The following is a 72089-nucleotide window of genomic DNA, read 5'->3' on the forward strand; positions in this document are numbered from 1 at the left end:
AGTTATTTAGCTACAACAAAAACAACTACCTATTCAACCAAAAAATTCTTCTTGCAAAAACGTACATTCACCAGTCAAGCATTAAGAAAACTCCATTATGCTTTCCTTTTTTCATAAAAATATTAAAAGATGCATGTAAAATAGAAAAATTCATCGCAATGAAAAATAGTAGTATTAAGAGATTCGACAGAAAATGGAAAGAATTATAAGCCTACTTATTATAATTTCTCAGTCATTCGATAGATGTACTTACCCATATCGGATCATGTTTTAAGATTCTATGACTTGCTACATGTATATACCTCATGTACCAATGTTACATATGTGTCTACTGAATTCAAATATACATATTTAAAAAAAAGTAGTCAGGTCACTGCAGAGTAGTCATGCGGCAAACAGAAAGCAGTACGTGTCAGGACAGAACAGGGCGTCCCAAAATACACTGATCGATCCATTTAACCCCGATAATAGCGAGCAATATGAATCAAATCTAAAATCGTTAGATAATAATAATAACAATATTTATAATATGATAATATTCATGATGAAAGCAAGGCATTTCACAATTTTCTAACACGAGCCAGGGATTTGGGACATAATCTCAATGTCTGTGTTTGATTTTGTTGATGGTTCTGTACAGGGGGACGGTACAGAAATGAGTGTCAACAAAGCGAAGTGCCATATCAAGTCGGCCCATACTCAGTTGTTCGAGGAAAAGCTATCTGAACGACCGCTGCTTCGAGTTTATGTGCAGTGTGTTGAGTGGATCAGCAATCCTGCAGAGTCCTTTGCTTGAATGAAGTTATCTGGCCCGAAAAGTGAAACAGGAGGCTTTCTTTTTGTTGCTCAGGACCAGTCACTTCCCACTCGAAACCGTCAATGTGTAATTTTGCATCAAAATGTAAATATGAAATGTAGATTATGTAATGAATTTAATGTGACTGCCCAACACATAGTCAGTGGATGTCTAGCTTTGGCACAAACACAGTATCTCAAAACGACATGATGGTGTAGCTCGATCACTTTATTACCGTCTTCGCCATGCCTTTTGTTTGGACACAGAGGTCTACCCATGGTACGACCCGGAATATGTAGAGGGCGTCATGAAAAAAGATAAATTCAAAATTCTTTGGAATAGGCCCATTTAAGCCTTAGACGTATCCAGACCAACAAACCTGATCTTGTCCTTTTTGATAAATCCAATTAAATCATTATATCATTGAATTTTCTGTCCCTTTTGACACTAATGTGATTGACAAGATTGAGGAAAAACATGGCAAATATGCGGACCTGGCTTTCGAAATGTCACGCTTGCATCACAAGTACCAGGTTGTCCGACTCCCCATTGTGTTCGGTGCCTTAGGTTTGGTACCTCCCAATCTGTTGACCGACATTGGGAGAATACCCGGGTTTGCTACCAGGATTACAGCCCTTCTGACAATCTGGGTAATGCAGAAGGCTGCAGTGTTGGAGAGTCTTCACATTCTCCGAAAAGTTCTGGGTGGGTTTGACTAGGCAGCGCTTCCTGGGAGAAGTCCCATTCGCTGTCTTGGCTGCGTGTAGAGGGGGCAAGGGCCCTGAGCTGAAGATGAGCTTAACCAGTCTGACTGTGCCAGGATCCACAAAAATCCTCTTTGCTGCATTTTTTATTTTAATCTGTAAATAATAATAATAATAATAATAATAATCCCGTTTGCCCATTACACTTGCTCTATCAGCGTTAATTACTGTAAAGTGTTGGCTTATATTGCCTATTGCTAATCACCTATCAGCGACAATTATCAGTTGGTTTCCCTTGTTATGTTGTCACCTTCTGTTATCTTATTACTTTGGTTGTTCTTACATGTACATATATATGTTCTCTGCCTCATATAGTATTTATTCACCTGATGAAGGAGTACGTATATACTCCGAAACGTTGTGTTCCTCATAATAAAGAAGTTGACATCCATAAATTCTCTTCCTCAGGACAAATCTATAAGAAAGTATCGGATTGAGTACTAGATGAGACTAGATCCAATTAAAAGTTTTAATATATTTTTAGTAAACGTAAACTTGCCATTAGAAAGTACAACACTAATACCATTGTTTCTTTCATTCAATAATTGAATCATCATTAATATCAATAAAATATTAGACACGATTAAGAAACGGTGATACTTATAAGTATAAATGCAATGCTTTATGTAATCGTTTCAAGATCATAGGTCGTGATACAAATACACACAAATATACATGAACTGAGAAGGAAAGGAACCTACACGTCACAGTTGATTTTATCAAATGTTTGATTTGATTTGATTTAACTGAAAATATCTCGCGTTATATCTCTCATGATATTATATCCAAAAAATAAAATATACCAGCGCTAAATCGGCACTCAAAGAACACCTCTACATGGTTTAATTTTTCAAACTATAATTTGATTTATACTGTAGACAGTTAAAAATAAAATTGGTTCAAAGAACTTTTTAAAATCAACGCAACCCCGGCCACAGGTTACTTTGTACAAACTGTTACTATAATGAGTGATGGTAAAATAGACACAATCAAAATTTAACCAAAGTTCCATAAAAACAATCTCGGTATTTTCGTTTGCCGTTCAGTTTATTGTGAATAAAACGATACAATTATAATCAGTTTCTGCAAATCCTTTGTTGGGTGTATAAATAATACACATGTAGTAATAGGGGCGGCGGGTAGCTCAGGGGATTGCGTGTCCAATCGTCAGGCAGAAGACCAAGGTTCGAATCCCCGCATCGGCAAACTTCGTACTAACTTCTTTGAGAGGCATTTAGTAGTTGGAGTACTAAGATAAGATATGTGGATGAACAACTTCTTTATTACAATTAGGAGCGACGTTTCGGAACCGACAAGACTCTTAATGATCAATTCACCTACAGGCAGCTCCATAAAGACCCCACCAACAGCCTACAGAAAGAACACAAGACCCTACATCACTTGCTTGCTAACGGTGTTGAAACCTACACAGAAACGTCGCTCCTAATTGTAATAAAGAAGTTATTTAGTGTCCCTTTCTGTTCATCATGGCAAGGTCAGTTTGCAGACGTAAAACTAACCATCAGCCAACCAACCAACGATATGTGATATAAATTGGATAAGGAAGTCTGAAGGTGTTGTTTAGGTGACAAAACATTGGCACTTTCAGTCACCATACATAGTATGTCAGCCATTATGACATGACTACTGTCAAGGAGCTGTTGAGACGGGTTTGTACCCCCAGCAATGAATAGAAACACTACCCACAGTACATTACAGACGGAAGTGTTTGAAGATATCAGTAAAAAGCGGAAGTGTTTGACAATAGCAACAATTCGTGATATCAATACATGATTTGAGGACATAATGATATCTGTATTTAATTTCAAGATATCGGTGACTGAGTTACGGATATCATCAGGAAACATGATGCGTTATGCCATTAAATCATACCATGTCATTAATCGAATTTAAATTATCAGCGATTCTTCTTAAGATGCTTCATCATATCCTTAATTCTTTTCGTGATATCGTACATTTTATTTTATATCATCGTATAATTATCTATTTTTAAAATAGCTCCAATTCAAGTTATTTCTAATTATTTCAAGATGTCCTTCAAACAGTTCAAGATATCAATATTTGTGTAATAAATGTAACAACGGCTTGCCATACGGGCATTAATGTTCATGTCCACACTAACCACTGCCTACACTAACTAATGTTCATTTCGACACTAACCTATGTCCATGTCTACACTAACTAATGTTCATGTCCACACTAACCACTGCCTACACTAACGTTCATGTCGACACTAACCTATGTCCATGTCTACACTAACTAATGTTCATGTCCACACTAACCACTGCCTACACTACACTATGTCTACACTAACTAATGTTCATGTCCACACTAACCACTGCCTACACTACACTATGTCTACACCAACTAATGTTCATGTCCACACTAACCACTGCCTACACTATGTCTACACTAACTAATGTTCATGTCCACACTAACCACTGCCTACACTACACTATGTCTACACTAACTAATGTTCATGTTCACACTAACCACTGCCTACACTATGTCTACACTAACTAATGTTCATGTCCACACTAACCACTGCCTACACTATGTCTACACTAACTAATGTTCATGTCCACACTAACCACTGCCTACACTACACTATGTCTACACTAACTAATGTTCATGTCCACACTAACCACTGCCTACACTACACTATGTCTACACTAACTAATGTTCATGTTCACACTAACCACTGCCTACACTATGTCTACACTAACTAATGTTCATGTCCAAACTAACCACTGCCTACACTATGTCTACACTAACTAATGTTCATGTCCACACTAACCACTGCCTACACTACACTATGTCTACACTAACTAATGTTCATGTCCACACTAACCACTGCCTACACTATGTCTACACTAACTAATGTTCATGTCTACACTAACCACTGCCTACACTACACTATGTCTACACCAACTAATGTTCATGTCCACACTAACAATTGCCTACACTACACTATGTCTACACTAACTAATGTTCATGTCCACACTAACCACTGCCTACAATACACTATGTCTACACTAATTAATGTTCATGTTCACACTAACCACTGCCTACACTATGTCTACACTAACTAATGTTCATGTCCACAATAACCACTGCCTACACTATGTCTACACTAACTAATGTTCATGTCCACACTAACCACTGCCTACACTATGTCTACACAACTAATGTTCATGTCCACACTAACCACTGCCTACACTACACTATGTCTACACTAACTAATGTTCATGTCCACACTAACCACTGCCTACACTATGTCTACACTAACTAATGTTCATGTCCACACTAACCAGTGCCTACACTACACTATGTCTACACTAACTAATGTTCATGTCCACACTAACCACTGCCTACACTATGTCTACACTAACTAATGTTCATGTCCACACTAACCACTGCCTACACTACACTATGTCTACACTAACTAATGTTCATGTCCAAACTAACTACTGCCTACACTATGTCTACACTAACTAATGTTCATGTCCACACTAACCACTACCTACACTACACTATGGCTACACTAACTAATGTTCATGTCCACACTAACCACTGCCTACACTACACTATGTCTACATTAACCTATGGTCATGTCTACACTAACTAATGTTCATGTCTACACTTACTAATGTTCATGCCCACACTAGCTTATGTTATTGTAAACACTAACAAATGTTCGTATCTACACTTAACATGTGTTCATATCTACAGTAACTAATGTTCATGTCTACACTGCCTTATGTTCATGTCGACACTAACCACTGCCCATATGTCTACACTAATTCTGTTCAGGTCTACACTATCCTACTAACTGTTGTTCTTTCCGAAGATGACCAACAGCAGGTGTGAGTACATCAACAGTTTGACGGCCGTGTTTCCGTGACTGAGCCCTTCCTTCCACCTCCCTCTCCGCCCCTACCTCCCCCAGCCGCTATCGACAAGTACGGGGTGATTAACTGTATCTGATTAATTTACGTTTCATCTGCAGCATTAATTAGTAAAGGATAATGAAATCACAATGATTTGGCTATTTGATCTATTGGCGAAACTGCCTAATTGAATTACAGAGAAGAAAAGAGGCGAGGGGCCGGGCAAACAAGTAATACTAAGAAACAAATGAAGCGATTACGGCCACCTCCCCGCTGCCGGGTGAGAGGCGCGGAGACATAGATTATTCAAGAGATGGTTTCTCAATTTCCTTATCAGGGTAATTTGCCAATCGGATGACGACAGCATTCAGGTATCATATGCCTCTACCCCATCCGGGCAATCGTCAATAATTTACCTCCCCTTGACGCGGCTCGCACTCTAAAGATGAAATATCGTGAAGTCACGTGTCCACCTCTCTCGGGCCTGACACACCTCCAAGCCGAGGCTCATCCGGGCTACTCGATCAGCAGGCACCGTCAACAGGCGTGTAATGGCCGCGGTCCATCTCCGTCACGGTCGCCTCGTTCTCAAACAGCCGTGGCAAATTGTGGAAACAAACTTTTATGACCGATTAAATTGCACGTCCATGAGTTAGAGCTTGTGTCGTCTGTCCCGTGCGCTACACAAGCCCCTACCTCGCCTCTACGACACCCTGCCTGCACGTGCGCCATCAAGCTCGGGGCGCTGGAGCATGCGCTGCACGTGACTGACATCCGGTCGTCAAAACATATGGCACTCACGTGACCGAAGCAACACAAACTGTTTGATGATATATGCTCATTTATTGTCCGTTATCCGCTCGGGTCGAAACAGCAGCTATAAAACACCTGTCGAGGGATGGGGACAACGCGCCGATGATGATGACATGTGTCCTCTCAGAGACGTCAATAGCACCCTCACGGGCGGCATGGGGACACGCCTTCAAAAAGCTACCACCGGTAGTCGGCCAAGTAGAGGATTAAAACAGCAATTAAACAATCAATGTGGAAATGGAGTCGATGATGATTGACATACCTCTATGTGTGTGTCTGTGTGTGTGTGTGTGTGTGTGTGTGTGTGTGTGTGTGTGTTGTAGCAGTAGGCAGGTTCTTATCAGAAACAGGAGCTAGCAAGTTATCAGAAGTTATATTGTTAACGGTAGTCAAGTTGTTAGCATTAGCCAGGTTGTTAGCATTTTTATGAACGAACCATCCGTCGGTTCTGTTACCAATCAGTGAATCGTCTGGATGCAGAGTTTTTTTCTATTCGAGTCGTCTTGGATCTTACGAAAAAGTGTGTTGTCGCCACGTGTCGGATAGTAATCAAACAACGTTAACCTATCTCTGCTCCACCTGTGCTATCTGACCTCTGACCCTCATAACCAGTCACGGTCAAGCCTGGGTCAGTAACGACACAAGACAACAAATCTCCGACACGCGTCAACAGCCATTTATCATTAATAGCTTTAGACCAGCAGTCAACACCCAGTCGTTCCATTAATACAACAACGAGACAATACAACAACGTGACAATTCAAAAACGTGACAATACAACAACGTGACAATAAAACATGACACTGGTGCACTTCGAGGGAAGCGTTATTATCTGACAACGTTAACGTAGAGGCGTCTTCGCTCTCGCTTCCGGTGAAGAAGAACTTATTTTTGGGTCACAATGGAGTTAGTGAAGCGTGGTCGCCCATGTCGTCGTCCACTACGGCAATAACTGCCAGGCGCCGAGAACACAACGGCACCATTACGACTTGCTTGGACATGCACGTGTCAGCTTGTTTGTCTGACATGCGTGTGTCCGTCTGTCTGTGATGTGTGTGCGTGTCCGTCTGTCTGTGATGAGTGCGTGTCCGTCTGTCTGTGATGTATCCGTGTCCGTCTGTCTGCGATGTGTCCGTGTCCGTCTGTGATGTGTGCGTGTCCGTCTGTCTGCGATGTGTGTATCCGTCTGTCTGCGATTTGTGCGTGTCCGTCTGTCTGCGATGTGTGTGTCCGTCTGTCTGCGATGTGTGCGTGTCCGTCTGTCTGCGATGTGTGCATGTCCGTCTGTCTGCGATGTGTGTCCGTCTGTCTGCGATGTGTGTGTCCGTCTGTCTGCGATGTGTGTGTCCGTCTGTGATGTGTGTGTCCGTCTGTCTGCGATGTGTGTGTCCGTCTGTCTGCGATGTGCGTGTCCGTCTGTCTGCGATGTGCGTGTCCGTCTGTCTGCGATGTGTCCGTGTCCGTCTGTCTGCTGTGTGTGCGTGTCCGTTTGTCTGTGATGTGTGTGTCCGTCTGCGACTTGTGCGTGTCTGCCTGTCTGCGATGTGTGCATGTCCGTCTGTCTGCGATGTGTGTGTCCGTCTGTCTGCGATGTGTGTGTCCGTCTGCGACTTGTGCGTGTCTGCCTGTCTGTGATGTGTGCGTGTCCGTTTGTCTGTGATGTGTGTGTCCGTCTGCGATGTGTATGTGTCTGCCTGTCTGCGATGTGTCCGTGTCCGTCTGTCTGCGATGTGTGTGTCCGTCTGTCTGCGATGTGTGCGTGTCTGTCTGTCTGCGATGTGTGCATGTCCGTCTGTCTGCGATGTGTGCGTGTCCGTCAGTATGACTGTGACTGAAGCCTTTCCTCCTGTTCGTCTCGACGAGAATTTCCTCGCGAGTATATTCTACTGCCTAGTCCAAGGGAGATAACCAACACAACAATGGGGGAGGGGTTGTATCAGAACTCCCTTCAGTGAATCCTCAGAGGGAACTGCAGCCACTAACATAAAGCTTGCCCTCAGATATAGACGCCAGTCTTTCGTCTATCCCACAAGACAGACGCCCGTACTTTCCCTGTACATATCCCCAGAGATAGACGCCAGTAATTCACCTGTACATGTCCCCCAAGACAGACTTCAACTGTAAAAATCCCGCCAGGTAGACGCCCGTAATTCACCTGTACATATCCCCCAGATAGACGCCCGTACTTCACCTGTACATATCCCAACAGATAGACGTCCGTAATTCACCTATACATATCTCCCAGATAGACGCCCGTACTTCACCTGTATATATCCTCACAGATAGACGTCCGTAATTCACCTGTACATATCCCAACAGATAGACGTCCGTAATTCACCTGTACATATCCCCACAGATAGACGTCCGTAATTCACCTGTACATATCCCCCAGATAGACGCCCGTACTTCACCTGTACCTATCCCCACAGACAGACGTCCGTAATTCACCTGTACATATCCCAACAGATAGACGCCCGTACTTCACCTGTATATACATATCCCCACAGATAGACGCCCGTACTTCACCTGTACATATCCCTCAGATAGACGCCCGTACTTCACCTGTACATATCCCTCAGATAGACGCCCGTACTTCACCTGTACATATCCCCCAGATAGACGCCCGTACTTCACCTGTACCTATCCCCACAGACAGACGTCCGTAATTCACCTGTACATATCCCAACAGATAGACGCCCGTACTTCACCTGTATATATCCTCACAGATAGACGTCCGTAATTCACCTGTACATATCCCAACAGATAGACGCCCGTACTTCACCTGTACATATCCCCACAGATAGACGTCCGTAATTCACCTGTACATTTCCCCCAGATAGACGCCCATACTTCACCTGTACCTATCCCCACAGACAGACGTCCGTACTTCACCTGTACATATCCTCACAGATAGACGCCCGTACTTCACCTGTACATACATATCCCCACAGATAGACGCCCGTACTTCACCTGTACATATCCCTCAGATAGACGCCCGTACTTCACCTGTACATATCCCCACAGATAGACGCCCGTACTTCACCTGTACATATCCCCAGATAGACGCCCATACTTCACCTGTACATATCCCCACAGATAGACGCCCGAACTTCACCTGTACATATCCCAACAGATAGACGCCCGTACTTCACCTGTACATATCCCAACAGATAGACGCCCGTACTTCACCTGTACATATCCCAACAGATAGACGCCCGTACTTCACCTGTACATATTCCCAGATAGACGCCCGTACTTCACCTGTACATATCCCCCAGATAGACGCCCGTAATTCACCTGTACATATTCCCCAAGATAGACACCCGTACTTCACTTGTGTACATATCCCAACAGATAGACGCCCGTACTTCACCTATACATATCCCCACACATAGACGCCCGTACTTCACCTGTACATATCCCCACAGATAGACACCCGTACTTCACCTGTACATATCCCCACAGATAGACGCCCATACTTCACCTGTACATATCACCCAGATAGACGCCCGTTCTTCACCTGTACATATCCCAACAGATAGACGTCCGTAATTCACCTGTACATATTCCCACAGATAGACGCCCGTAATTCACCTGTACATATCCCCACAGATAGACGCCCGTACTTCACCTGTACATATCCCCCAGATAGACGCCCGTACTTCACCTGTACATATCCCCACAGATAGACGCCCATACTTCACCTGTACATATCCCCACCGACAGACGCCCGTACTTCACCTGTACATATCCCAACAGATAGACGCCCGTACTTCACCTGTACATATCCCAACAGATAGACGCCCGTACTTCACCTGTATATATCCCCACAGATAGACGCCCGTACTTCACCTGTACATATCCCCACAGATAGACGCCCATACTTCATCTGTATATATCCCCACAGATAGACGCCCGTACTTCACCTGTAAATATCCCCACAGATAGACGCCAATACCTCACCTGTACATATCCCCCCAGATAGACGTCAATAGTACACCCGTACAGATCCAAAAGGTAGATACCCGTACTTCACCTGTATATATCCCCCAGATAGACGCCAATACCTCACCTGTACAACTCTTTCAATATAGACGCCCGTACTTCACCTGTGCATCTCTTTCAATATAGACGCCCGTACTTCACCTGTGCATCTCTTTCCATATAGACGCCCGTACTTCACCTGTACATATCCCCCCAGATAGACGCCCGTACTTCACCTGTACATCTCTTACGATATAGACGCCCGTACTTAACCTGTACATATACATCAGATAGACGCCCCGTATACTAGTATATATACATAGACGCCTGTACATATCCAGTACATACCCCCAAGACAGACGCCAATATTTCACCTGCACATATCCCCTCAACGGGTAGACGACCCCACCTCAACCCCCCACCCCACACCCAGATAGACGCCCGTACTTCACCTGTACATCTCTTACGATATAGACGCCCGTACTTAACCTGTACATATACATCAGATAGACGCCCCGTATACTAGTATATATACATAGACGCCTGTACATATCCAGTACATACCCCCAAGACAGACGCCAATATTTCACCTGCACATATCCCCTCAACGGGTAGACGACCCCACCTCAACCCCCCACCCCACACCCAGATAGGCTCCCGTATTATTGTCGTCATTATTTCAGGATTCATCATACTATCCCTGTATGCGAAAGAGTAGGGTCTGAGAAACTGCCGCAACTGAGGATGTTCTGTCCAGGTTTGTAAATGTGGCTACTGGTTTAACAACACCACACTTGAGCAACGGAGAAAAGCATTACCTGTAGAATATGATCTCGTACTTGGTGTAAGTTGACATTTTCGTATTCGAAAAGTGATTGTGCGTCTTCAGTACTTACCTATGTAGCAGAACACAGGAAATCGAAAAGTAAATCCCCAGTTTCATAAATGAAGCCTATTCCGCCAAGTTTTTGCCTTACGTAGTCTATCATCAATCACTGGTCGCTCTTTGAAAGGTGATTATAAACATGTGGCAAACTGATACTAATGTAAATTTATAAATTGCTGTAGAATGTCACTTGTCACTCTAGACCCGGGTAGAGCCCATTGCTGGGATACGTAATTCTTCCTTTTGTTCACTAGGATGGGTCGTATTGTGTGTGTGTGTGTGTGTGTTAGTGTGTGTTAGTGTGTGTGTGTGTGTGTGCGTGCGTGCGTGCGTGCGTGCGTGCGTGCGTGCGTGTGTGTGTTCGACCTTTTTTTTCAGCTCTCAGCTCTCAAGAAATCTAGATCTAGTTCTTGGAATATATAATCAATTGTAATGGTCTTCCGCCATCTTGCCGTATATTTCCTTCTATGAACTGTTGTACCTGTACTCATGTGCTTCAAAGGCGCTCCTCCAATGTAACAAAGATTGAATGTTGCTGGGAGGGAAGGTCGTCTTGACGACAGCCTCCCGCAATAGCTAAGTCTGAATCCCAGCTATTGACAAGCACGCTTCATTGACAACCACTGTAATCATATCCTGGCCTCCTTGTCGTTGGACGTAAAAGAGAAAGTATGAGTAAAGTGAGGTGTGTCGGTATAAAGTCAGCTAGTACTGTGATGTATGCTTGAAGTGTGTCGGTATAAAGTCAGCTAGTACTGTGATGTATGCTTGAAGTGTGACGGTATAAAGTCAGCTAGTACTGTGATGTATGCTTGAGGTGTGTCGGTATAAAGTCAGCTAGTACTGTGATGTATGCTTGAAGTGTGTCGGTATCAAGTCACCGAGTACTGTGATGAATGCTTGAGGTGTGTCGGTATAAAGTCAGCTAGTACTGTGATGTATACTTGAGGTGTGTCAGTATAAAGTCAGCTAGTACTGTGATGTATGCTTGAAGTCAGTCGGTATAAAGTCAGCTTGAACTGTGATGTATTCTTGGTGTATGTCGGTATAAAGTCAGCTAGTACTGTGATGTATGCTTGAGGTGTGTCGGTATAAAGTCAGCTGGTACTGTGATGTATGCTTGAAGTGTGTCGGTATCAAGTCAGCTGGTACTGTTATGTATCCTTGAAGTGAATCGGTATAAAGTCAACTGGTACTGTGATGTATGATTGAAATGTCAGTATAAAGTCAGCTAGTACTGTGATGGATGCTTGAAATGTGTCGGTATAAAGTCAGCTGGTACTGTGATGTATGCTTGAGGTGTGCCGGTATAAAGTCAGCTACTACTGTGATGTATGCTTGAAATGTGTCGGTATGAAGTCAGCTAGTACTGTGTTGTATGCTTGAGTTGCGTCGGTATGAAGTCAGTTTTTAATGTGATGCATGCTTGATGTATGTTGGTATAAAAACAGCAAGTACTGTGGTGTATGCTTCAGTTGTGTCGATATAAAGTCAGCTGGTACTGTGATGTATCCTTGGTGTATGTCCGCTTCAGGAGGAGAGGTATGAATTCAGCTGGTACTGTGATGTAAGCTTTAAATGCGTCGGTATAAGGTCAGCTAGTCCTACGATGTATGCTTGAGGTGTGTCGGTATGAAGTCAGCTAGTACTGTGATGTATGCTTGAAGTGTGTCGGTACAAAGTCAGCTAGTACTGTGATGTATGTTTGATGTATGTCGGTATAAAGTCAGCTTGTACTGTCATGTATGCTTGAGGTGTGTCGGTATAAAGTCAGCTAAGACATTAACACGTGTTATTGGTTGATAGACACAAGGCACTCTGTGTCCAGAACATCAACACGTGTTATTGACAGACAAACACCAGACACCCAATTCCATGAACATTAACACGGGATAGTGTGATAGACAGACACCAGACACTCTATGTGCTGGACATCAACACGTGTTATTGGTTGACAGACAGAAGGCACCCTATTTCATGAACATCAACACGTGTTATTGGTTGACAGACACAAGGCATCCTATTTCATGAACATCAAGACGTATTATTGATAGACAGACACAAGGCACTCTATTTCATGAACATCAACACGTGCTTTTGGTTGACAGACATCCGGCACTCTATTTCCTGAACATCAACATGTGTTATTATGATAGACAGACACAAGGCACTCTATTACATGAACATCAACACGTGCTTTTGACAGACACACCCAAGGCACTCTATTTCCTGAACATCAACACGTGTTACTGTGATAGGCAGACACCAGGCGCTCTATTTCCTGAACATCAACACGTGTTACTGTGATAGGCAGACACCAGGCACTCTATTTCCTGAACATCAACACGTGTTACTGTGATAGGCAGACACCAGGCGCTCTATTTCCTGAACATCAACACGTGTTACTGTGATAGGCAGACACCAGGCACTCTATTTCCTGAACATCAACACGTGTTACTGTGATAGGCAGACACCAGGCGCTCTATTTCCTGAACATCAACACGTGTTACTGTGATAGGCAGACACCAGGCACTCTATTTCCTGAACATCAACACGTGTTACTGTGATAGGCAGACACCAGGCGCTCTATTTCCTGAACATCAACACGTGTTACTGTGATAGGCAGACACCAGGCACTCTATTTCCTGAACATCAACACGTGTTACTGTGATAGGCAGACACCAGGCGCCCTTTTCCCTGAAGGCCAACACGTGTTTTGATGATACACAGACATATACAAATGTTCCTTTATTATCGTTTTATTTGTTAGTCAATAAAGCTCTAATCGCCCAAGAGATCTCTGGAATGGTACAAGAACCTGAGATGAAATACAAACATTGTCGTGACAGTTCCCCTTCCTTATAGTTGAGCTATCACTTGTGTTGAGATGTGTCTTCAGAAACCTTATGCAATGGCACAATGACATAGAGGGTATTCCGTGTGGCGAGTAGAGTATCATGTTTTCCCATCTCTTCACAGGGAAAAGGAGATATTTTCACGAGCGATGTAGCCATTAGTGCAAATATCCCCTTTCCACTGTCACGAGATGAGAGAAACGTGATAGTTCACGAGACACATGGAATATCATATTTATTATATATACTTTTTGGGGAGTTGTCTACCGGAAAATTGAAATAATTCATTACAAATGTAAATGCTTGAAACGTAAATTATCTTTACCTAAACACGCAGGGACGTTTCACAACCCCTTGTATTTGAGACTTAAGAAGTTGTTCTAAAACATATAAACAAAAGTAATACAAAATATTTGAGGTCACTAAAATCCTTTATCATACATTTGGATATGATTATCCACAAAATCAACTTTAACTAAAATTATTCTTGAAATTTAAGTGTCCGTTGTTGAAAGACAAAGAATACACGCTTGTCAAGTAACAAAAATGGCGTTTTGCGAAAAGTACAGTCACGATTTGCGAGTTAAATTAGAAATATACGCTTTATAACGAAGCATTTTCAAGTGAATAGCAACGGCAAGAAGCGATATTTACTCAATAAATGATCATCTATCATTATTTTGCCTTGTCAATGTGAAGCTAATGTAAGTAGAACGTAAACACTTTGCGTACGAGCTAGACACTTACGCTAAAGGGAGATAATTTGCGGGAGGTATCTACTGAAAGACAATAGTTCCATCACAGTGCTGGGTTCACTGCGGTGACATATCAAGTGTCATGCTCACTGCAATGAAAATATCACTTTACTCAACTTCAGAAAATTTGACACTGAAGTAAATAATGAATTCTATCATAAATTTTGAAAGTACTCAATTTTGATTGGTAAATCAGTGGTATCAAATCACAATAAACCCTCTCTGATTGAAACAGCAGATTTGACGGTCGCATCACTGCGGAGGCTAATGTTCATAGAAAAGTATTTTTTTCAGTGGAAGCAAATGAGGCTACACAAAGGCAATGTGTTTGATTGTTCGGATAATGATCATGACCTCCATGGGTGGAGTTAGAATGGAAAAGGTAACTCGGAATCAAACATGTGAGATCGACAATGGAGGCTGTATGGAGGAGTCACCAGGGTCCGTCAGCAACCAAGGTACTTGTCCCGACCTGCTACATTTTATTCTTACATACCTGGGAAACTGCGCAAAAGAAGTGTTTATGTCAAAAATAATCAACAAATGCAATGGAAATAACGGTGACTTAGATGTGATACGGCATGTATTATTATACAACAATGCAAACAACGGGAGGATTTCCCACATCCTGAGGGTTGTTTAAGATGTCGTATGGATAGAAGATCAAAACAGGGCGAAACCTTACAGAGGAAACTAGCTAAGGATAATTTCATATTATTCAGAGCCTATTTGGGAGATTTTGGAGAAGAGCTATATGAAATTGTTAGTGGCTGTTGACAGTGTGAGTGAAGCCCAGCAAGCCCAGGCATTCATTGCAATCAGCGAGACAATGGCCAGGTTCGAGAGACACCTAGCTGAAGTAAAGGGAGAGTTTATTTAAGAAGTTGATTGCCTCAGCCAAAAGATTACACAATTACAAAGAGACAATAAACAGCTTACGAAGCTGCTAAAAATGAAACAACCAAGGTGAAAACTACAGCAGAGAAATTGAGAGTGAATATGATCAAGGTTGTAGAACAGTTACGAAGCGAGAATAAAGACATACAGAATGAACTGAATCAATGTAAATCTGGTGTCGAAGGCATAAAGACAAGTCTCAGTACACTGAAAGGGGAAGTAACAAAGGCGAGTGAAAACCAAGCTGTTATGCAAGCTGAATTGGTGGCTAAGAAAGTTGATGTAGATAAGTTGACAGCCATAACTGTAAAGTTGGACAAAAAGGTTATGGACCTGAGAAAAACTTTGAATGACTCAAAGTTGAAAGTGGATGAAAAGTGCCTCGAAATAACACGGATCTCGGATGATCGTAGTATGGGAATAACGAGTCTGAGGTCAAAAGTCTCGCTCCTGAGCAAAAGTTAGAAAGTGCGTTGGAAAGTGACGTCACAGAGGTTGATAAAACGTGTCGCATTAATACAAGGACAGCGACTGATATTAAACGGAAGATGGCGTCTATGGAGAAACAGTTGAAGCTTAAAGCTTCAGAAAAGTCACCACATATGGATGAAATTACAGTATCACAATGTGTGAATGTGATTGAACACACAGAAAATGGGAAGAATAATTCTAACGACAATAGCAACAATCGTGATCATGATACCTTACTTCAAAGGAAACATACTGAAAGCAGAGATGCAAATGTGAGTAATTCACATGATGTACAAGATGATGTTACACGTGGACACGATTGCCACTTCGCGAATTGCCACCAACATTAAACATTTGGATATGAGTACTCAACATACTAACGGAATGGATGTATCAAAACGAACATATAGTCAGTGTGTACAGGGAAATCACAGCGAGGCGTCTTATACTACTCCCATTAGCGACGGGTGTAACCACGTGTCCACATCTCAGCAAAAGGAAAATAATGCCTCCAGGAAGACTTATGTTACTAGTTCCATTGTCAACAGCTGTAACAAATCGTCCATATCTCAACCAACGTGAAACACTCCATCTAGAACTGTAGTACATGTTGGCACAGATCAGTGTGCTGCAACGATGGATATACAGGAAGAGTTCCAAAGTCAGGACTGCAAGGTTCTATGTGGGTGGAATACACAAGAACAATACAGCAGAATCTGTGAGGCGTTACCTGGAATAGAAAGCTGTTACTGTTACGTGAGATTTTTTAATCGTGATGAGAAGAGGACAGCATCAGCCCAGGTAAATGTCCTGGTCAAAGATAAAGATAAACTTGAAAGCAAAGACTTCTGGCCCGAAAATATTTTTATCAAGCCGTGGCTATCCCGCGAGCAAATCTGGCAACATATTAATGAAAGAAAGAACAATCAGATGAGTTCCCCAGACTCAGAAACACTCGGACTATGTAGATAATGTCCGTGGACAATAACTGTCTTTCATTAATGTGTTGGAATGCTAGAGGCATCATGTCTAGCGTTCCTTATTTGAATGATTGCCTAAATGATAACTGTGTGGATATCTGTGCAATAGCTGATCACCAGCTTCATGAATATAATCTGTGTTTTATGGATACTATTAACAATGACTGCTTCTATATTGCCCAAGCACCTTCAGAACCAGAGCATTGTACTCGACGAGGCCTTCCTAGTGGTGGTACAGCATTACTGTGTAAGAAATCCATGAAGACTTTTATCAACGAAATCAACTTAGACTGTGATAGAATCTCTGGAATAGAACTGTCCTTTAAATAGGATCACTCCATGAACATCTTCTGTGTATACCTGCCCCCATCAAACCGCCCTGACGAACTTTATTCTTTTTATGTGGATAATCTAAAAGACATTTGTGATGCATATTCCTTGAAAGGCAGTGTAATAGTGATGGGAGATTTTAATGCCACTGCCTGTGGACCTAGGTACAATCCTGCCCTGAGCAGTCGTGATGGAATTCTGTCAAAATTCCTGACCAGTTCAAATTTGTCTCCTGTAAATATGCAATCTAATTGTGTTGGTCCGATATTTACCTTTCAAGCTTATAATGGAGGTCCAGTCTATGCCGTCGATTATATAATGATCTCAGAAGACCTCAAAGGACTAGTAGCCACTGCTTGTGTAAAGGATGATAATCCATTCAACGTCTCTGATCACCATCTGGTTCTCTGCACAATTTCATATGACAAGATTCCGACAGATTACGACCAAGGAAATGTCTACACAAAATATTCATGGGATAAAGCACTAGAAGGTGGATCTATCAGGACTATACATATGCGGTTTCACATCTTCTCTGGCCTATTTCTTGCCCCAAGGTTGGATGTACACATGACGATATAGACACCTATAGTGATCAGATAGTCCAGCGTCTCACAGAAGCAAGTGAAATGTATTTACATATATTAAGAAGAAGTTTAAGAAATATCTTAAGCCATACTGGAAAGGTTAAGTTGATAACCTTCATAAGTTCATGTGGAACTGTAGAACTGAATGGATCAATTCTGGGCAACCCCGAGGAAGGGAACACAGCACTTTCAGATGCTATAAGGAAGCAAAAGATAAATTTAGATACGCTTTATTGGAGGCGGCAGCGCAGTATGAAAATGAGTACTTTAAACAGATAGATGATTGTGGTGACCTAGATCAGAAGATGTTTTGGACTTTAATTCGACGCTGGAACAGAAAACAACAGATTACATGCCTTGAAGCAGAAGGTGTGCATACAAGAAATCCCCAAGAAATCTGTACCACCATGGCAAACCATATGAAACAGGTTTCAACCGACCAAGATGAGCTTCACTTTGATCAAGAGTTTAGGAAGCATATTGAGGCTCGCGTAAAAAGGATACGTTTAGACATACAGAGCACTGATCAGTCATCAGTTGATCTTCTAACAAGTCCAGGGGAAATAACATCAATTTGCAAAACCCTAAAACGCAACAAGGCTGCGGGGATGGAAAACATATTTTATGAACATCTTCGATATGGTGGAAAATACCTTACAAAGTGCTTGTCAGAACTCTTTAACCTCTTTATTACATCTGGATACATTCCTGCCCAATGGAAAAGAGGCACTATCATTCCGATATTCAAGGGAGGCAACAAGTCTCGCGTGTTACCGGATTCCTATCGAGGGGTAACCCTATTGCCGGTTATATACAAGGTATATGAAGTCATTGTAAGCAGAAGAATCCCACAGCTCATCAACAGTAAATCCTTTCCATGTATACAACAATGTGGTTTCCAGAAAGGCCTTTCCTCCAGTGACACCTCCTTTATTGTACAAGAATCAATACTTCATTATAAAGAGCGATCGGACGTCATCAACGTAGCCTTCCTAGACAGTTCAAAAGCGTTTGACACAGTATGGCACCAAGGACTTTTATACAAGCTGTATCATCTTGGAATCCCAGATGCACTGTGGAGGATATTTGACAATAGCTACAAGTTCCTCGAGAGCAGCGTCCTTGTTAATAACACAAGATCATACTGGTTTCCGTTATCAAGAGGTGTTCGGCAAGGAAGCGTCCTGTCGGCAAAACTCTACCTGCTCTACATAGATGAACTGTTACAGAAACTGTCCACCAGCAAACTTGGTGCAGTGATCTTGGATATCTGTGTAATTGCACCCACTCAAGCGGACGATATAGCAATTTGTAGTCCAGTTTTAGCAAATCTGCAGAAGATGGTGACCATCTGTGAAAGATATAGTTCAGACTGGCGGTTTACTTTCTCTCCTTCCAAGAGCCAGATTGTCAGATATGGTGACAGAAAAGCAGCTGCTTCTAGTGTTGTACTCTATGGACGTGATATCCTAATGACAAATGAGCTTAAGCACGTTGGTATTATATTGAACCCTGAATTTAACTCATGGGAGAGAACTCTGGTGAGCTGCTCGAAGATGAAAGCATCAGCCATGGCACTCGTCAAATCGGGACTGCATGAACGCGCTCAAAACTTATTAAGGCAGTTTGTATCCCAAAGGCTATGTTTGGGTGTGAACTCTGGTCGATGATTTCCAAGGCAGAAATTCTGGCTTTAGAAAGAGCACAGAGGTCCATTCTCAAAATGGCACAGGGACTTCCACGTCATACTAGGTCTGACATAGTTAATGCTCTTCTCGGCAAGCTCCCCATAGAATCATTTATCAACATCAGGAAGCTATTCTTTCTTGGCCACCTCTGTAATTGTTCTAATCATCTGCTTTCTAAGAAGGTTTTTATGACTCGTATCTTCATGTATATTGGGATGGAAGTGTTCATCCACAAGTATGGGCTTTGTCACAGACATATGCCGCATCCTCCTCAAGTACTCACTGTACTGTCATCTGGAGGCATTTCTTAGTTCTGGTACATTACTGGAACGGAATATATGGAAAAGAACAGTCAAAGAAGCCGTGAATACTTTTGAAGTACGAGCATGGCGGGAAAGACTTTCATCAGACCCTGACACTGTGCACTTTAAGAGTATTCATCCGGATGTGACCCCACACGTGGCGCGGAGGATAGCTAGAGAGTATCCTGAGCTAAAGGCAGCTGCCTGTTTTGTTGTCCACATGTGTGCGATGTGGAGACCGGGGAAATTACATGGTACCTGTACACATTGTGGTATTAACTACCATGACTTGCTGACTCACGTACTGTGCCACTGTGTAAGTAAGGAAACAAAAAGAGAGTGTGACATTGTGTGTATAGGTCCCATTGACATCAGCGTTGAACTCTACAGCAAATCAGACTATGATCTTGTAGCTTGTTTGCTGTCCTGTAAGCCACCTTTGGATACTGATCCAGATACCAGTCGCTCTTACTCACGAAGTGTAATTCGAGGACTCTTCCGCTTTCAATATATGGACGGAAATTACTCAGAAAATCCGTTACAACAGTGGTATATGGTGGTATTCTCTGACAATGTAATTATTTTCATGTAATTATATTTGATATTATACCTTGTAACACTCCTATGGAGGAATAAAAGTATATATATCCGTGGTCTGGAGGTAGAGCGTCTGCCCGCAGAGCGGAAGGTGCAGGATTTGATCCACGGTCGCGTCATACCAAAAGACGTTAAATTATGGTACTCGGTTGTCACCCTGTCTAGCGCTTGGCATTGAGGGTCTAAAACAAGGACTGATCGGCTCGGAGTCAGTATACTGTGTGTATTTATGTTAACCTGCGGCATGGTATGTCAGTGGGCTAGCACTATAAAGTTGGTATCAGTCCGGACTAGTACAAGCAGCCACACACACACACACACACACACACACACACACACTATCAAAGTGCAATAATCTCGAACACGACGTTAAACCCCATCTCACCTCACCTCACCTCACCTCACCTCACCTCACCTCACCTCACGTCTTCTATAAAACGACAGTTTCAATGCGTATACTGCACCATTACAATTCCATGTTTTATAATGTCTAAGATGTCCGCCTTTTCGGAATATCACAACCTTTTTTTAGTCCAATTTTACGTCATACCTGTGGTATTGAAAAAAAATTCTGATGCAGAAATCTTCTATGTAGTTTTTAATGCCTCACAGGTCATCAGTGCGTATATTGCTGGACAGTCTTTAGTAATAAAGGCTGTTTGTTCTCCATGAGTTTATTTATGAATATTAAAACAATCCGTAGTCTTAGAATGCATCCTTGACGGGTACCTATATTACACTTAAAGTATTTAGTTAGTCCAGCAGGTGTCTCAACACCGGCACTCAGTTTATCATTCACTGGTGTAATAATAGACACAAACTTTTCACAGACACTAATATCAGCCAAACTCTGTAACAGTATATTGTGATCACCATTATCAAATGTTTTTGAGTAATTTACAAAAACAATAGTAAAACCTTCCTTTCGTTTTACAAGTATACTTTTAGATAATGGTCTGTAATGAAAACATATCATCTGTCATGGGATATTTGGGTCTAAATCCGGCTTGAGATTCATCAAGGATATTGTTATCACACAGTCATATCTGTAGTCTAGCATTAAGAGCAGACGCAAACACATTCTTGATGGTATCAATGATAGCCTCTATAATTTATGGATATCATCCATATCACCAGAGGGGGCACGGATTCGCTGTGCAGAGTTGCGTCCCTTGGGCATACCAGAAGCCTATGATTGTGGGTTCGAATCCGGGTTCGCCCCGATTATGTTTCTAGGTTTGTCAGCACCATACCCGTGCTCGAAGTGGTAAACGTCTGAGACATGCATCACTTTGGGCTTTCCTCCCACGTTAGGCTGACACGCCGTGATATAACTGGAATACTGTTAAAAGCGGCATTAAACCCAACTCACTCACCCTATCACCAGAATTGAACTCTTTTCCCAAACATTTTTAAATTTAACTCTCAAAACTGTTGTAACATATGATAACCAAACTTTGTTTTTGTAATTTGTTTTTGTGAAGACTCCAACATTCAGCAGCAGTACCATGAGGTCCGGGGATGTATTATCCCCAGGCTGGTTTGTTTATGTGGTTTGATATTTCTTGTGCTGAAATAGGGTCGTTAATTGTTAGATCATTATTGTCAGGGGTATGATAAACACTGCTATCACGTGCAAGATCCGGCCTGATAAGAAGAGATTCACACGATTAGTCCATCGTTCAGCATTAAGTTATTGAGGGATTTATTAAATGGTTTACTTTCCATGAGTAGTTTCCAGACAACATTGGGTTGTCCCTCTGCTATCAGTGTTTCTCTCTGTGCTTCAAACAAAAAGGTTATCTCTACTAAAAGCATGTTTAAACATTGATTTTAAGTGTCTAAAAAAGAAATCTATTTGCCATGCTTAATTTATTTCAGTTCACCATCCCACCAAGGAGGTTGATGACTTCTAATAAAATTACAATTTAAACCATTAACTTGTTTGGTGTGTTCTGCATCTTCTGGTTTAACACTAACTATACAAGATACTGCTGTTTTAAAATTACTATTAGCTAGGTGAAAGATATAATCACATTGCTTCAGAAATATACACTCCAGCTTGTGCAAGAACGTGTCTTTAGAACTTTAAGTCCACATATATCCCTCCAACTGCTTCCACCTTCCTCTTCCACATTACAGTTCGAGTTTCTCCTTGTATTTATTACCTGGGGCTGACGGTTAACTACACTAACCAGATGAGTATTCAGTGGTCAATATCAGGGGAAATGACTACAGTGCTCCTGACAAAGAAACACTTGATCCACCATCATGTGTGAAACAAACACGTGAAGATCCGTGGAAGAATTGATCTTCAGCAACCCATGCTTGCCGTAAAGGCGACTATGCTTGTCGTAAGATGCGACTAACGGGATCGGGTGGTCAGGCTCGCTGACTTGATTGATGCATGTCTGCGATCCCAATTGAATGGATCTATGCTCGTGATGTCAATCACTGGATTGTCTGGTCCAGACTCGATTATTGCTGAGTGCGGCGTTAAACAACAAACAGACTTTGTGTTAAATATGTGAATCCACCATTTGTATATTAAACACTCTGCCATTCGTCCTCCACGATATACTAAGTCTCTTACCAACATTCGCAGTGTCAACGAATCCCTGTTTTCTTTCTTAGCACATCAGCGGGATAACCATCTGTATCTCTCTGACTAAAGTCGACGTCGGCATCAGGGATACAATCAAGAACTGTATACAAATGTACAGTCAACGTCGGCATCAGGGATACAATCAAGAACTGTATACAAATGTACAGTCAACGTCGGCATCAGGGATACAATCAAGAACTGTATACAAATGTACAGTCAACGTCGGCATCAGGGATACAATCAAGAGTTGTATACAAATTTTCAGGTCAACGTCGGCATCAGGGATACAATTAAGAGCTGTATACAAATTTTCAGGTCAACGTCGGCATCAGGGATACAATCAAGAGCTGTATACAAATTTTCAGGTCAACATCGGCATCAGGGATACAATCAAGAACTGTATACAAATGTACAGTGACAATGATTCCATGTTTTTAACTTAATGCAAGGGTACAATGAAAAAGATTTCTGCGTCTTCATAAACTTTTTATGCAATTGTACGTTGACAATAATTTCTGTGTTTTCATAAACTTTATGCAATGGTACAATGACAAAGATGTCTGTCATCTTAAACGTAATGGATAGGTACATAGAATACAATGTCCATGTTTTCATTAACTTTATGCAATTGTACAATGACAATGATTTCTAATATATTTTTTTTATTTTTAAGTTTAAATTTGACCATGCCAATATTTTCCCATTTACGTTTGTTTGATGTGTGGTGTGTTTTGTTGGTTGTTATAACCCCATCTATACCCACCATGGAGAGGGAGGGTGCTCGTGCCGTAGGGTATTTTGGTATGTAAGCAACGCGGCACCTCCGCTGCCTGTTGACTGGGTAGGAGTCTTCACAGCTCTACGGCGGGATTAACTGAGGCTGCGCACAACGTTAAATTACGGACTCGACTGAGCATGTTCGGAGGGAGGTGAACGTAACAACCCGGAAGTATCGGCAATCTTTAGAAGGTTTAGACACTGTATTCGCTGAGAATGACCGTCAATGGGGTGTTAAAGAAAGGTTTTTCTATCACTTGGCAGCTATTTCAGTAATCAGCTTACCGTAATGGCCCAATCAAGAGAGAATCGCGCTGTACTTGACTACAATACAAGACTTCTAATCGCACAAATGAGTTGAGGTGAATTAATTACTGATTGATCTTGGAGTAATTATTGCTATTGACAGAATGTCGATTGTGAGCACTTCATTTATCGCCGTGGACCAGACTGACGTTCCTAAGACATCTAAGCGATTAAACATTGATCTGCTTTACTCCGCCGGCCCGGGCTCGGAGGCGATGAATACGGCCCAGGTATTTAATGACGACCCACAACACTTATCTATTGCCTAGGGACCGGAAGAAGGAAATCACGAGAGAAAAAAAGTTGGCTTAATTTTCCTCTTTCACGGCCTTTTACCCCATAGAGGAAGGTATTTCTGGCAAGGCTACACCCCGGACAGGAAGCGCGACTCGTGCCACGCGCTCTCGAGTTGATTAGAGAAGTGTTGGACAGGCACAACGCGCTTCCACACACTTGCTACACGAAAACAGCCATTCAGCGATAATAAAAGAAGAAAACTAGCGATCGCGGCCTTTGATTTGTAATGAAAAGGTGTTGGCTTGTTAGTGATTACAGGTAATTAATCCAAAAGTCAGGTATTAGGCGGCATTGATTTGTGATAAATCAAGCTGTTGAACTCTAAGATCGTCTCCAACAGTATCACGACGACGATGTTCCCTATTCAGGCGACGTCTTCTCCATCTCACGCACCGTCTCCGGGATGAATACGCCATTGTCGCCACACAAACCCGATGTAATCGCCCATGCAGGCCCCAGCCCTCTGCTCATATGTAACGGTAGGAAAAAGTGCGCGGATATTAAAATGAAATCAATTCACTTTCTAAGACGCTCAAGAAAAATACATTTCCTTATTCATTACGTTGTTACCTCCCGAGCTGATCAGTTAACCCTCATTGTGGGGGGAACAAAGAACACATTCCATTGTTTTTCACGTCAAATGTAACTGAAGCTGTACGCTTTACGTCAACTGTTTGTTGTCAAGCAGTATTTTGGTATGAACGTCCACTTGGAAATGACTTAAACTAAACTCACAGTACGTCGCCCAGGGGAAGCAGTCATTGCGATGTCATAATTCAATGACGTCTTCTGTTGCCATGGTTACCTATTAGAATATGCCTTACGTTGTGCGTCGCCTCTCCACTGCGCCTGTTTTTTGAAATACTGGAAACTGTTTCACAACCGACATGCATACCGACACTTTTAACATCTCCTGTTTCGACGACCCACGACATCAACTAACCCAGCAGAGCCCACAACGTGCAGATCGAGGGGTGTCTATATTGCCACAAGTTTGTTACTGTAATAAATGGCTTCTATTTGTACTACTGTTAGGATCATTCCTCAACATCAGGACATTTTCCAACCCAAAAAAAAATGTTTTTCTTTGTGACGACATAGAAAAAGAAAACACATTTCTGAAAAGGGTGTAAAACATGAATTTGTCCTCAGGTTTTAAGGTTTTAAGAACGGTGGTGTGTTGTGGTGCGGTGCGGCGTGTGGTATGGTGTGGTGCGGTGCGGCATGGTGTGTGTGTCGTGGCATGGCGTGGCGTGGCGTGGCGTGGTGTGGTGTGGGCCTAAGACATTGTTTGGCTGCTCTTCTCAGGGAAGCGGATCTTGTGAAGCTCTGACTGTAACACCACTCTGTTTCCAACACCCCACAATATCCAGTTCTCGCCCCCCAGGTGAAGTTGGCAACAGTTGGTTTCAGCTCACTACAATGTGCGTCAAGGTTGTTACAGTTTATTGCCATGGCAACTAGGAAGAAATACGTCCACTTCATGCCACCTTGATTCCCGCATTCTCCACCAGGGAGGGAAACACTGTGCTACTCATTATGATACACACCTGCAACCAAATCCTTGACTCCGTGAGTACTGAAGGGTACCCGCCGTGGAGGGGGTCTGGTTGGTACCGAGTTTCATCTCCCTGGCCGTGCTGTGTCTGCTACAACAACGCCTTCATATTCAGGCCAATGTATTTTGTGCTTACATATACAAACGGAAAAAAAGTAAATGTGCTTTATTATAAAGTTCAATAAAAAATATATTTATTCTGAAATTAAATGGAAGTGGTGGTCACACCCGATATTGACATTGGTAATTGAGTTACACACCCGTCTATTTTTTTGTGTAACGCTGTCACCTGTTAACGGGTATGGGTTTTGTCAATGAATATAGTTATAATAAAACATTGATCAGACGAATGACCAAATAACATATATAAGCATAACATTCATTCATACATGAAGCATGATTACCTGTTTCCGCTGTTATATAAATATATATATTTCCGATATTCTTGAAGGTAGTGATATTTCAGTACTCCACAGCAGGATCATGACAACCCTCATGCCTATATGTGAGCATATAACGCCGCGATATAACTGGAATTCTGTTAAAAGCGGTGTTAAATCCAACTCACTCACCCACTCACTATTCTCTCCTTATGGTTTTATCTTGAGTTTACTGCGCCATAAGGAACTAATGCAATACCTTTAGAAAGATATTTATTTTCATTTTCAAACTTATTAATTTGTCCTTGTAATTCCTGTCTACATTTTTTTGCTAAGTTATCGGTCAATGTTAGGTCAGTAAGTGTAAACTCTGCTTAGATCAAGTTATTTTTAATTTGGAAAAATGTTGGTACTGATGCTAGAAAGGGAGAAGGATGCATAGAAACCAGATGTTTGCAGAGACTTATGGAGGCTGGGTCACATCTTATGTAGTGTCACATGCACATTGCATCACGCGATATTCCGTGCTTCCAGTTGTGATACCATGTATATTGAGATTATTAATTTGGGAGCATAATTGCCAGTATTTCAGCACATATCAAGAAACTGTTTGGAGATAGGATGTCTCCTTGACTAATCCCTATGGTCATTTCAACGCATTCTGAGGCAAAGCCATTACAAAAACACTTGATATTATATTATACAAAGCCATTACCTAGAACACGTGGTTGCTTACAAAGAATTTGTCGTTACGCGGATATAGACTTGGTTACAAAGAACTTGACTTTGGACTTCTAATTTATAGTGATGAAATATTTCTCAGGACGCAGACAGTGGACCACTGATACAGATGAGGTGAGAGGAGGATGGTGCTGGGAACGATTCAGTCTTGAGACGAAGTTGACGCCTTTATTACAAAGAGGAAACCGCGACCATAAACCATCCTGGGAGGGACAGAAGCTGGCCAACTGCGTTAACTCCCCCTGACAGGGTCGTTAAACCAGGGACGGCAGGTAATAGATCCAGATGGGTGTTTAGGGGAATATTGTAATCAGATGATTCACCATTAGCTACTCAGCCAACAATTACACAGAAATAAACACAACAAAACACAGGCTAGTTGTCAGTAAGCACGTGTTGCCGGACTTAGCCAGCAAGGAGAGCTATTGCTTAAATGCCGCTAAATATCAGACGCGAGTCACAAAAAGAAATGCCAAACTTTTGTCTTTGATATCCCACGAGAAAACGAAGATTTGCGGATTTGCCGCAACCACTAATGGCGAGAAATAACTATCTTTACCTTTCCTCTCCGCCCTCCCTTGGCGTCGCCACTCATATCGTCTACATCTCGTCTAGATCTCTCCAAGATCTCGCGAATACAGAAGACTACTTCACAGCTAGCCGGATCTTATTCCGGAAATGTCTATAATTTACCACCCCTGCTTTTAGCGGACTCCTTTATACTCATGTTAAGCTCCTTTGAAATCGGCAAAAATTTGGCGACTTGAGACAGCATTGATTTGAAAAAAAACTGTCTGTGTGGTTAATATGGGTTAAATGAACTCGCAAATACAATCCACCGAGGGTATTTTTGAACTACAGGCTGCAGACTCAGCCGGGACGACGGTGCCAGGAAGGGGTAGCTCGATGTGGGGATGGGGTAGGATGGGCAGTTGTCGGGGTAGCTCGATGTGGGGATAGGATGGGCAGTTGTTGGGGTAGCGTGTCGTGGGGATAGGATGCGTAGTTGTCAGGGTAGCTTGATGTGGGGATATGATGGGCAGTTGTCGGGGTACCACGATGTGGGGATAGGATAGGCAGTTGTCGGGATAGCGTGTCGTGGGGATAGGGTGGGCAGCTGTCGGGGTAGAACGATGTGGGGATAGGATAGGATGGGCAGTTGTTGGGGTAGCGTACTGTGGGAAAAGGGTAGGATGGGCAGTTGTCAGGGTAGGGTGATGTCGGGAGAAGATAGGCAGTTGTTTGGATAGCGTGTTGTGGGGATAGGATGGGCAGTTGTCGGGGTAGAACGATGTGGGGATAGGATAGGCAGTTGTCGGGATAGCGTGTCGTGGGGATAGGATGGGCAGTTGTCGGGGTAGCGTGTCGTGGGGATAGGATGGGCAGTTGTCGGGGTAGAACGATGTGGGGACAGGATAGGCAGTTGTCGGGATAGCGTGTCGTGGGGATAGGATAGGCAGTTGTCGGGATAGCGTGTCGTGGGGATAGGATGGGCAGTTGTCGGGGTAGAACGATGTGGGGATAGGATAGGCAGTTGTCGGGGTAGAACGATGTGGGGATAGGATAGGCAGTTGTCGGGATAGCGTGTTGTGGGGATAGGATGGGCAGTTGTCGGGGTAGCACGATGTGGGGATAGGATAGGCAGTCGTCGGGATAGCGTGTCGTGGGGATAGGATGGGCAGTTGTCAGGGTAGGGTGATGTCGGGAGAAGATAGGCAGTTGTCGGGATAGCGTGTCGTGGGGATAGGATGGGCAGTTGTCGGGGTAGAACGATGTGGGGATAGGATAGGCAGTTGTCGGGGTAGAACGATGTGGGGATAGGATAGGCAGTTGTCGGGATAGCGTGTCGTGGGGATAGGATGGGCAGTTGTCGGGGTAGCGTGTCGTGGGGATAGGATGGGCAGTTGTCGGGGTAGAACGATGTGGGGACAGGATAGGCAGTTGTCGGGATAGCGTGTCGTGGGGATAGGATAGGCAGTTGTCGGGATAGCGTGTCGTGGGGATAGGATGGGCAGTTGTCGGGGTAGAACGATGTGGGGATAGGATAGGCAGTTGTCGGGGTAGAACGATGTGGGGATAGGATAGGCAGTTGTCGGGATAGCGTGTTGTGGGGATAGGATGGGCAGTTGTCGGGGTAGCACGATGTGGGGATAGGATAGGCAGTCGTCGGGATAGCGTGTCGTGGGGATAGGATGGGCAGTTGTCAGGGTAGGGTGATGTCGGGAGAAGATAGGCAGTTGTCGGGATAGCGTGTCGTGGGGATAGGATGGGCAGTTGTCGGGGTAGAACGATGTGGGGATAGGATAGGCAGTTGTCGGGGTAGAACGATGTGGGGATAGGATAGGCAGTTGTCGGGATAGCGTGTCGTGGGGATAGGATGGGCAGTTGTCGGGGTAGAACGATGTGGGGATAGGATAGGCAGTTGTCGGGGTAGAACGATGTGGGGATAGGATAGGCAGTTGTTTGGATAGCGTGTTGTGGGGATAGGATGGGCAGTTGTCGGGGTAGAACGATGTGGGGATAGGATAGGCAGTTGTCGGGGTAGAACGATGTGGGGATAGGATGGGCAGTTGTCGGGGTAGAACCATGTGGGGATAGGATGGGCAGTTGTCGGGGTAGAACGATGTGGGGATAGGATAGGCAGTTGTCGGGGTAGAACGATGTGGGGATAGGATAGGCAGTTGTCGGGATAGCGTGTCGTGGGGATAGGATAGGCAGTTGTCGGGATAGCGTGTCGTGGGGATAGGATGGGCAGTTGTCGGGGTAGCACGATGTGGGGATAGGATAGGCAGTTGTCGGGATAGCGTGTCGTGGGGATAGGATAGGCAGTTGTCGGGATAGCGTGTCGTGGGGATAGGATGGGCAGTTGTCAGGGTAGAGCGATGTGGGTATAAGATGGGCAGTTGTCGGGATAGCGTGTCGTGTGGATAGGATGGGCAGTTGTCGGGGTAGCACGATGTGAAGATGGGAAGTTGTCATGGGTAGCGTGATGCGGGAATGGGGTAGGATGGGCAGTTGTTGGGGAAGGGCGAAGTGGGAATGGGGTAGGATGGGCAGTTGTTGGGGTAGTGCGGTGTGAAGATGGGAAGTTATCATGGGTAGCGTGATGCGGGAATGGGGTAGGATGGGCAGTTGTCGGGTAGTGTGATGTGGGAACGGGGTACGACTGGCAGTTGTCGGGGTAGTGTGATGTGTGAACGGAGTAGGATTGGCAGTTGTCGGGGTAGTGTAATGTGGGGAAGGGCAGTTGTCGGGGTAGCTCGATGTGGGAATGAGCAGTTGTCGGGGTATCTCGATGTGGGAATGAGCAGTTGTCGGGGTAGCTCGATGTGAGGATGGGGTAGGATGGGCAGTTGTCGGGGTATCTCGATGTGGGGATAGCGTAGGATGGGCAGTTGTCGGGGTAGCTCGATGTGGGGATGGGGTAGGATGGGCAGTTGTCGGGGTAGCTCGATGTGGGGATAGGGTAGGATGGGCAGTTGTCGGGGTAGCTCGATGTAGGGATAGGATGGGCAGTTGTCGGGGTAGCACGATGTGGGGATAGGATAGGCAGTTGTCAGGGTAGAGCGATGTGGAGATAGGATGGGCAGTTGTCGGGATAGCGTGTCGTGTGGATAGGATGGGCAGTTGTTGGGGTAGCGTACTGTGGGAATAGGGTAGGATGGGCAGTTGTCAGGGTAGGGTGATGTCGGGAGAGGATAGGCAGTTGTCGGGATAGCGTGTCGTGGGGATAGGATGGGCAGTTGTCGGGGTAGCACGATGTGGGGTTAGGATAGGCAGTTGTCGGGATAGCGTGTCGTGGGGATAGGATGGGCAGTTGTCGGGGTAGCACGATGTGGGGATAGGATAGGCAGTTGACTGGTAGCTTGATGCGGGGATAGGGTAGGGTGGGAAGTTGACTGGTAGCTTGATGCGGGGATAGGGTAGGGTGGGCACTTGTCGGGGTAGCTTGATGCAGGGATGGGGTAGGGTGGGCAGTTGACTGGGTACCGCGAAGAATGATGGTAGCAGTGGGACAGGGTGGGTGTAATGAAGTTGTCCGTACTGCCTGAGTCGAGAATAGAAAGTACAGAGTAGGGATATTTATTTGCCAGAATTGTGAGAGTTTTAATGAACGTTCATGTCAGCAGAACATAACTGTTTCCACGACCTGAATTAAGTTCATATTTGGAATAGTTGTAGCAGCAATATCTGTAACAGTGAACCCAGTGTGAAACACGAGAGGGCTGCCCCCAGGTATGGGGGAGACTGTGCACTGTACACCGGCGGGGAGCGCGAGGCTGCACACTCACGCTGGGACTGGTGTTTCTGTTTGATAGGAAATGTCAGCATGTATATCACAACAGGGGTGTACGCTATACGATGACGAGAGACGTGATATGGTGATACAGCCTCACACACCACGGGGCAAGAGTCTGTAACACGAATTAAAGTGTATCAAACCCCTTGCAGCTGCTGATGACACGCCCACCAGACACAACACCTGATCACGCCAATTTGACACATTATCTGACCACGCCCACCCGACATATCTGACTCACACAAAACACACAACGCATGAAGTAAGTTTACACACAACACATAAAGTAAGATCACACAAAACACAATGCATGAAGTAGGTTTATACACATGACACAACACATAAAGTAAGCTCACTTACATCACACAACACACAAAGTAAGCTCACACACAACACACAGCACATAAAGTAGCCTCACATACAACACATACTGTAGGCTCAAACACAACACACAGCATATAAAGTAAGCTCACACAACACACAGCACATAACGCAAGCTCACACACAACACATAAAGTAAGCTCACACACATCACACAGCACATAAAGTAAGCTCACTCACAACAGATAAAGTAAGCTCACACACAACACATCAAGTAGGCTCGCACACGAACACACAGCATATAAAGTAAGCTCACACACAACACATAACGCAAGCTCACACACAACACATAAAGTAAGCTCACACACAACACACAGCATATAAAGAAAGCTCACACATAACACAGAATGTAAGCTCACTCACAACAGATAAAGTAAGCTCACACACAACACATAAAGTAAGCTCACACACAACACACAGCATATAAAGTAAGCTCACACACAACACATAAAGTAAGCTCACTCACAACAGATAAAGTAAGCTCACACACAACACATAAAGTAAGCTCGCACACGAACACAGCATATAAAGTAAGCTCATACAACACACAATGTAAGCTCACACACAACACATAATGTAAGCTCGCACATGAACACTTAGCATATAAAGTAAGCTCATACAACACACAATGTAAGCTCACATACAACACACAGCACATAAAGTAGGCGCTCACACAACACATATTGTAGGCTCAAACACAACACACAGCATATAAAGTAAGCTCACACAATACACAGCACATAACGCAAGCTCAAACACAACACATAAAGTAAGCTCACACACAACACACAGCATATCAAGTAAGCTAACACAACCCACAGCATATAAAGTAAGCTCACACACAACACATAAAGTAAGCTCACTCACAACAGATAACGTAAGCTCACACAGAACATTTAAAGTAGGCTCGCACACGAACACACAGCATATAAAGTAAGCTCACACATAACACACAGCATATAAAGTAAGCTCACACACAACACATAACGTAAGCTCACACACAACACACAGCATATGAAGTAAGCTCACACACAACACATAACGTAAGCTCACACACAACACACAGCATATAAAGTAAGCTCACACACAACACACAACACATAACATAAGCTCACACACAACACAAAGCATATAAAGTAAGCTCACACACAACACATAAAGTAAGCTCCCTCACAACAGATAAAGTAAGCTCACACACAACACATGAAGTAAGCTCACACACAACACATAAAGTAAGCTCACACAACGCACAGCACATAGCGCAAGCTCACACACAACACATAAAGTAAGCTCACACACAACACAAAACACGTAAAGTAGGCTCACACACAACACAACAACACATAAAGTAGGCTCGCACACAAACACACAGCATATAAAGTAAGCTCACACACAACACATAAAGTAAGCTCGCACACGAACACAGCATATAAAGTAAGCTCATACAACACACAACACATATAGTAAGCTCACACACAACACACAGCATATAAAGTAAGCTCACACACAACACAAAAACACATAACGTAGGCTTGCAGACGAACACAGAGCATATAAAGTAAGCTCACACACAACACACAGCATATAAAGTAAGCTCGCACACAACACATAAAGTAAGCTCGCACACAACACACAACACATCAAGTAGGCTCGCACACGAACACTTAGCATATAAAGTAAGCTCACACACAACACATAAAGTAATCTCGCACACAAACACACAGCGTATAAAGTAAGCTCACACACAACACATAAACTTAGCTCGCACACGAACACACAGCATATAAAGTAAGCTCACACACAACACATAAAGTAAGCTCGCACACAAACACACAGCATATAAAGTAAGCTCACACACAACACTTAAATTAAGCTCGCACACGAACACAAAGCATATAAAGTAAGCTCACACACAACACATAAAGTAAGCTCACACACAACACATAAATTAAGCTCGCACACAAACACACAGCATATTTAGTAAGCTCACACACAGCAGTCAACAGTTACAAAGAGATAAACGTCGGGGATAGGGAAGGGAGTGGCAAAGGGGGAATGTTTGGGGGGTGGGGGTGGTGAAGGAGGAGTGTTTGGTAGGGGGGTGGGATAGCGAAGGATGAGAGTTTTGGAAGGGGAGAGGGGGAGGAAGATAGCAATGACGTCAGTGTTGGGGAGGGGTCGCACTGACGCAATCTGTCCCACGGGAGAAGACACATCTGCTATTAACACTAATAGGCAACAAAAAAATCCATTTATTTAACCTTCAGAGGAATTGCCACTAACTGTAATTAGTCAATGAAGATTGTGAAAGAGTCGCGTTGTGCGCCGGTACATGCGAGTGCATTCCTACAGCTGACAGATCGGTTCCCACTCAAAGTCCCCATTTTATAAATTAACATTTCTCAAATCACCAAACAACCTGCAGTCGCATTTCCCCGCCCCTACCAGGTAATTAGATGATTATCACTTCAACTCTGGCGTGAAAACAGCACTGGAGCTTGGGGCTTCTGTTTACTTTCATGTTGCCGTCTCAACTGAATCACAATGAAAACTGATGCACTGTCGTCGTCCTCTACTTACCACGATGGGACTAGACTTACCGAAGTCTCTAAGGCAGTAATTATTAGTTTAAATCATAATTCCTAGATTATGTAAATAAGAAGAACAAGTTAATTGTACCTATAAGTGAATGGAGTCTGTACTGTTCACATATCTAGACTTGCCTTTTAGGAGGGTAAAATTCTACACATCCATGGACGTATCTTTGAGTAGAGCCTAGGACCTTCCACGGACCGTGGGTGGTACACATAGGTGTGTTGGGGAGGAGCGCGGGGGGGGCAATAGCCGCTACCTGCCAGGTACGGCTGCGGCCAGCAATGGGCGATACACTTGTTATAGCTTGCAACAAACAACATACCCTCAACATCAAATTTTCATTCATTATCGATTGGAAATTTAATTAAGTTAATCACATATGGAATGGCACCTAGCAGGCTTTTCACCTGTAGGTCTCAGGTGGAATAACGTCGACAATTAATTTTGTTTTAACTGCCGCCTCTGCTTGAGTCGCGTGCTGACGCTGGTAATTAGCGGCATTTCATTTCCATATCTCGCCCTAATGTCAATCAACAACACTGATTCGGCCCGCCGTCCCAGGAGAAATTCCGTTTTCCATGGGACTCACCATTCCGTGTTTTCGATACTTCCTGTGCCACTCTTCGTGTGTGGATATCGCTCTTCTGGAAGAAAGGGGGAAATGTGATTACAAAGCGCATGTTATGGTGGTACTTCATAACGGTACTTGGTGGCGATTCTTAGCCATGAAGCAGATATTGGACAATGCTCTTATGCGCTCGCAAAGACGTTGTCCGGATAACCATAATATAATGAAATAACCAGAAAGTCTTTACAACTTTTGCAATATATTATTTAATCGTTCTACCGTTAAAGGCGGTGTTGGTAATTATAAACGTCACGCAGGCTCCACAAGTCCGGAAGCGAGTCCTGACATGAGGACATATGCTGCCTCGTGTGAGGGTCGATACGCTCTATCTGTATCTGGGAACAATGGAGGTCTGACATACGTACACTGTAGGTTTAACAATGAAGTAAATAAGAGGGAATAAAAGAATTTAGGTGTAATATAGGTGTAATATAGGAGTAATATAGGTGTAATATAGGTGTAATATAGGTGTAATATAGGAGTAATATAGGTGTAATATAGGTGTAATATAGGTGTAATATAGGTGTAATATAGGAGTAATATAGGTGTAATATAGGTGTAATATAGGTGTAATATAGGAGTAATATAGGAGTAATATAGGTGTAATATAGGTGTAATATAGGTGTAAAATGCGTAAAACGGAGGTATAAAGTATGTATAAGATAGTTACACCGTACGTATACTGTAGGTATAAATTATATATACCATAGGTATTATTAAAATGTACGTATAAAGAATGTATATGTAAGTATAATGTACGTATAATGTAGGTATAACAAGTATGTATATAAGAAATATGACAAGCTGTATGAGGGAATAGTGTGGCTTAAATGGAGAAATATTAAATTGATAATTTGGGTGTAGAATTTAAAAAAATATACGTATAACATATTGATAATTGCTAAACACTTGTATCAACACACCGCTGAAGGTTGTCTCCAAAGATGACCGTGGCTTGACTAAGTGGGGTCCTTGACGGACTAATCAGTGGTATCTTCTTGTTTGCCATGTGGAGGGTATTTAGGGAGGACGCCAGTAAATTGTACCTCAATCATACCCCAATGATATTCTTGAGGTACCTCAGTCATACCCCAGTCATACCCTGGTGGTAGCTCAGTCATACCCCAGTCATACCCTAGTGGTACCTCAGTCATACCCCAGTCATACCCTGGTGGTACCTCAGTCATACCCCAGTCATACCCTGGTGGTACCTCAGTCATACCCCAGTCATACCCTGGTGGTACCTCAGTCATACCCCAGTCATACCCTGGTGGTACCTCAGTCATACCCCAGTCATACCCTGGTGGTATCTCAGTCATACCCCAGTCATACCCTGGTGGTACCTCAGTCATACCCCGGTGGTACCTCAGTCATACCCCAGTCATACCCTGGTGGTACCTCAGTCATACCCCAGTCATACCCTGGTGGTACCTCAGTCATACCCTAACACCATGTGTTATTGTCAGCCTAATCAACTGTATGGTTGTAACGACGATGTACATGTTTTAAAAGTGTCTCGTACGCCAATCTGACAGGATGTTCATATTGTATATTCTAAAACCATGAAATGACTAATGATTTACAAATGTGTAACACGTGACACAAGCCCTTCTTCTGGAGCCGACTCGGGCGAGGAACTGTAGCCGACATATGGGGATATTTCAGACATAACGGGAGTTATTGCTGGATGAAATAAACGCCGACCATTTAACACTGTCATCTCAGCCAACATATGGACAAGACGGCCGCCAAATTACCCAATAATAATTCATAAGCCAGCATTCAGCGCTGTCATTGGTACATATTGACTGCAATTTGTCCATTACCTGACGCGACGCGGTAAATCCAAGCTTTGAAATATGCATCCCAATCAGCGGCAGTTTGTGTGAGCCGGTCACCTCCGTGTTCCGCTATTGTCAGGGGACATTGTCTCACCTGGCGGTAATGTCCACGTCAATCCCGACCATATGCCACCCCACACAGCCCCACACAGCCCCATACAGCTCCACACAACCCGACTCACAAGCTCGCTCACAATATTGTCAGCTATAACGAGAGTCGTCCTGATTAACAATAAACAATTTTGACAAATTGGAAATTGATGGATTTATGAAATGCGGGATATCGGTATATGTTACAGTTAATGTGTGAAATGACAGCAATTTACAAAACATCTTAACCTTTCCGTAATTTTCGAATTAATAGAACAGTCGGTTCATTTATTTTATTTTGACAACGAATTCCTAACATTTTGATGTTCAACTTCATCACCTAGTAACTGAATATGGTAGGATTAAATGAAAACGAAAGTAAACGGTTTTTTTAAGTTTTTGGCTACAAGTCCAAGCAAGGCTACAAGTTAAGCTATTGTTATGTTTTAGGCTCTTTTGAACTTCTTGATAATTTTAAGTCAATCAACATTCTATAACAAATGGACATATATCTCTGTGAATTTGGAATTTGTAACCGCTGAAATATTTAGGCATGTTGTAAATTGCCCAAGTAAATGAAATGATTCACATTGACTGTTACATATACATGTGTGTGAGAGCATGTTAGCTTTAATAATGAAACATTTCCATCATGATCAGTGGTAAACTACGTCCTAGTGTACATTGAACTATAAACAACGGTGTTAAACTACGTACTAGTGTACAATGAACTATAAACAACAGTGTTAAACTACGTACTAGTGTACAATGAACTATAAACAACAGTGTTAAACTACGTACTAGTGTACAATGAACTATAAACAACAGTGGTAAACTACGTCCTAGTGTACATTGAACTATAAACAACAGTGGTAAACTACGTCCTAGTGTACATTGAACTATCAACAACAGTGGTAAACTACGTACTAGTGTACATTGAACTATAAATAACAGTGGTAAACTACGTACTTGTGTACATTGAACTATAAACAACAGTGTTAAACTACGTACTAGTGTACATTGAACTATTAATAACACTGTTAAACTACGTCCTAGTGTACATTGAACTATCAACAACACTGTTAAACTACGTCCTAGTGTACATTGAACTATAAACAACATGCCGTGAGTCTGTATAAGTTCACACACCGTAAGATTCATGCATCTCGGAATTGCGGACATTATGACAAAGCGAACGAACATACATTTAAAGATCACAGATTGTTGAATAATTTATTTAAAGGTAATATAGGTTCGTGTGTGAACCATGCGTCCACCAGTCGCGGTCCACTGCCATTAGGAAAGAAATATAACTTGATTGCAAATATTCTCGTCCAAACAGAAGAAATGTAAGAATGCGTGCCATTCAGATGTTTTTTTCTGTCAACAAGCTCACAATGGAAATATAAGTAGAAACCGCCACAACGAGGTACAATAGAGCACGTGTGTTTAACCCAACTTTGAAGGGGAAAGGTTTATTGTAGCTCAATGGCATTCTGTGAAATGTTATAATGTTGATATGTGCGTGCGCCCACTACAGCGAGGCCATGCACGGCTTGCATACAGCCCCATTCCGTGTACACAGATCGTTCACACTTACATTAGCCACTGAAACAATGAGACCTCCTGATTATCCCCGTGTAAATCTCGGGTGTCAAGGCAGTAACCGTTATGAAGAGGCATTCCGCCAGCCCCGCTCGCTCAGCTATTCTGCACACGCCGCTATCAGCGAGCCCGATCATCATAACACATATCCGCTCTGCATATCACGACAGATTTCTAATCACAAACGATGGGAACATAACTAAAGTACCACCAAACATTTGACTGTGGCACATATGAGGAAAACGTCATTGTTATGGCGGGACATTGACGTCCCCATATTCCCCGGCCCTGGGAAAACATCTTGGACCTAGGGCCTGACAGTAATCACTCCCTGTGTGTCTTACTAAAGGCAATGGTTTTATTTACACTCGATGACTTCATGAATTTATTGATTGAAAAGAACGCGAGTAACTTCTGAAATAGCTCTTAGCAATATGTGCTTGTCATTTTTTAATTCATTGTATTCGCAAACCCACCAACGGTTGTTCCTGAGCATACATATAAACTTTCAATCAATCATACAAGCAAGATGGCAGGACGTGAAAGTATGTTTCAGCGGCAATATGTTTAAACAGCATATCAATAAATTTAGAAAGGTTCTTTCAACTTTTCGCCTTTTGATAGGAGAACATCTTGCTTCATTCGTATGTATCTGGCCATTCATAAATTGCCCCGTAAGAGGCCACTAAAAGAATCGGGTGGTCAGACTCGGTGACTTCGTTGAGTAATATCCCAACTGCATTGATAGCTAATTGTGACGACCGTCACTAAATTCATGGTCTAAACTCTAATATTGACTGATGCGGCGTTAAGAACAAACGTTTAGAAACAGGCTAGCGCACCATGGTAGCCCTATGTTGAAACATATCATTTAAAACCGAGTTTGTCGGCAAATGTAAATAATGATATTTATAGCAATTAATCAGAAAATCAGTTTGACACAAGTAACTATATGTAATGTCAAGATTTCTCCAGAAATGCGTGTGTGTGTGTGTGTGTGTGTGTGTGTGTGTGTGTGTGTGTGTGTGTGTGTGTGTGTGTGTGTGTGTGTGTGTGTGTGTGTGTGTGTGTGTGTGTGTGTGTGTGTGTGTGTGTGTGTGTGTGTGTGTCTGTGTGTGTGTGTGTGTGTGTGTGTGTGTGTGTGTGTGTGTGTGTGTGTGTGTGTGTGTTTCTGTCTGTGTGTGTTAATGTGTGTGTCTGTGTCTATGTCTGTGTCTACGCCCCACAGCATGAAAAGTCAGGTTTTTCAGAAACCTTCCAGATACGATACCTTTAAAAAACAAGTTTATAGTGAATTTTGTTCTATTAAGTTTGAAACACAGAAAGAAGAAGAAGAAAAATAGTTTATTTAAGTGTCCAGCGGTGTATACAAAAATTTGCATCAATTTGTACAGGAGGTAAAATATATTAAAAGATATACATCGCCCGGCCAGCGTGGGCCTATTAGACACTAATGCTCTTAAAAGCACTGCAAGTGCTAAAATAGTTATAGTGGACAGTGATGAATTTATTTATTAAGGGTGCACAAAATACGTGATAAAAGTATAATACTCGTTAATTTATAACAAGCATTGCCATACAATGACATGTTTTATAAAATATACAGGGGCATACAATACTAGAATGGGTTTATGACACGTTGTTATATAACCTACGTTTGTACATGGATTTAATTAGTGCAAGATAGACACAATTTTTATGGATAACAACTTCTTTAATACTGTGAAAAGCGACGTTTCGGTATAGATCCTTATACCGTTGTCAAGCAAGACTGAGGATCTATACCGAAACGTCGCTTTTCACAGTGTTAAAGAAGTTGTAATCCATAAAAATTGTGTCTATCTTGTCATCCGTCAACTTCTAAGTAATGCCTATCGAAACAAATTAATTAGTGCAGCTACAGACTAGGATAAATTATCGCACTTCATAAGGAATGTGGTTTGATCTATAGGGGTCATGAGACAAAAATTATATATTATATATTACAACACATTATATAATTGAGAAATACCAATACGTGTGACGTCTGAGTTAGATATCGAACATTACCCGGCGGAATTACGCGTTACCCGGATGTAAAGTTTCGTCGCCTGCTGTGTCGGGAAAGATGCCCGTGTTGGTGTCACGTGACTGCCCCACTAGAGTCACGTGATTGCCCCATGGTCCCGAGCGGCGAAGTACCAAACAAGGAACTGAGCCGTGTGGCAGTTCTTGTAAAACGACTATTGCTCATGTTTTGCTTGTTTGTAAAAACGTGTAAACTGGATTCTAATCTGAACCATGTCATTTGTGCAGAACGCACACGCACACGCACACCGCCGAGCACTCAACATTCAGAACCACCCGCTGTGTCGCACACAGATGTCCCCCAACACAACCGTCATAACCGATTTCGTAGTTTGGACTCTCTGATCTGAAGTTTCTGAGGCTGATGGCTAGTTCTTAACCACACAAGACAAGAAGAAGAAGGCAGTCGATGGCAGCAGTAGGCGGCACAGGTTCACAGGGGAGGGAATAGACGTCTACAGATTTTAACAATTAATTATCAACAATGTTACATCTTAAATTTCAAAATATCCTCAACTAACACATCTATTATTTTCCTGATTTGAAAAACAAGTTATTATTTCCGAAACTAAATTAAATGCATTCAATTTAAAAATGCTTTAGAACTTGACAATAAAAATATTTCAATAAGAGTGAACCAAAATAAATCGATGTATTTCTGAGTCAACAGATCGCTCACTCCAAGAAATGAAAGCTACTTCAGGCGCCATAGCCGACAATCAATAGCGAGCGTGGAGCGGCCGCGGTGTAATTACTGCACAGGTAGAGAACGCCCGCTCAGCCGACCCGGGCAGACAGCAACCAATCACCGCGCAGTAGGATGGCAACTCCGAACAGCTAGCTCCGCCCACATATTGAACATACTCATACCATTGGTCAAAGAGGTCTGTGTGGAGGGATCTAATTGGTTTGGTCTACAAGTAAACTGTAGCAACACCTTACTAACTGCTGCCACACTTGACGAGATGCGATCAATTGCCAGTGTATTCAAACGCTATTAAATTGACATGGAATAGAATCGAGTGAACCCTCAATACACGCAGTATCGCCGGACCGTCATCCTCCGACCCCCGCGGAGACAACACCCTCTTTACTCACCCACACATCCCCTCCGGCACAGGAGAGAGCTGCAGGTATTTCCAGATATCTCACGTCTTGTTGACAGTTTCCCCGACACCGTTACAGACATCTGAAGTTTATTTATTACCGAGACATGCAACAGTAGCTCTGAACGTTCATCTCTACTGTTGATGATGGAGAAAGGTGCGATATCTCCATTGCGGGAAGAGGGCGAGAGACGGGTGTCCTTGGAGTCAGAAGCCGAATTGTCGGATGGAGGTTCTGACATTGATGTGACAGAGAGCAGAGTTTTTGACAGTGACAGCAACAGCAACATCGACCACCACAGCAACATCGATCACCACAGCAACATTGACCACCACAGCAACACTGACCACCACAGCAACACCGACAACAACAGCGGCAACGACCGTTCCTCTCCAAAGTCAACGCAATGCCACAGTTCCGTGAAACCGACTGTAAAAGTTTTGCCACGACCGTCCTTCCTTATAACAGACATTCTGGGGCAGAGGGGCACTGACTTGGACAGATTGTCAGGTGATGGTCGAGGCAGGGACACGACTCCTGTTAGTGCCAGGACGTTTGGACATATAACTGACAGTACCTTACTTGGGCACCTATCTAACTCATCTAGACTCGGGCACCTGTCTGACACATCTAGACTCGGGCACCTGTCTGACACATCTAGACTCGGGCACCTGTCTGACACATCCAGACTCGGGCACCTGTCAGAAGGTGTTGGGCATCTCTCAGACAGATCCCGCTCACGGTCGCCCCTCTACAAGAAGGCTGACACATCGATTAGCGACAGCGGTGAGTGTCATCACATTTTAAACTCAGAGTATGTGTCTGATTCTTTTTATATTGATAAACAGGGACATTCAGAAATATTTTACGTTTGTAATGCCATGCACACCAGCACTGTTGTAACACTGCCTGTGTCTGCGCGTTATACACATCGGGTATATCCACCCGTCTGGGTGGGAATATATTTTATCCATCGCTATAAAACATGCAGCTCTTGGCCAAGGCCTTCATTATACAACATACCCATGCTGCACGGCATACCCGTATATCGGACTCCCGAGGGTTACTTAGATATGGAGCATATCATCGAAGGAAATCACATTACCACCAAGTGAAACTTCCGTCAGCACATTTAAAACTATTTACAAATGTTAAAACGGGACCAAAACATTAGTAAAAGGTTGTCCCACATGCTTTGTTGTTTGAAATTTGTTAAAATTAAAATCACATGGAAAAACTGATGGACTTGTCTTGTAAACTCCTTGTTGACAAACGTTAACATTTACCACGCAAAATACAACACCACGCTTGCAATCTTTGTGTATCGTTTCCTCTGAAAAGGAAAATATAATTATAAATACTATTTCAGTGATTTAAAATGAAAGAAATTGTGTTCCGAAAAAATTAATATATATTTTTATTCAGCAAAAGCAAATGTCTTATAGTAAAAGTATCTACTCCAAGTTCCGCTTCTGGGACACGAAAGTGAATCATTCAACTTGGAAATTAGGTGTAAGATTTGTTTTTAATAATATTCAACTATTATACTTTGATGCCGATATGAAATTTGTCAGGTAGATAAAATAATTACCAATGAATGCAACTGAGTAGAGTGTGTTTTAAAACTGGTATTTCCATGCAAGAGTCCCAGCGCACCCGCTATCTATTGCTATATATGTTTATACCTTTTACCTGTACTGACGCGCATCTGCCATGTCAATACCTTTAAACAAACATTCAAAACTCTGTCGTTTGTGTAAATTGTGGCGATAATTATGAGTGAGACTAGTCAACTAGTATCCTTGCATTGAGGTGAGATGAACTTCTGACATACTAATATTCATCCGGCCACCAAGGATGAATGTTTAATAATACTTTTCAATTCATGAATTAAATGTTATTATTGTATTATAAATCATATTGCTGCTACACCCAACGCGACTCTGAAGCAAGGTTCCACATGGTTGTCGTCGGTTCATGATTTTCAGGATGACATTTTCATATACCTCATTTGTTGACTGAAATTCCTGAATGGAAATTTTCTTTTTACAATTTTCCTTTTTTTAACGACGTGGTTAGGTTCAGCAGGAGCTGATAGGAAGGTCAAGGACAGATCATTACATCGCCTCTCTCATCATGTGATTAGTAAAACAAGCGTTATCCTTTACAGCACGTGATTAACTAAACTGGCTGTCACCAGTCGATGCTACCCGATCCCAGATCGTGGTGGCGAATATCCGTCAGCGGACAGGCGACCGTTCTCGCCAGTAGGAATCTGCGGCATCCCCCGACTTTTCGATCAACTACAATAATTAACTTTCACTAACCTTCCTGATCAACTACAATAATTAACTTTCACTAACCTTCCTGATTAACTACAATATTTAACTTTCACTAACCTTCCTGATTAACTACAATATTTAACTTTCATCACTAACCTTCCTGATTAAATACATTTAACTTTTACTAACCTTCCTGATTAACTACAATATTTAACTTTCATCAGTAACCTTCCTGATTAACTACAATATCTAACTTTCATCACTAACCTTCCTGATTAACTACAATATTTAAATTTCACTAACCTTCCTGATTAACTACAATATTTAACTTTCATCACTAACCTTCCTGATTAAATACATTTAACTTTCACCAACCTTCCTGACTACCAGCTGAGTTATGGTGTACAACGTCGTACGTGAGAATTATTGAGTCTTCCCATCACTCACCGTGTGTCAGTTACCTCCCCGTCAAACAATGAAAACAAATCTGAGAAGCAAAAGAAAGTATACCGAGTTTGTTTGATTTTTACGTAATTGAAAATTGAAAGAACTGTTGTTAAATTTGATTATGTATGTTTAACCACCACCCATCCCTGCTACAGTTTGTAATAGATAATCTGTGGCTGGGTAATCTTGTGTCAAAATAAATTGTTTCAATGAAGACTTGGGTAAGACATTAACACATATCATGGGTAAAATGTAGACAATTTGTGCCGAAGAAAGCAAATGTATTCATTTTCAAAGATACCCATCAGCAGTTGCTTATTATGGACATTTTTATAAGTTTTCAATCAAGTTATTCATTAAAAATATAACCATGTACTAGTATTCTTTGAGGGCTGACAAAGCGTCAGTATAGACAGATTTTTCATATAATATTGCTAAGGTGCTGTCGCTCCTCAGTTAATATCAAAATATCACTCTTCTCCAAGGTATTTATTTATTTATTTATTTATTTATTTATTTATTTATTTATTTATTTATTTATTTATTTATTTATTTATTTATTTATTTAAACATATTTAATATTTAATATAATTATGTATATTCGTAGATTACCTCAATACAATATTTATATCAGGAATATTAATGTTCGTAACACAATTTGGGTGTAAACACGTTTCGATTATGAACATGTTTGGGTTTTAAACAATTCCAAGAATGTTCAGGTGCGCTCATACAACCTCTACCCTTGGAGCAAAGAATGTAACAAATAAAGACAAACGAAAGATGTACATAGCAAGTCGGTCTGTATCATCAAACCATAGACAGCTAAAACACTACAATACCATTCTATATTCTCTACCATACTACAATATCATTCCGTACTTTGCTTCACACTTTTGGGGTGTAAGGCGTATACCTGCTGTGCACATATAATCTAACACTGCTCCACAGTAGGTCACGTAAAGTTCTCCATCTTATGTTGCCTACCTACGTGTTACCACTGTGAACAAGGTATGCGTGTCGAACGCTGCAAATTCGTTCTTGAGACTTATTACTTAACATAGCACACAAAATAAGTACCTTTTGCAAAGATAGAGCCACAAGGCGCTGTAGCTCACTTGACGTATGCAGCAATAATGTCATGGCACTTCAACCTTATATTGGTACAAATATCTGTAGTGAGTTAAGGAAACAATCTATTTGATGATACATCTGGATTGTTTAAGTTGATTTTGACAGCTCGGGCCAAGTCGGACAGACTACAGACCCAGCACGTCTGATAGGTACTATGTTGAGAATGTGGAGAAACACGGCTTCACCTTAAGCAACGTGTTTGCTTTAAATACGATGAACAGTGACACACACATTTGGTGACAGATCTGTGAGGTCTTCGATGTTTATAAGCATACAAGCCAGGTTGATTGAGGTTATGTTGAGTGTTTGTTTTACATGCCACGATATGTGATTCTATAAAGGTGGATATAATAGTCTTCTTTATACTAAAACACATTCCCTGATACATCTGTGACGTGTAAGTTGATACTGACGAGATACACTACGGAGGCTATGTTGAGAGTGTAGAGGAAATAAGGTTTCACTTTTACGAACGAGTCCTTTTTATATAAGATTTACTGTGGACTTTTAAAGTAGTAATTGGGTAGATTAAATATTGTTGGGTAGATCATATTATATTTTATTATACATTTCTTTAGTTTTATTTGATTTTGACCGCCAAGGGCGAAGTCGGACCGAACACTTGAGATTCCCATCTGAATGCACTGTGATGTGAGAGGAAATGGCTTTCTTTAACTTCCTCGCTTATATGAGCCTAATGCCGGATATAAGTCATTCTATCTTCGTATAAACTTAGATACAGCTGTCGGACAGATGAAATTTTTTATCACTATAGTTGGGAGTATTTGATACGTTTCAAATCCTATTTCGTTTCACGACCCCTCTTTTACATGTAACCTAGCTCACGCTCACCAACCGCTCGACTTTCTCATTTCTAAGCGATTTACTCGCAATAACTTAATTATGTTACACGTTTGTGGTTTGTGATTGTTTATGTATGTCATGTGTCTATGTTGCATTGTTAACATGTAGGAATGGGCGTCGATTATGGAGTGATGAACCAATCACTCGCTCGCGAAGGTCGAAGGTCGTATACGACTTCAAAGTAAATCCATTCACAGTGTACATGTTTATGTATAACCTTTAACTGCATACACTTCATGGTAATCACTTTTTCGAATGAGCACATTCTCAGTCTAAATCGGCAAGATGACAGAAATATTCCCTCTTTGCACAATGCAAACAATACAAACGTAGCGGCTGTTAAAACAGACAATGACTAAACAATCTATGTGTAGTTTATAATTTGTTCCAGTTCAAACTATTACTATTATTATTATACTTAGCATTGGAAATCATTGGACAGTTTCAATAAGTACTGTAATGGTGTGGTTTTATAAATGAAATTAGAATATGAATAGTGAACAAAAGTCACCATATGGGCCCAGGGTCATAAAGGTGTAATTCGCAGACACTCCACAGTAGCTCCGCAGAGTGTCGCGTAGCTACGCAAAACTTTTTTTGCGTTGTGTGTACAACACTATCTTTATGGTGAAAAGGAGGTACGTTATTAAAATGCCGTAGAGGTATGTTCTGTCTAAAGTAAAGAAGGTACAAACTGACATAGAGGTGTGTCCTGTACCGTCAAACGGAGGTATAACTATTTGTTTATACTGATTTAGAGGTACGTTGTGTACAGTGAAATAATAGCAAATATTTATATGATATAGATGCATGTCCTCACAGTGAGACAGCCGCCGTGGTCTAGTGGTAGAGCGTCTGCCCGGAAAGCGGAAGGTCGGTGGTTCGATCCCCGGTGGCGTCATGCCAAAAAGACGTTAATAGATGGTACTTATTGTTACCCTGGCTGGCGCTCGGTATTAAGAGGCTAAAACAAGGACTGGTCGTATCGGAATCTGTAGATTGTGTCTGAGCAGGGAATTCAATTTAAACTGCGGCATGTTTTTTTCTTAGTGAACTAGAACTATAAAATCGCCAGTAGTCCGGACTTGTACAAACAGCCACACATACACACACGAGCATGCACGTCGCACGTGCAATAATCTTGAACGGGACGTTAAACCCCATGTCATCCCATTTCACTCTCTACGCTGTTAAAAGGAGGATTGTTTTAAAAATGATATCAATTGTATGTTCAGTCTGTCATACAGACCCTGAAACAAATATATCAAATACAGCCCATGCGTGTCTATAATGTTTGGCAAGTCTAGATTAGCAGTATCTGAAAATGAAAAAAGTCTCTGGGCTCCTTTTTATCATATTTTATCTCATAATAATAACTGTATTAACTATAATTTAATAACTGTTTTTTTCCTGTAAAATATGTTCATTTCAGAGACTAGATGTTAGTCTAAGGTATGTTCTGTACTGTGAAATGGAAGCTTATTTCTTTATAATGATACAGAGGTTTGTTCTGTATGATGAAATGGATGTACGCTTTGTTTTTCAGAGGACGAGGATGACGTTGACGACGGTGACGATGCCGACTCCCTCATGATTAAGTCTAAAAAGCCCCGCAAGGCCCGTACGGCGTTCACCGACCACCAGCTGAGCTGTCTGGAGAAAAGTTTTGAGAGACAGAAATACCTCAGTGTCCAGGACAGGATGGAACTAGCAGCCAAACTCAACCTGACCGACACCCAAGTGAAGACGTGGTACCAAAACAGAAGGTGAGACATAGGTCAGTTGCGAGTAATCCAACTCTCACTCTCGGTGAGACACATCTCAGCTTAGAGTATTCTCACTCTCACTGTGGGTGAGACACATCTCAACTTAGAGTATTCTCACTCTCACTGTGGGTGAGACACATCTCAGCTTAGAGTATTCTCACTCTCACTGTGGGTGAGACACATCTCAGCTTAGAGTATTCTCACTCTCACTGTGGGTGAGACACATCTCAGCTTAGAGTATTCTCACTCTCACTGTGGATGAGACACATCTCAGCTTAGAGTATTCTCACTCTCACTGTGGGCGAGACATATAATAGAGTGCAGTAATCTCACTCTCATTGTGGGCGAGACATAGCTCAGTAATCTCACTCTCATTGTGGGCGAGACATAGCTCAGTAATCTCTGAGTAAGGCCATTTCAACTCGCGTGTTTCTTCAACCTGCTGTGACGTGCTGCTCTTGACGCCTCCGTCAAAGGCGAGTTACTCATTTCGCACTAACACTAGCTGCGGGAATAAAGAGCGTCATTCACAGTGTTGTCACTAGCGTCAAACTTTCACTCACAACTAACCTCTTTTCTGCGGGGGGCGACACCATGCGCCGTCAGGCAGAACCCTCCGCGGTCTCAAGGCGGCGGACAAAGCCCCTATCGCTGCGATGGGGATGGGGTGACTTCCAGCTATTTGACTAAAACGCAAACAAATTTCGTCGTTACTCGATTCACTGGCCCTGTTTAGAATCCTATAAACACTGTCAATTTTGACAACAATATTATGAATAGGATTAAAGAGTCGTACCGTACGTTGGGGTAGTTGGGTGTGTGGCGCGAACTGTATCGGATGTGTACCGGTACGGGTAGAGTGTGTGGCGCGCAGGAGTAGCGTGAGGAACAAGCAACACATGACGAAGGGGATAAGATAAATGGTTGTTTGTGTTAGTTTCATATATACTGACTGAAAAAAATGACAGTTTAGAACACGACAGAATAACGTTTTAACACCGTCAGCCACGATATGTCAATATACGGTAAGGGTGAAACGACAGATCTACCAACAGATTGCATTGCACATGTCTGTTGTCTGCTCACATTTCCCCTATATCATTGTGTGATAACACATATATTGCTGTCAGTTTGGTCCAGGAATTCGTGAAGGCTTATGTCCAAACCAATTTCATTACCACCTGTAGGACAGTGCCGCTGTTGTATGCTGCAGGTTACTATAGTTGCCCGGATGTCACGGCGCTAGGGAAAGATCTAATATATTCATTTTGTTCCCGGTATTCAATTACATCCGATAAGGGTAGGTGTTCTCACTGGCTAATCCCGACACGATGGATGCATTTAATTATGTGACTGGGTCGAATCTAATATACCCCACATCAGCCAACAAGCACTTCTACCCGAACACCGGTCTACAGCAGGCTCTAGTTGAACGGAGCTCCAACTACTTGGAAGAAACTTCTGTAATGCTTATTCGGGATTCCATGAAAGCGTTCAAGTGAACCTACGTAACTAATTAGAAATACCCGCTACACTTACCACTAATCAGGTATCTTCTAAGACAAGCATTAATCAGGTATCTTCTAGGACACGCATTAATCAGGTACCCTCTAGGACAAGCATTAATCAGGTACCCTCTAGGACAAGCATTAATCATGTACCCTCTAGGACAAGCATTAATCATGTATCCTCTAGGACAAGCATTAATCAGGTACCATCTAGGACAAGCATTAATCAGGTACCCTCTAGGACAAGCATTAATCAGGTACTCTCTAGGAAAAGCATTAATCAGGTACCCTCTAGGACAAGCATTAATCAGGTACTCTCTAGGACAAGCATTAATCAGGTACCCTCTGGGACAAGCATTCATTTAGGGATACCCCCTAGGGCAATTATTAACTAGGGGTAATCTCTAGGACAATCACTAACCAGGGGTATCCTCTAGGACAATCACTAACTAAGGGTAATCTCTAGGACAATCACTAACCAGGGGTATCCTCTAGGACAATCATTAACTAGGGGTAATCTCTAGGACAATCACTAACCAGGGGTAATCTCTAGGACAATCACTAACCAGGGGTAATCTCTAGGACAATCACTAACCAGGGGTATCCTCTAGCAAAATCACTAACTAGGGGTAATCTCTAGGACAATCACTAACCAGGGGTAATCTCTAGGACAATCACTAACCAGGGGTATCCTCTAGGACAATCACTAACTAGGGGTAATCTCTAGGACAATCACTAACCAGGGGTATCCTCTAGGACAATCACTATTTGGGGATTTATTAATCAGGGACACCACCCTAAAGGACAATCACTAATCAGGGACACCCTCTAGGACGATCGCTAATCAGGGACACCCTCTAGGACGATCACTAATCAGGGACACCCTCTAGGACGATCACTAATCAGGGACACCCTCTAGGACAATCACTAATCAGGGACACCCTCTAGGACAATCACTAATCAGGGACACCCTCTAGGACAATCACTAATCAGGGACACCCTCTAGGACGATCACTAATCAGGGACACCCTCTAGGACGATCACTAATCAGGGACACCCTCTAGGACGATCACTAATCAGGGACACCCTCTAGGACGATCACTAATCAGGGACACCCTCTAGGACGATCACTAGGTTATATGAATCTCACCTTCTCCCTCTTTTTGCAGGACCAAGTGGAAGAGACAGACGGCGGTGGGTCTGGAACTCCTTGCGGAAGCGGGCAACTATGCCGCCGTACAGCGCATGCTCCAGACCAACCCCTACTGGTTCACATACCACCCCCAGGCCGCGTCCATCCTCTCCAACATAGACGCATTCTACTTCCGCCACGGAGACTCGGCCTTCACGCAGGCGCAGAGGCCCTCACTTCCCCGGATGTTCATCCACGGTCTCCAGCAACACGTGAGTCAGCTCCCTACACCGACAGGGGCCACCGTGTTCCCGGACACCCGGGGGTGAGGTCACTCAGCTGACCATGTCCACGCAGGCCGTGTCGGAAGTGACGCTTGGACAGAGCGGATCCACGGCTGAGCTTTGCAAAGACAAAAGATGCGTGTTGTGTTCAAATATATAACCATCTGTAGTCGAGGTGGTTGTGTTAGACGCGACTGACGACATGCCCCATGAAGGACGACGACTCTGCTCGGTGTTAACAGGGAAGGATTCTGTTTAGTGCAACAGAGCTGTCTTTATGTTCTGTGTGTGCGAACTATGTTCAGAAGTCCGTTTGTTCGAGTTACCGTTTAACGAACGAACACGTCATCACCTCGTATGTGCCGTCACAGAGTTCTAGAACGCTGCTATGGTGTCTTTTTATGACTATGCTACGAATACTTAATATACGGTCACAAAGTACGAGGGCGCTGTTCCGATGTCCCCTTGTCCGAATGATTGTGCTACTCGTGAACACTTAATATGCTTTCACAAAGTACGAGAGCGCTCCTCCGATGTCCCCTTGTCAGAATGACTGTGCTATGAATACTTATTGTGCTGTCACAAAGTACTAGAACGTCCAGATTGTCCATGTCTCGCGCCTGCAGGAGGTTGGGCGGCGTCACATGGCTGGACTCATGTTACCATTATATTATCTTTACCCAAAAGCATATTTAATGCTGTTTCTAATATTCTTTATTTTACATTGATGTTTCATGCAATAAAAAATCCAACCAAGAAACGTTTATTGATTGTTCATTTCCCACTTGCGAGGTTGGAGCTGGGATAATGTCGGGTCTATACAAGGAGCTAGTGTGACCCGGTGCACGTGCTACTTGACTTTTTAAACGATGTCATTAATAAACTAAATGACAGAATATCAATTACTGATTGCGACGCTGAACTAGCCATGATGAAATGATTATTGATTATTTAGCTACTAATCGATGTCATCTTTACAAAGCTGCAGTTTCAGTGAACACTACAACATGTTCTGTGTGAAGCACCCCTTCCTTCCAACGTGGTAGTTGTTTAAAAGCGTTTTGATGTCATTCAATAAATGAACAAGAGTATATTTTAAGGGTCGATACCCCTGTGTGCTTCCTCTGGCCTTTGAGTGTTGACAATGTCAGTTCAACTGTTTGCATTAGTTAAACACTTTACTATAAATTAATTTCAAATTATGTATTATGTAACATTTGCCACACGACTAGTCTTCAGTGAATGCCTGAGAAACCTCATTGAGCCAACTGAGCGCTACGAGGTGTAGAAGAGCAAGCGAGAAGTTGTCAGGGAAGTAGTGTACAATACGGAGGGGTGGGGCTACGCCGGGGTCGACATTGAAGGGAGATGTCCCACCATGTCGTTCGTGGTGATAAATAGACTGGATTTACACGTACAGGAGGAAGCTATCGATGTCATATTTTGATTATATCGGAATAAGGAAGAAAGGAACAGACGTGATTCAAAGTCGATTTTGTTAGCGTGTGTCATCGGGATGGGAGTGGGAGACGGATGGAATATGAGGCCTTTGTCTCAGGAACATTCTCTCTCACAGCAGCATCCGTGGCGGCCTACGCGAAGTCACAACACTCACCATGTATACCTGAAACACAGCATCACAACACACACCTCGTATACCTGAAACACGTCATCACAACACACACCTCGTATACCTGAAACACGTCATCACAACACACACCTCGTATACCTGAAACACGTCATCACAACACACACCCCGTATACCTGAACACGTTATCACAACACACACCTCGTATATCTGAAACACGGCATCACAACACACCCCGTATACCTGAAACACGTTATCACAAACACACACCTCGAATACCTGAAACACGTTATTATAACACACCCCGTATACCTGAAACACGTTATCACAACACACACCTCGTATACCTGAACACGTTATCACAACACACACCTCGTATACCTGAAACACGGCATCACAACACACACCCCGTATACCTGAACACGTTATCACAACACACACATCGTATACCTGAACACGTTATCACAACACACACCTCGTATACCTGAAACACGTTATCACAATACACACCTCCAATACCTGAAACACGGCATCACAACACACACCTCGTATACCTGAAACACGTCATCACAACACACACCTCGTAAACCTGAAACACGGCATCACAACACACACCTCGTATACCTGAAACACGGCATCACAACACACACCTCGTATATCTGAAACACGTTATCACAATACACACCTCCAATACCTGAAACACGGCATCACAACACACACCTCGTATACCTGAAACACGTCATCACAACACACACCTCGTATACCTGAAACACGGCATCACAACACACACCTCGTATACCTGAAACACGGCATCACAACACACACCTCGTATATCTGAAACACGGCATCACAATACACACCTCGTATACCTGAAACACGGCATCACAACACACACCTCGTATATCTGAAACACGGCATCACAACACACACCTCGTATACCTGAAACACGGCATCACAATACACACCTCGTATACCTGAAACATGTCATCACAACACACACCTCGTATATCTGAAACACGGCATCACAATACACACCTCGTATACCTGAAACACGGCATCACAACACACACCTCGTATACCTGAAACACGGCATCACAACACACACCTCGTATATCTGAAACACGGCATCACAATACACACCTCGTATACCTGAAACACGGCATCACAACACACACCTCGTATATCTGAAACACGGCATCACAACACACACCTCGTATACCTGAAACACGGCATCACAATACACACCTCGTATACCTGAAACACGGCATCACAACACACACCTCGTATATCTGAAACACGGCATCACAATACACACCTCGTATACCTGAAACACGGCATCACAACACACACCTCGTATATCTGAAACACGGCATCACAACACACACCTCGTAAACCTGAAACACGGCATCACAACACACACCTCGTATATCTGAAACACGTTATCACAAAACACACCTCGTATACCTGCACACGTTATCACAACACACACCTCGTATACCTGAAACACGGCATCACAACACACACCTCGTAAACCTGAAACACGTCATCACAACACACACCTCGTATACCTGAAACACGTTATCACAACACACACCTCGTATACCTTAAACACGTTATCACAACACACCCCGTATACCTGAAACACGGCATCACAAAACACACCTCGTATACCTGAAACACGTTATCACAAACACACACCTCGTATACCTGAAACACGGCATCACAACACACACATCGTATACCTGAAACACGGCATCACAACACACACATCGTATACCTGAAACACGTTATCATAACACACACCTCGTATACTTGAAACACGTTATCACAACATATATGCAAGTTTTGTTGACTTATGATGTGTCAGTTGCCATCACGTGTTGCACAACCACCGTTATGCTGCTGCGGGCGACTCCTGTTGACAACATACATGTGACTTACACCTGAACACTTAGTCGGGTCTTGCGACTGGTTGCCAAAAGACCTACAAGTGTTGTATACCGATACTGGTAGCCTGCTGTGGGCGATCTGACAAGACTGCAGTGTGAATCCCCCAACAAAGACAAGAGGTGAGAGCAAGTCAATCCCGGGGTGTTTCGCCGCCGACAGACAACGAGGCTGTAAGAGAAGTCGCCGACAGCACCAGGGGTCAATGTGCCTCTTTCTGCAGTCGTTACACGGATCACATGCAGGGCAGAAACCTATATATTAGTCTAGACTTGCCGATTATCTATCTCGTAAGGTTTGTTTGAAGTTAGGCTCCTCGTGTAGCCCCGATCATTGAGACCCTTCCTAACCGGGCGGTGTTTAGCGGGATACAATCTACCTATCTGGTGCGATAAATCCACACACTACGTCTTCTAACCGATCTGTATGTCAAATAGCAGTGTTTAAGATGAGCTGGTAATACGGCCTATAGTGTCGCACATCCGCGAGTCTCGTCATGCGAGTAATCTGTTGGTAATGGGCAGGGGAGGCTTTGAGACTGTCGTGGGTCGCCTGTTCCAGTCACACACACCAACACCAGCTACGATACGGTGACAGTTGAGCAAACGTGTAATTGTTCCTGCTAAATAAATTCAAATTCAATGTCCCAATCTCACGGCTGTATCTTTCTTTGTGGGCCTAAAGAGTCACCGAGAGGATCCAAATTACCCCTGTTTACTGGTCTATTGTTTCCCCCTTTACTCAGCACTGACTAAATCCTTGGGGGCGGGGCGAGATGGGGGAGATAAGACCGGCGTCGCCAACCATGTCCCCCTCCCACCCTCATCCCTGCCCCTCCCCTCGCTAGTTTCGCCCGCCTGTTACACTCCCGCACCTCGGCTGTGATTCCACTGGGGAAGCTCCTGAATGGCGGCTATTGTGTTGGGGATCAGTTATCCCTTTATCATAACGTGTCCGTCATCTATAATCTGCTACACTTGGTGTACCGTGGGACTCATGATCTTGCTGAAACTCAGACTGACTCCCATAGGGACCCTGGTTGACGCAGGCCTCCAGGTTGTCCCCCATAGGGACCCTGGTTGACACAGATCTCCAGGTTGTCCCCCATAGGGACCCTGGTTGACACAGATCTCCAGGTTGTCCCCCATAGGGACCCTGGTTGACACAGATCTCCAGGTTGTCCCCCATAGGGACCCTGGTTGACACAGAGATGTCCAGGTTGTCCCCCATAGGGACCCTGGTTGACACAGACCTCCAGGATGTCTTCAATAGGGACCCTGGTTGACACAGATCTCCATTTTGTCTCCCATAGGGACCCTGGTTGACACAGACCTCCAGGTTGTCTCCCATAGGGACCCTGGTTGACACAGATCTCCAGGTTATCTCCCATAGGGACCCTGGTTGACACAGATCTCCAGGTTGTCCCCCATAGGGACCCTGGTTGACACAGACCTCCAGGATGTCTTCAATAGGGACCCTGGTTGACACAGATCTCCATTTTGTCTCCCATAGGGACCCTGGTTGACACAGATCTCCAGGTTATCTCCCATAGGGACCCTGGTTGACACAGATCTCCAGGTTGTCCCCCATAGGGACCCTGGTTGACACAGACCTCCATTTTGTCTCCCAGAGGGACCCTGGTTGACACAGACCTCCAGGTTGTCCCCCATAGGGACCCTGGTTGACACAGACCTCCAGGATGTCTTCAATAGGGACCCTGGTTGACACAGATCTCCATTTTGCGTCCCATAGGGACCCTGGTTGACACAGACCTCCATTTTGTCTCCCAAAGGGACCCTGGTTGACACAGACATCCAGGTTGTCCCCCATAGGGACCCTGGTTGACACAGATCTCCATTTTGTCTCCCATAGGGACCCTGGTTGACACAGACCTCCAGGTTGTCTCCCATAGGGACGCTGGTCCCAAACTGATTGCTTGATAGATGGTAGATTTCTATTTATTTATTTTCTAAAAAAATAATGTCTGAATTAAAAAAATAAAAGTCAGATGTAACTTTAATTTTGACATAAAAGTAACATTCAAAATCAGTTGTTTTATTCTGAATGTTATTTCTTCTTCAATTATTTTGAAGGCACGGATGTATACTAACTATTGATCAGTGGTAAAGGCCTGTCAAAGATGTCTGTGTGCTGCAAATGTAGGCGTATCTCCTATTCCACTGAAGTCCATGGCAGTATAACTATTTAAGATTTGAATGCTTGATTGCCTGGAATTGTCGTGGGAAGTAACACAAAAGCTGATAAATTAAATGAGTTTGCATTAGTTCATCGATGCGATATAGATCTATATTAGCCCAGACTGACAGAATGCCTAGCCATTTACTGGCGTTGAAAATACCGCGGCAATACACCGTTTTTCATGGCGATTTCCAAGCTATCTTTCATCGTGACAATTTGTCTTTTAGTTGAAGACTTAACAAATATTGATCTTTTAAAACAATAATCACTTCAAAATATGTGCTAGTTAACAATATTCAGGTGTAAACGACCATTTTTGAATGAAGGTGCAACAGGGTAACGCTTTAGCTTGGCTCCGTCTCTACATGTTACTAGTTGTCGCAGCGCATAGATCCGAAAACCAGACCGGAAACGACAGTTGGACCGTCGCTTATATCATTTCAAAAGGAGAGTAATAGTCCTTTGGAACAAAAATTGCCCATTTAGTATACGAAGATAAGTAAATAAGACATTAATTGGATTAAGTATAAGAAAGTAAGTATATGAGGTAGTAAGATGATTAAGTATAAGGATGTAAGTATATAAGTAAGTAAGATAATTAATTATAAGAAAATAAATATTTATGGTAGTTAGTTGATTTATTATTAAAGAAATATAATTATATAATGCTGAAAGTTGATGAAGCATAAGACAGTAAGTATAAAAGGTGTAAAGTTAATGAAGTATAAGAAAATAAGTGTATAAGGTAGTAAGTTAATTACGTATAGGAAGATAAGAAAATGAGATACTAAGTTGATTAAGTATAGGTAAGTAAGTATATACGCTACTAAGTTAATTCAGTATAAGAAAGTACGTATATAAGGTGGTAAGTTGATTATATATATGAAAGTAGGTATATAAGGTATCAAGTTAATGAGGTATAAGAAAGTAGATATTTAAGGTAGTAAGTTAATCAAATATAAGACAATACGTATTTAAGGCAGTAAGTTGATAAAGCAAGCATTATACATTGCATCCATGTATAACCCGAAGCTTCAGAAGGTAAACAGCATCCTGACGACACCACTCTACCGTGGTGGTAAGTAAAAGCGACACATCCCTTTGTGTAGCTACATGATATCTGCTATGTGTTTGTTGTTTAACGCCGCACCGGTCTGTAAATAATGGAGTCAGGGCGAGACAATCCAGTGATTGACATCATGAGCATCGATCCACACAATTGGGATACGATGACATGCATTAACCAAGTCAGCGAGTCTGAAGGATGCCAATATTATGTGAAGCGGGAGGATGACAAATATGACGTGAAGACTGAAAGACACCAGCGTGATGTGAAGGATGACCACTAATCACTCCATCTAAACTAAACACTCTATCCGCTCCACGAACTATATTCCATGTAACATCTTCCGGTCTAACAACTCTATCAACTCTGTCTCCTCTATGCCTCCATCAACTTTATTCAATCTTTCCTTTCATCAACTCTACCCCCTCTATGCCTCTACAAACTCTATATCCTCAGTGCCTCCCCCAACTCTATCCCCTCTATGCCTCCATCAACTCTACCCCCTCTATGCCTCTACAAACTCTATATCCTCAGTGCCTCCCCCAACTCCATCCCCTCTATGCCTCCATCAACTCTATCTCCTCCATGCCTCCATCAACTCTATCTCCTCTATGCCTCCATCAACTCTATCCCCTCTATGCCTCCATCAACTCTACCCCCTCTATGCCTCTACAAACTCTATATCCTCAGTGCCTCCCCCAACTCCATCCCCTCTATGCCTCCATCAACTCTATCTCCTCCATGCCTCCATCAACTCTATCTCCTCTATGCCTCCATCAACTCTATCCCCTCTATGCCTCCATCAACTCTACCCCCTCTATGCCTCTACAAACTCTATATCCTCAGTGCCTCCCCCAACTCCATCCCCTCTATGCCTCCATCAACTCTATCTCCTCCATGCCTCCACAACCTCCACCCCCTTTATGCCTCCATCAACTCTATCCCCTCTATGCCTCCATCAACTCTACCCCCTCTATGCCTCTACAAACTCTATATCCTCAGTGCCTCCCCCAACTCCATCCCCTCTATGCCTCCATCAACTCTATCTCCTCCATGCCTCCATCAACTCTATCTCCTCTATGCCTCCATCAACTCTATCCCCTCTATGCCTCCATCAAATCTACTTCCTCTACTCCTCCATCAACTCTGTCCCCTCTATGCCGCCACCAACTCCATCCCCTCTAGGCCTACATCAACTCTATCTCCTCCATGCCTCCACCACCTCCATCCCCTCTATGCCTCCACCAACTCCATCCCCTCTATGCCTCCATCAACTCTATCTCCTCCATGCCTCCACCACCTCCATCCCCTCTATGCCTCCATCAACTCCATCCCCTTTATGCCTCCATCAAATCCATCCCCTCTATGCCTGCATCAACTCCATCCCCTCTATGCCTTCATCAACTCTATCCCCTCTATGTCTCCATCAACTCCATCCCCTCTATGCCTCCATCAACTCTATCTCCTCTATGCCTCCATCAACTCTATCCCCTCTATGCCGCCACCAACTCCATCCCCTCTATGCCTCCATCAACTCTATCTCCTCTATGCCTCCATCAACTCTATCTCCTCCATGCCTCCATCAACTCTATCCCCTTTATGTCTCCATTAACTCTTTCTTTTCTATTGTTCTATCAACTCTGTCTCCTCTATGCCCCATCAACTAAATCTTCTCTATGCCTCTCTCAACTCAATCAACTCTATCCCTCCTATGCCTCCAACAACTCTATCCAATCTTTCCTTTCCTCTATACCTCCTTCAACTCATGTATCCCCTGCTTATCCACATTACATAGTCTCATGGGATCTGAAGATGGTTTCTCGACACGGCTGCTCGAGAGACCTCATTTGTAACAGGGCCACTCTAGACGCCTGCCGCTGGTTGATGGTGGTGGTCAAGGCAGACCTTTTCGTGGTAACACCAATCAAGTGCAGGAATTTGCCCTTTGACCCGTGACTGCATATCGGAGATAATCTCACCAAGATAGGATATCTGCATGTTTTGTACATAGCTCTGTATCCCATGATGCCTCACAACATCCGGTGACGGGTAGCAGGCCTGATGAGGGTGGCAGTTCGGGTGCACAAAGAGGTTGTGAGCGATAGGTTCACCCTACTTGCACAGTGTGGATCTTATCGCCATGATGGACGAGCAAGTACAGATCTGTGGCCAATTACTCGCGACACGGTGGCGAGATCGACTCCATCTGCAACCGGAGTCTAAACGCTTCTAAAAGGAGGAACATTGTAAATGACAGAGGTCGCGACAACACCTTCTCACACGCACAGATCACCATTGTTGTGTTGTAAAGGGAGGTAACTCTATCCTCCCGCGGCCATTAGGCCGTACGGATCAGTCACGCTGTCAGACATTAATTACAGTGCTAATCAAAGACGATGACCGCTTAGCGGTGACACGCTACTAGGGGCGGCACTGAGGATCTCGCTCACGCATGCGTACCATGAACTCACTGAACTGCTGGCGTAGACAGTCACGTGTTGACATCAAGGGGGGTCGCCCCGTCTCAAGTAGGCAACATGATGTTGACCTCCGCATGGGAGTGAGTGAGTGAATTTGGTTTATGTCTATGTCAGCAATATTACAACTGCGTCAAAGTGGTCGGAGTCATTGGATCCTTGTTATATATAAAACAGAGTCTATTGATATCTGACCATTGACCCTCCAGAATGCAACAAATCAAACGGTCGAGACGTCAATCGTGTCCGGCAACGAGCTGCAACATAAACGTCACCATGACGTCCACTATATAACATCCACGTTAACGTCACCATGCCGTCCACTATATAACATCCACGTTAACGCCAACATGACGTCCACTATATAACATCCACGTTAACGTCACCATGACGTCCACTATATAACATCCACGTTAACGCCAACATGACGTCCACCATATGACAAACACGTTAACGCCAACATGACGTCCACTATATAACATCCACGTTAACGTCACCATGACGTCAACTATTGGACATACACGTTAACGCCAACATGACGTCCACTATATGACATACACGTTAACGCCAACATGACGTCCACTATAAAACATCCACCACATGACGTCCACTATATAACAACCACGTTAACATCACCATGATGTCCACTATATAACATCCACGTTAACGCCAACATGACGTCCACTATATGACATACACGTTAACGTAACCATGACGTCCACTGTAAACGTCGGTGTAACCATGCTGCCCCGTATACAACATCGGCGTCATCATACCGTTCCCCACATGACATCGGCGCACCAGACCGTCCCTATATCAAATAGACGTCACATTCCAGCCCCGTGTGTACACCCCTACGATGCACGCAGATCGAACTATTCAAAATAACCCTCACGCTTGACGATTCTACCATGACTCACATTCCACACGCGTGTAGGTATGACAGATGTACGTGGGCTGATAGCCACTTGACCAGAGCCTGCGTTCCGGGCCGGTAATGTCCAGCATTGTCCACGGATGTTCGGTGGTCAGTTTAACTGCGTCTCCACACGCACGTAGGCCGCTATGTTGCGGGGGCGTTACCCGCCCCGACCTCCCCCTTGCGTCAGCACGTGATGTAAATCACCGTCAATGAATGACGTGATTGATTATGTCCAGGAATATAATGACCATGTGTTTGGGTGCAGACAGTGGACACAACACTGAGGCGGTCAGCTGCGGATAAACGCCGCTTATATTTCTGATTGATGGGAATACTAGACAGCATACATTGTAATTTCGCAGCGATTAACGCATTTAGAGAGTGGTTGTCTGCCAGATTTAAGCAAGTTCCGCAGTGTCTAGTCACTTGTTGAGTCGCACTGTAACGCCCTCTCCCCCGCCCCTCCTGTTACAAGGAAGTAAGCGGTCTTGAAGACAACAGGAGTATTCCACACCGTACTGCAGCGCCATTGCTTTCTTTGTTGTTTCAGTGTCGACTAAATAACAAGCCCTCATTTATAACTGACCGCATTTGATAAATAAGTGGAGTTGAGATGGCGAAACTATCTCTTCTGTATCTAGGTTTACTCGAACAATAGAAACATGATAACTTTGGTCTACAGTTTTCTCTAAGTCTGTACATCGAGGCAGTAACACTACTAAATTCGCTTATCATTCCAAAATTGAATCACTTGTTTTCGTCACTTCCATATCCCCGATACACTTATTGGAGGCTTTCATCATAAGTGTTTCAAATATATATGGGGGAATAAGCCTAATAAATTTAATTAAGGCTAGCTGGTTTTCACTTTTGAAGATTGTGGTTTCAATGCTCCCAATGCAGCCTCAACACCTTGCAATAATGAGGAGGTTTTTCAAACAGTCTTCCTGCCACGAATCTGCCCAAATCTGTGTGCCTTGTAATATATGAAAACGATGGTTAAAATCTAAAGAATATTATTATCTCACTACTACGAAATCGCAATTACAGTGACATCCGTTCTGCTTGGTGGGCTAGTCAAAACACTCCGGAAACTATCAGCACTTGTTTAAAAACTGAAAACATCCGAATTGATAAATACAGTAACCTACTACCCAAGATGGAATAAAACGAAAATTCGATATATAAATGACATGCTAGATTCATCAAGACAATTCTCGACCTATCAAAGTTTTCTGAATGAGTCTAAATTAAAAACTAACTTTCTAGAATACACGGGATTTGTATGTTCAATCAAAAAGAGCGTTCCTTGAATTCTAACCTGTGCAATCTCATAACACGAAGCTTCGGCTTTGCCTTATTTCATTTGCAACCTGTTAAAGATATTGAAAGGAACTCAGTATTACTACACGAATTTCGAAAAGCATAGAAGACGTAATCATCATTGTAGAAAATGGAAAGTCCTCCTGAAAAGTGTGATATATTTGGAAATCTGGCCTCTCTGTGATCAGGTTCAGTTCCGATGTTCACGTGATACTAATTCACAATGGTTCCAGTACAAAACTGAACACCACATTTAATCTACCAGTACTGGACTTGTACACATATGAATAACAGATATAATGTTATTCAAATGACGCAGAAACGGTGCTAATTTTAGTTCGTTAAAACAGTAGTTCGTTTTAAGCATATATATAGCAAATGGCCGGGACCAACAATTAAGTTCGTGATATCCGTCAGTTCGTTATAAGCGTGTTCGTTATAAACGTAGTTTACTGTAATCTAAAGCAAAATGGCCTTAGATTCAGCTTTCTGAAAATGAATGAGTTAGCTGGTAATCTAGTTGATAAAGTTCTGGATCCAGTGATAGTTGCACTGGCAACAGCATCACCATCCTTGGATCCATCTGTAAAAATAGATTTGTTACATTTATATTTGCTTCTTAGCTGATTATATCCTTGTTAAAATTGTGGTTGATGAGTGTCAGATTTCTTTAGTTTAAGATCCACCTATGGCCTTACCGATTGCCAAGGAGGAGAAGAAAGCAGACAAAAAGGATATATATTTTCGAGTTCAATATTAGCAGGAGAAATGAAAGGTTTAAAACTGATACCTAGGGTTGGGATAAGTGTATTGTACAGATAATTTTATATGGCGCTGTTCAAGAGAAGGTTCATCAGCCTCAATGTACAAACTGTCAAAAGAGGAGGTTTTAGGCCTTGATGGTGGAGAGAATCTAAAACGTTAAGGTTGCTTTAACAAGCCCCACCATAGATGATGGAGCTATAGTCGAGTTAAGAACTGATGAGTGATCTATATAAGTGTAGAAGGGTTGACTGGCCCCCTCCCTACTTGGATTAAAAAACAACTTTTAATAAATTCATTATTCCTAAAACAATACACGAACCTGGAAATATCTATCTCTTACAAACTGAGATACAAAATTAGGCAAACTCCTTCACAATCCCATTTCATGAAGATCTTTTAAAATTCCATGTTTCCAGGTCGTACCTTACGCTTTCCCTAAATCGAAAAATATTGACACCGCATGTTGTTTATTAACATTTTTCACAACTGTCTCAAGACTAACCAAATGGTCAACGGTACTTCTAGTTTTCCTAAAAACACATTGTGTATTTGTTAAAAGATTATTGGTTTCTAAATACCATATAAGTCTGTTATTAACCGTTCTTTCCATGGTCTTGCACACACAGCTAGTAAGCGATATATCGGCCTATAATTAGAAGGAACAGTATGATCACGGCCAGGTTTTGGTATAGGTATTACAATAGCATTACACCATGGTGAAGTGAAATGCTATTGTAATACCTGTACCAAGCCTTGCTGTGATCATACTGTTCCTTCTAATTATAGGCCGATATCGCTTACTAGCTGTGTGCTGATAATATTCACTATCAGTTACACAGGTGAATGTTTAAGTAACTGATAGTGAATATTATCAGCAGCTGTAGCAGGATCATGAGCTTGCCCTAAAGCCGCCAGCAGCTGTAGCAGGATCATGAGCTTGCCCTAAAGCCGTCAGCACCTGTAGTAGTATCATGAGCTTGCCCTAAAGCCATTAGGAGCTGTAGCAGTATCATGAGCTTGCCCTAAAGCCATTAGGAGCTGTAACAGTATCATGAGCTTGCCCTAAAGCCGTCAGCAGCTGTAGTAGTATCATGAGCTTGCCCTAAAGCCGTCAGCAGCTGTAGCAGGATCATGAGCTTGCCCTAAAGCCGCCAGCAGCTGTAGCAGGATCATGAGCTTGCCCTAAAGCCGTCAGCAGCTGTAGTAGTATCATGAGCTTGCCCTAAAGCCGTCAGCAGCTGTAGTAGTATCATGAGCTTGCCCTAAAGCCGTCAGCAGCTGTAGTAGTATCATGAGCTTGCCCTAAAGCCGTCAGCAGCTGTAGTAGTATCATGAGCTTGCCCTAAAGCCGTCAGCAGCTGTAGCAGTATCATGAGCTTGCCCTAAAGCCATTAGGAGCTGTAGTAGTATCATGAGCTAGCCCTAAAGCCATTAGGAGCTGTAGCAGTATCATGAGCTTGCCCTAAAGCCGTCAGCAACTGTAGCAGTATCATGAGCTTGCCCTAAAGCCATTAGGAGCTGTAGTAGTATCATGAGCTTGTCCTAAAGCCATTAGGAGCTGTAGCAGTATCATGAGCTTGTCCTAAAGCCATTAGGAGCTGTAGTAGTATCATGAGCTTGCCCTAAAGCCATTAGGAGCTGTAGCAGTATCATGAGCTTGTCCTAAAGCCATTAGGAGCTGTAGCAGTATCATGAGCTTGTCCTAAAGCCATTAGGAGCTGTAGCAGTATCATGAGCTTGCCCTAAAGCCATTAGGAGCTGTAGTAGTATCATGAGCTTGTCCTAAAGCCATTAGGAGCTGTAGCAGTATCATGAGCTTGCCCTAAAGCCATTAGGAGCTGTAGCAGTATCATGAGCTTGCCCTAAAGCCGCCAGCAGCTGTAGTAGTATCATGAGCTTGCCCTAAAGCCATTAGGAGCTGTAGTAGTATCATGAGCTTGTCCTAAAGCCATTAGGAGCTGTAGCAGTATCATGAGCTTGCCCTAAAGCCATTAGGAGCTGTAGCAGTATCATGAGCTTGCCCTAAAGCCGCCAGCAGCTGTAGTAGTATCATGAGCTTGCCCTAAAGCCATTAGGAGCTGTAGTAGTATCATGAGCTTGTCCTAAAGCCATTAGGAGCTGTAGCAGTATCATGAGCTTGCCCTAAAGCCATTAGGAGCTGTAGTAGTATCATGAGCTTGCCCTAAAGCCATTAGGAGCTGTAGCAGTATCATGAGCTTGTCCTAAAGCCATTAGGAGCTGTAGCAGTATCATGAGCTTGTCCTAAAGCCATTAGGAGCTGTAGCAGTATCATGAGCTTGTCCTAAAGCCATTAGGAGCTGTAGCAGTATCATGAGCTTGCCCTAAAGCCGTCAGCAACTGTAGCAGTATCATGAGCTTGCCTTAAAGCCATTAGGAGCTGTAGCAGTATCATGAGCTTGTCCTAAAGCCATTAGGAGCTGTAGCAGTATCATGAGCTTGTCCTAATGCCATTAGGAGCTGTAGCAGTATCATGAGCTTGCCCTAAAGCCATTAGGAGCTGTAGCAGTATCATGAGCTTGCCCTAAAGCCATTAGGAGCTGTAGTAGTATCATGAGCTTGTCCTAAAGCCATTAGGAGCTGTAGCAGTATCATGAGCTTGTCCTAAAGCCATTAGGAGCTGTAGCAGTATCATGAGCTTGTCCTAAAGCCATTAGGAGCTGTAGCAGTATCATGAGCTTGTCCTAAAGCCATTAGGAGCTGTAGCAGTATCATGAGCTTGCCCTGAAGCCATTAGGAGCTGTAGTAGTATCATGAGCTTGTCCTAAAGCCATTAGGAGCTGTAGTAGTATCATGAGCTTGTCCTAAAGCCATTAGGAGCTGTAGCAGTATCATGAGCTTGTCCTAAAGCCGTCAGAAGCTCATGAATAGAGAAGATTTCATTACAGTCCTCGCCGTTATCAAAATTAAAATTAATTTTCCTTTTTTTCGTTGTTCATTAAATTTCTGACATTTTGGGGTATAATATGATGAGGAATAATGTTTAGCTAAAGTGTATTTGCTATATCTGATTTATTGGTTCATAAAGTGTCACCCTCCTTAAGATGGTGAACTCCATGATTTGGAGCCCTTAGTTTTTATCTGTTGCACCATATTCCAAACCTTAGACAGAGGTGTACGGGAATTTATTTCAGAATCATAGCGTTTTTTTGGTTTAAATGCACGACTGGCTTTGCGTTTAAAATTCATATAAATTGTGGACAGTTAGCTGGCGGCGGGATCATGTCTCTGCCCTTTTCCTAGCTTTCCTAGCTTGTTTACATTCGGTTTTAAACCATGGTATAAGTATTTGTGGAATTGTAGAGAATGTAGGTATTCATTAGTCAGCAATAATATTTAAACGTCAGAAAAAAACATGAATGAAATCAGCAACATCATTGAAACTTGTGGGTTTTAAGCACAGAGTTTGAAAGAAAGAACGGTTTGCCTTTGTAAAATTCCATCTTGTAAAAGGTAGAACATCATATGTTGATAGGATAGTTGGGAAATGGAGGCTTTCACAAGGATCATTGTGGACTGACCATTGGATATCGTTGAGTAGATTAGAATGAGTGAGAGACACATCCAAAGAAGAGTAAGTGCCATTTGCAGGTTGCAGATAACTGTTGGCGTCATCGTTAAAGATACATAGATCATCAATGCACATACAATCCTCAAGTACTTTTCTTTCAGTATTTGTGTTTGTTTCAAATCACCCATGATTATACAAAGCTTAGGGAGCTGATCCTAGAGAGTTTGAAGACTGTTGGAGAGCTGAGGACGGCGGAATATAAAGAGATCACAATGTAAACGCAACGTGCAAAGTTAGTCGCACTGCAACGGCTTGCAGTTTCGTTTTAGGTACTACAGGACTGTGGATACTATTCTGTCGCACAATGATTGAAGATCCTCCAGTGGCCCTGTCACCTTGGGGAGCAAACGAATGATACGCACTGAACTGACGTAAGTTAAATTGTCTGTCTGCTTTGGATACGTTTCTTGAAAGCAGAATGCTGATGGATTAAAATCCTGGACTAATAGATGAAATTAATTAAAATTAGTCTTTATTCCTCTAAAATTCCACTGTACAATACTAGCTGTAGAAACTATCCTTTAGGGGGATTGACTGGGGACCTACCGCTCACCTTCCTTGAGGGCGACAAGCTATGTGCCCTGTGATGGCTCATGTCGGACACACCCATGCCCTCAGGGGATCCAAACTTATTAAACAGCTGGATCTTGTTTGTCTGCCCCTTTGAGGCTCTACCACTCTGATACCTTTAGAAGATTTTATTTTCGGTTTGCTGTTTGCAATTCGTTTCTGAGTTAGTTTGTTGAGCTGATAGAGATGAGGATAGCTCCTTAGATGAAGATGGATCTTTACCACAAGGTGGCTGTGATTTAGTGACTGTTTGTGAGCTAGAGCTCTCCTGTGGGGGCCTCACCTGATAAAAATGTTGGGCAGAAGTCTTTGCCCATATGTAGTCAGTCTGGCAACTTATTGAATTGTACGATACCTGCAGAGAAGCAGAAACAACAGTCAAAAAAGATGGACCTGGTTGCTCCCGAGCAAGAACGAATTTCTTTGCTTCCGATAAAGAGAGACTGTGTTCGTGCTTTATACACATGAAATTATTTATTGCAGTTTCCAAGTCGGGCGTTCCTTGGAAGAAGAGGGATGGTTGCCAGAGCAGGTGACACAGACAGGAGGACGGGTACAGAGGCTGCTGGACGCACATTTTCCAGCACAGCGATGACACGCAGCTGAAGCAACCGCCTTCTGGGCATTTTTGACTCTAGGCAATTATATTTGTTTACAGTCAACAAGTACTGAAATTCAATAAACTATTGGACAAGGTCCCTAAAACAGTTTCATACATCGTGGAAAACAAACAGAACGCAAACAGATGTCAGAATACAACTTACCAAACAACTTTTGCTTGGATTCCCACAAAGAAACAAGGACTTCCAACAACTGCTAATCAAATATTGCATAAAAAAACGAATTCCAACTTTCAAGATCCTACAGCAGGGTATCGATACTATCGATACTATATAATTACAAAATGTGCAGCAATTATTACCGGTCTTCGTGTCATTTATTGTTTAATTGTTACACCACTTTGTCATTTCATATATAAGATACAATCAACTTGTATTATTAAATTAGGTAGAAAATGGAAATGTATTTATGAACCCTTACAAAAATATAGGAAACATAAAAACGTCTGAAGATGCAGCCAACCCGCAAAGTTACAGCTGATCCCCACGCTTACAGCTTACAGCTTACAGCTGATCCCGTACAGTTACAGCTGATCTCATAGTTACAGCGGACCCCGTACAGTTACAGCTGATCCCGTACAGTTACAGCTGATCACGCAAAGTTACAGCTGATCCCCACACTTACAGCTGATCCCGTACAGTTACAGCTGATCTCACATAGTTACAGCTCATCCCATCAGTTACAGCTCATCCCTCACAATTACAGCTGATCCCACACCGTTACAGCAGATCCCGTACAGTTACAGCTGATGCCCCACAGTTACACCTGATCCCAAACAATTACAGAAGATTCTGCACAGTGACAACTGATCCCATACAGTTACAGCTGATCCCGTACAGTTACAGCTGATCTCACACAGTTACAGCTCATCCCATCAGTTACAGCTCATCCCGCACAATTACAGCTGATCCCACATCGTTACAGCAGATCCCGTACAGTTACAGCTGATGCCCCACAGTTACACCTGATCCCAAACAATTACAGAAGATTCCGCACAGTGACAGCTGATCCCATACAAATACAGCTGATCCCCTGCAGTTACAGCTGATCCCGTACAGTTACAGCTGATATCACACACACAGCTGATCCCCCACAATTACAGCTGATTCCCACAGTTACAGCTGATCCCACACAGTGACAGCTGATCCCATTGGAGATTTAACGAGCGCTTCGAGTAATTATTAATTTTGTACTTAAGTTCAAAAGTCGGGACTGCATGGATGGTAATGTCACACATGTGTCAGTCAGATCGCAGCCTCCGATTCGGACAGTGCTGAACACAGCCCTCTGCAGTAAGGCACAACAAACACACGCAACATGCAATGAACGTCAGCAGATGCCACTTAATGACATTCTAATCACCGTAACGTGGTCACGTGCCTGCATATAATGTCACGTGACTCTCCTCGTGCAGTACGACCCTAAATCTCGTCAATTCCCCGCGACTACCCTGGGTTGATTGACTTGACAGTCAGTCTGTACAACTGCAGGCAACTGTACACCCATGGGGATCGACGCGAGATTGCACGTGCAGGACAAAGCGCTTCACGTGACACATCCCTCACTGACGTACTCAACATATCCTGTGCATTGTCACGTGATTTAACTGCGAACTGCTGAACTGGCATCATTTCCCTGGTGTCACGTGACGTGAATGCTCCATGGACGTGGGTGTATCAGGTGCCACATTTATATTCATTTCTAGCGACTTTTTAATTTTCTAAACAAATCTAATTTGAAAGCTTTTTCTTGTACCTCCACGGTCATCACACATTCCATCCTACTTGCATTGCTGACACGTTAGACCTTAGACCATTAACAGCAGGGATATAACATGGCTGTATATATTGGAGTTGACGATTATAACATTCCTGGTGTAGAGTGATGTGACTATTTGTACATCGGTGTTGACAGTTATAACATGACTGGTATATGGTGATGTGACTATTTGTACATCGGTGTTGACAGTTATAACATGGCCGGTATAGATGGATGTGACTACCTGTACCCTGGTGTTGACAGTTATAACATGGCCGGTATAGATGGATGTGACTACCTGTACCCTGGTGTTGACAGTTATAACATGGCCGGTATAGATGGATGTGACTACCTATACCCTGGTGTTGACGGTTATAACATGGCTGGTATATAGGAATGTGACTATCTCGACACCTGTGTCGATAGTTATAACATGGCTGGTATATAGGGATGTGACTACCTGTGCACTGGTGTTGATGGTTATAACATGGCTGGTATATAGGGATGCGACTACATATACACAGATGTTGACGGTTATAACATGGCTGGTATATAGGGATGTGACTACCTGTACACAGGTGTTGATGTTATAACATGGCTGGTATATAAGAATGTGACTATCTGCATACCTGTGTTTACGGTTATAACATGACTGGTATATAGGGATGTGACTATCTGTACACAGGTGTTCACGGTTATAACATGGCCGGTATATATGGATGCAACAATTTGTATACTTGTGTTGACTTTATAACATGGCTGGTGTATATGAATGCGACAATTTGTACACTTGTGTTGACGTTATAACATGGCTGGTATATAGGAATGTTACTATCTGTACACTGGTGTTGACGTTATAACATGGCTGGTATATATGGATACAACAATTTGTTCACTGGTGCTGACGTTATAACATGGCTGGTATATATGGCTGTGACTATCTGTACACTGGTGTTGACGTTATAATAAGGCTGGTATATAGGAATGTGACTATCTCTACACCTGTGTTGACGGTTATAACGTGGCGGTACATAGGGATGTGACTATCTGTACACTGGTGTTGACGTTATAACATGGCGGGTATATATAGATGCAACAATTTGTACACTGGTGTTGACGTTATAACATGGCTGGTATATATGGATACAACAATTTGTACACTGGTGTTGACGTTATAATATGGCTGGTATATATAGATGCAACAATTTGTACACTGGTGTTGACGTTATAAAATGGCTGGTATATGGCTGTGACTATCTGTACACTGGTGTTGACGTTATAACATGGCTGGTATATATAGATGTCACAATTTGTACACTGGTGTTGACGTTATAATATGGCTGGTACATATAGATGTAACAATTTGTACACTGGTGTTGACGTTATAATATGGCTGGTATATATAGATGCAACAATTTGTACACTAGTGTTGACGTTATAATATGGCTGGTATATATAGATGCAACAATTTGTACACTGGTGTTGACGTTATAACATGGCTGGTATATATAGATGCAACAATTTGTACACTGGTGTTGACGTTATAATATGGCTGGTATATATAGATGCAACAATTTGTACACTGGTGTTGACGTTATAACATGGCTGGTATATATAGATGCAACAATTTGTACACTGGTGTTGACGTTATAACATGGCTGGTATATATAGATGCAACAATTTGTACACTGGTGTTGACGTTATTATATGGCTGGTATATGGCTGTGACTATCTGTACACTGGTGTTGACGTTATAACATGGCTGGTATATATAGATGCAACAATTTGTACACTGGTGTTGCCGTTATAATATTGCTGGTATATATAGATGCAACAATTTGTACACTGGTGTTGACGTTATAACATGGCTGGTATATATAGATGCAACAATTTGTACACTGGTGTTGACGTTATTATATGGCTGGTATATGGCTGTGACTATCTGTACACTGG

General features: G+C 42.9%; 3 protein-coding genes across 3 annotated transcripts; 2 read left to right on the forward strand and 1 right to left on the reverse strand.

Annotated features, from left to right (window-relative positions):
* Positions 1 to 28150: 28150 nt before the first annotated feature.
* Positions 28151 to 30259, reverse strand: LOC139458723 (uncharacterized). The gene has a single exon (XM_071240131.1). The coding sequence runs from the start codon at positions 30257 to 30259 to the stop codon at positions 28151 to 28153; it is 2109 nt and encodes a 702-aa protein (XP_071096232.1).
* Positions 30260 to 41761: 11502 nt separating this feature from the next.
* Positions 41762 to 52053, forward strand: LOC139459347 (barH-like 1 homeobox protein). The gene is made up of 3 exons (XM_071240810.1): positions 41762 to 42680; positions 48168 to 48387; positions 51065 to 52053. The coding sequence occupies exons 1-3, from the start codon at positions 42038 to 42040 to the stop codon at positions 51354 to 51356; spliced, it is 1155 nt and encodes a 384-aa protein (XP_071096911.1). The 5' UTR covers positions 41762 to 42037; the 3' UTR covers positions 51357 to 52053.
* A 6539-nt stretch (positions 52054 to 58592) lies between these two features.
* Positions 58593 to 59723, forward strand: LOC139458724 (uncharacterized). The gene has a single exon (XM_071240132.1). It carries the CDS (start codon positions 58593 to 58595, stop codon positions 59721 to 59723), a length of 1131 nt encoding a protein of 376 aa, XP_071096233.1.
* The last annotated feature ends 12366 nt before the right edge of the window (positions 59724 to 72089 follow it).

This window comes from Haliotis cracherodii, unplaced genomic scaffold, assembly GCF_022045235.1.
Source record: "Haliotis cracherodii isolate W230 unplaced genomic scaffold, xgHalCrac1.p SCAF_13, whole genome shotgun sequence".
Lineage (NCBI taxonomy): Eukaryota > Metazoa > Mollusca > Gastropoda > Lepetellida > Haliotidae > Haliotis > Haliotis cracherodii.

Excerpts from the sequence above, each read along its gene's own strand:
- LOC139459347 (XM_071240810.1), top strand. The coding sequence starts at position 42,038 with ATGATGGAGAAAGGTGCGATATCTCCATTGCGGGAAGAGGGCGAGAGA. Across the intron at positions 42,681-48,167 it reads CACATCGATTAGCGACAGCG|AGGACGAGGATGACGTTGAC; the intron begins GTGAGTGTCATC and ends TTTGTTTTTCAG. Across the intron at positions 48,388-51,064 it reads ACGTGGTACCAAAACAGAAG|GACCAAGTGGAAGAGACAGA; the intron begins GTGAGACATAGG and ends CTCTTTTTGCAG.
- LOC139458723 (XM_071240131.1), bottom strand. The coding sequence starts at position 30,259 with ATGACAACTTCCCATCTTCACATCGTGCTACCCCGACAACTGCCCATC.
- LOC139458724 (XM_071240132.1), top strand. The coding sequence starts at position 58,593 with ATGCCTCCATCAACTCTACCCCCTCTATGCCTCTACAAACTCTATATC.